General features: G+C 40.9%; 4 protein-coding genes across 8 annotated transcripts in view; all 4 read left to right on the top strand.

Moving 5' to 3' along the window:
* The first annotated feature begins 1427 nt into the window (after nucleotides 1-1427).
* On the top strand, nucleotides 1428-7203 carry LOC111228749 (kidney mitochondrial carrier protein 1). Its single transcript, XM_022754770.1, has 9 exons — nucleotides 1428-1644; nucleotides 1761-1908; nucleotides 2288-2382; nucleotides 2659-2744; nucleotides 3549-3644; nucleotides 3759-3883; nucleotides 4643-4766; nucleotides 5254-5334; nucleotides 5897-7203. Exons 1-9 carry the CDS (start codon nucleotides 1581-1583, stop codon nucleotides 5936-5938), a joined length of 861 nt encoding a protein of 286 aa, XP_022610491.1. The 5' UTR covers nucleotides 1428-1580; the 3' UTR covers nucleotides 5939-7203.
* Nucleotides 7204-32050: 24847 nt separating this feature from the next.
* Nucleotides 32051-38567, top strand: LOC111229118 (endothelin receptor type B-like). Its single transcript, XM_022755305.1, has 8 exons — nucleotides 32051-32335; nucleotides 32984-33463; nucleotides 34361-34473; nucleotides 35146-35350; nucleotides 36299-36448; nucleotides 36786-36919; nucleotides 37027-37135; nucleotides 37562-38567. The coding sequence occupies exons 2-8, from the start codon at nucleotides 33050-33052 to the stop codon at nucleotides 37697-37699; spliced, it is 1263 nt and encodes a 420-aa protein (XP_022611026.1). The 5' UTR covers nucleotides 32051-32335; nucleotides 32984-33049; the 3' UTR covers nucleotides 37700-38567.
* A 10184-nt stretch (nucleotides 38568-48751) lies between these two features.
* On the top strand, nucleotides 48752-57267 carry LOC111229084 (ETS-related transcription factor Elf-1-like). 2 transcript variants are annotated; one of them, XM_022755252.1, is made up of 7 exons: nucleotides 48752-48942; nucleotides 49098-49224; nucleotides 51666-51773; nucleotides 51937-52092; nucleotides 52189-52263; nucleotides 54126-54321; nucleotides 55138-57267. In XM_022755252.1, the coding sequence occupies exons 1-7, from the start codon at nucleotides 48883-48885 to the stop codon at nucleotides 55760-55762; spliced, it is 1347 nt and encodes a 448-aa protein (XP_022610973.1). In that variant the 5' UTR covers nucleotides 48752-48882; the 3' UTR covers nucleotides 55763-57267. The 2 variants fall into 2 exon arrangements, with proteins under 2 accessions (XP_022610973.1, XP_022610974.1); XM_022755253.1 differs by lacking the exons at nucleotides 48752-48942; nucleotides 49098-49224 and adding an exon at nucleotides 49510-49652.
* An 892-nt stretch (nucleotides 57268-58159) lies between these two features.
* Nucleotides 58160-60948, top strand: part of sugt1 (SGT1 homolog, MIS12 kinetochore complex assembly cochaperone) — a 21290-nt gene continuing 18501 nt past the window's right edge. For 2 of the 4 annotated variants that reach the window (XM_022755056.1, XM_022755055.1), the window contains exons 1-5: nucleotides 58160-58294; nucleotides 58399-58447; nucleotides 59175-59265; nucleotides 59552-59621; nucleotides 60078-60148. In XM_022755056.1, coding sequence (XP_022610777.1) covers nucleotides 58281-58294; nucleotides 58399-58447; nucleotides 59175-59265; nucleotides 59552-59621; nucleotides 60078-60148 — 295 coding nt within the window. In that variant the 5' untranslated portion in view covers nucleotides 58160-58280. The remainder of the gene's footprint in view (nucleotides 58295-58398; nucleotides 58448-59174; nucleotides 59266-59551; nucleotides 59622-60077; nucleotides 60149-60948) is intronic. The other 2 variants (XM_022755057.1, XM_022755058.1) reach the window with 2 other exon arrangements.

Below are 60948 nucleotides of genomic sequence, written 5' to 3'. Positions count from 1 at the left end.
TATCTTGAGAATAGTTATGTTTTGTTGACCTCTTTTACAGGGCTGGTTATTATACTCTTGCTTTATCTATTGAGCAAATAAAAAACCCACAAATACTGAGTTCTCATTGCTTGGTCCCTAACAATAACTTAATGTCAGTTGACTGTTGTGTAATTAACAGGTGGAGACCAATATGGTTAAGTATTTACAATGATACGACCACATGCCAGCCTTTCACCATTATTTATAGACTGAAACACATTTGAACTCCAGATGATCTGTGACCTCTGACCTATCAAAAGAAAAGTTATACTTTCTCGTCAGGATCAGACATCCCATTAACCTATGGGAGTACAGAGTTCTTGAAAAGGAAATAAGTGATATTTTATACTGCTGACATTATACTATATGACCTATATTTGTAGGTTCATCTCTGTGTTCTGCTGAACCTGGTTGTTTCTATTCTAGAGAGCTAGTGAAAATGTGAGACTAGCCGTACCCTAGGCTTATGTTCTATATAATGGAAAAACGTGGAGTGAAGGCAAGAGGAATTCTCACTTTCATGGAACCACCTTAATGTTAAACAGAGAAAATAGTTTCAACACAGGGCCAGATAATTACTGATTCAAAATCTGAGGGGTAAACCAAGACTAAAACAAACACTTTTGCTAGTCAGGTATTGCAGCAAAACATTTCAAAGTAACAGATGGGTGGTGACAACAAGGCAAAGCCAAGTTTAAGATTATAACAGCAAATGTTGCAGCAGAGGAGAGTGTAAAAGTTTCTTCCAGACTTTTACATGGGTGTCAGGTTTATATTATGCACCACGTTCAGGTCCTTTCATATTTACTATAAATACAAGTTCATGTTAGCCCTCTATGGCCTTGTGATGATTACATAAAAGCTATGTAGGATTTTGTATTGATATCAACAGTGGAGAGGGAGCTGACACCAAATATGTCACAGCCATTATAAACATGTATATACCCAACCTTAGGTATGAAAAGCCTATTACTTTAAAAATTAAACACATGCATACTTCCAAATGGCATTTCCTATGGAACATGTATTGAGAACCCAACTAACGCATTTATAATTAGCCTAGTGACATACTTAGTATCTACAGGAAATAGCATACAGTTTCAGATTGTTTATCCTATTTATGTATTAGTTTGTCTTCATTTCCATGTGTTTCGGCACTTCTTATATTTTTTTTCTGGTTACTGAATCCTTGATTAAAATAATTTGCCTACCAATGCAATTAAATCGGTTTTTTTTTTGTGAGGATATATGCAATCAAAGTAACACTGTCGCCTATTTTGTTCCCACTTGGCTCGTCTCTACTGTCTGGCTCGGTTGCTTAGCAACAGGACGTGGGCGGGGTGAGTGATGACAGTGGCCAGTTGAGGGAGTGACGGGCGGAGCTTCTTCCAAGACCTGAGGCAGGAGGAGGGACGCGGGGCCGGACTCCTCAAACGCCGGCAGTGACTGAAACGTAGCTACAGCTTTAAAGCATTAGCTGCTGACTTCATATTGGTGCCCTCTACTCGCCGGTTCACCTGAAGCTTTTGGCCGTGTGACTCGGTAGACGGCTGGAGAAAATGTCTAACGTCAACTGGAAGCCCTTTGTTTTCGGCGGGCTAGCTTCTGTGACGGCGGAATGCGGTGAGTGATGTGTGGAGCGGCGAGGAGGCCGAGCTTTGTGAACTACTGCTGGTGATTTAAATCCTCGTTGTGATGTACAGTCTTAAGGAGGTTGTATCCTGGGCTTTGTGTTGCAGGGACATTCCCAATCGACCTAGCCAAGACGCGTCTTCAAGTTCAGGGCCAAGTGGGCGACAGCAAATACCGAGAGATCCGGTACAGAGGCATGCTCCACGCTATAGCACGGATAGGAAGAGAGGAGGGGCCCCGGGCACTGTATTCAGGGTCAGTATGGTGGTCGGTATGCGCGTGTCTGTGTTTTGTGGTGCCTGTATCTTTGGCTTCCAATCTCTGAACTGACTGCAGAAGCATTGGACCAGTTGTTTGAGTATAATTTGTCTGCACTTTGTATTTCTTTCTGTTTACACTTCCTGTTATTGTACAGTTCCTTTTTTTTTGTAACAGCTATTGTCCCACCTACTTCTACCCCAACCCTCTCCATTCCCATCCCATCTCAAAGTCTTATTTGTCCTCATGTGCTTGGACTTTTGGGGGATTTGTTTTTTTTTTGTTTTTGGCTGGGACATAAAGTGCATTTGAACATTTTTAAACCACACTGAGATATTGTACTATTGGGTAATAAAAATATATTTGACTTTTACAGAATAGCTCCTGCCATGCTACGCCAGGCCTCCTATGGGACCATAAAAATTGGCACATACCAGAGTTTTAAGCGACTGCTGGTTGACAGGCCGGAGGGTGAGTCCCAGTTTCTCTTTTTCTCTTCCTGACACACACATACACACACAAATCAGTGGGCTAGTCCCGCCCATCCATCAACGCATGCACATTCCTCTCGAAGGTCACAGGGGAGCCACAGATGTGTGCATGCCCTATTTAAATGTATTCTCATTTTTTTTTCATACTAAGAGTTCACTGTAAAATACTGTAAAGATAAACTGGCTGTTTGTTGCATGGTATCAAATGCTGCATGTTCACAGTTACAATCTGCTTCCCACTCTTCTCCACTTTCAGATGAGACATTGCTGACTAATGTGGCGTGTGGTGTTCTCTCGGGTGTCATCTCCTCCTCCATCGCCAACCCTACTGATGTGCTGAAGGTAGCTTTTTCGCTCACACGAGGATTGTCTCGTGTTTTTGTCCTCATGAAACTGAACTGTAAAGCTGCAGAGCAGGTCTGACAATTTCTTAACACGCACAAGGGCGTGCAGAAAACCACAACAGTCTTCTTTTATTTTGTTATACATGTAGCAATAATTACCCACGCAGTCTGGAGTAGAAGTGTATCTAGGTACTGAGTGATTAATATTTTCTTTCTCAGGAAGTCTGTAACAGCCCCAGGCTATAGGTGTGATCTTTTGGTGGCATGCCTAGTGGAGTGAAGGGCATCTTGGTCCTATCAAGACCCCACTAGTAGATTATTTATAGACTGAAGCCTTGAAGGCTTAACATAGTGTTCTGTAAATGATATGGCTGTGATTATAATGTGTGCGTGCCACACCCTGTTAGCATTACAGTGTGTGTTAAGAGTTAACAGACTAATAGATGGGGTTGCAGGTTTGGAACATTGCGTTTTCAACACGGTGTGTTCTAGCTGCGCCCGCCAAGTCAGCAGAGAGCCAGACAGTGAACCAAAGCTGATCTGTAAACAGCAGCCATTATAAAGGAAAACAAGTAAAGATTGAGCTGCAGAATTCTTCAAAGCAAGGAAAGAGAGAAGGCTTCAGGATGCTGAGCTTGCCAAAAACCCTTACTAAGTTTTTTGCCTTTGCATTCCAATGGGAGATTGGCTAATACACCCCCGTGCTTGGCTTTGGTGAACCTACAGCATTCCACACTGGTTCTGCAGGCTTTCGTTTTCTCAAGTTCAACTTTATGGACATTACTTCTATCTTTTCTCCCAGATCCGCATGCAGGCTCAGGGAAATGTGATCCAGGGCAGCATGATGGGGAACTTCATCAACATCTACCAACAGGAGGGGACAAGGGGTCTGTGGAAGGTACAGAAAGCCTGAAAATATTTTATATTGATAAACAACCTCAGTATCCATGGGTCTCAGGTAGCACAGACACCAAACTTTAATCTATCAATCTCCCCCCTCTCTCTGCATCAGGGTGTCTCTCTAACAGCTCAGCGGGCAGCCATTGTGGTCGGGGTCGAGCTACCTGTCTATGACATCACCAAAAAGCATCTGATCCTGTCCGGTCACATGGGGGACACCGTGTACACACACTTCCTGTAAGTTTACCAAGTAACCTTCAGATTCCCTTCATACCTCCTCGTGATGTTATCAGTGGCAGGTAATTGCTTGTCAGACATATTTTGATATTTTATGGTGGACCCAGGCCAGAAAAAGACTCATGTACACCGTTTGAAAGGCCAATAGCATATTTGAAATCACAAAATTATAATTGGAAATGTGGTAAACAAATCAGGAATTCTGCCCTCGTTTGTCCAACAAGTATTTTTGCTACCACTGCTGAAAATTACCAGTTAAATCATAAATCCTAGTCTTGAACTGCTTTCACTTCTGCTTTGCTGCTCACATTCAGCATTAACAGCCAGGTGCTGTACTGTAATAGAGACTGTACTCCGCAGTGGAAGCAGCAGCCATATCAAAATACGCTGTATTTCTGGATGCAGAGGAGGGGTGCAGTAATGCCACATTTGTATTTCAGCCAACAAAAGCTCACTTCAGTGTGAGTGTGTGTCTGTATATTTATAGCAGCAAATTCTGTGTGGATATTTGGACATTCATCTGTACTCTGAGATATTTTCTTTTTGGAGAAAATGGCACAGGCTTTATAACTGAGCTACTTTTCAACATTTCTAATGCACAATAGTTATTCAACCCATACACTGTTGTGTACTAGGTTACAGACTTGATGCTAGTAATGTGTTTTACATCGTGGCAGCAGAACAAACCATGGCAATTAGTGTTTAACACCAAAGAAGCAATTAAGGAACAAAAAAGAACCTGTGCTTTGTGGCCTCCAGGTCCAGCTTTGCGTGCGGCCTGGCAGGGGCTTTGGCTTCGAACCCAGTGGATGTAGTCCGGACACGCATGATGAACCAGAGAGGAGGAGCTCTGTACCAGGGAACACTGGACTGTTTACTGCAGGTCAGTCAAAACTCCTGACAGGAGAAAATTGGCATCTGATCAGAGTTATTACATGTTTCCTGTGGATCCATAGATTTAAATATCACAAAAAGCCTCATGTGAAATTGTGATGGGACTTTTAAACTGATGTCTAGACATATGAGAAATCCTATTGACGCTAACCTCTGTTTTGATGACCAAATCAAAAGTGTTGTTCAGTCAAGATAATCTCTAAAATTGGGTCTTTTGGTCTCATTTTATTTGCCCTGTCTGGTTTTAATTGTTTTCATCAAGTAATTTATAAAATTTTTAAGATTATTATTACGTACGTTTGTTTTTTTCTTCCTGTGAAAATTCAATATCACGTAGCAATGTTAAATGACTAGATCAAACCTCACCGTTACTGAATTTGCAGACCCAGCGAACCACCCACCCACAGGGGATTTTTGGGCAATTATCAGGACATAATAAGATAAAGTGCGTTTTAACACATTTGTTTACTTTTCAGACGTGGCGCTCTGAGGGCTTCATGGCGCTCTACAAGGGTTTCTTTCCCAACTGGCTGCGTCTGGGACCATGGAACATCATTGTATCCTTGAACCATCTCATTAGTGCACCAGTCTGTTTACATTTATCCTAGGTGATGCAATATCTTCTGAGGCAGAGAAATCAGCAGGGAAAAGTTGTAAGTTGTTTTGCATTCGGTGACGTATAGGATTCCAAGCCATGCTTCAGTGGAGGAAAGCTTAGCTTAATGCTAGCTAACCCTGTTATATAACTTTGAGACGACTGCCTCAGTACCCTACTGCCCCTGGTTAGAGAGGATGCGAGGGGCCCCTCGGTGGGGGGTAAGAGGGAAGGCTGGGGACAGGAAAGGAGGGAATGGAGAGTGAACTCTATAAGAGTCTTTCTGCGAAGGCCAAGAGCTGATTAAAGATGATTGAGGAGGGAAAAACACACACTCATCATGCTCCAACCAGGCCTGAAAAATGTAATGAGATTATTGACTTGTTACAGCAGGGCAGACTGAGGTAACAAGGAGATGGCAAAAAGGGAGGCTTTCAGCTCAAGTACAGGAAGAGCCAAAATATCTCAGTGTGCCTCATTCCTCTTTCTGCCTTTGTTTCTATGTTCCTTTACTCCACGCCCAGTTCTTCCTCACTTACGAGCAGCTGAAGAAGATCGATGTGTGATTGGCAGAACGATGAGAGTGAAGACGAGACAAGTATGAGCGCACGCTCTGAGACGAGCTGAGAGGACCAAAACCAGGAAAGGCTGGATGGGGATGGTTTCTTTATGGAACCACTGACAGGAAGTTCATGTAGACCTATGTTAGGGGCTGTATGAGAATTTGCCTGATTCCTGTTTGGTCTCTTAAAGCCTGTGGCAAGTGTGGAAGGGACTGTGACACAAGCATACACTCATCTGATGTTTTAAAGTCGTACAAATGCTACTTTAGGCTTAACCACTCATTTAAATCTGACATTGGCCCCTCAGATCCATATTACCTGATTTATTGACCGAGAAATTGGAGAGAATGGTTGGATGCAACAGCAGCCCCAAACACTTGTTTATTTCAGTCATAAGCTTGTTGTAAAAATGGCTCTAATATCACGAGAAAAACACACAAGTGTTTTCAGTCTTCTACACTTAAAGTGGTCTCCAAATTGAGTGCCTTAGTTTGTTATACAGGCTGTTTACGCCTGAGAATGTCGGATAGCAACTGACAATCGCACTGATCATTCCTTTTTGAAAAGAAAAAAATCTGTGTGTGCATGAGTCAACAAACTTGGCAAAGATGTGGTGTTATTCGTTTTTTCTGTATTTCTAAATTGAGAAGAAAGTGTGTGTGTGTGTGTGTGTGGGGAAAGGTGAACTGGTTTATTATTCCAACAGTCACCATGGAGTATTTACAGAGTAAAGAGCCAAGAATACATCAGTGTACTGTGATAAATAAGTTATATAAACAGCCTGAAGACCAGTGCGGGTGTGTGGACAGGACACTCATCACATGCCCTAATGTGGCGAAACTACTGGTCCCTCCTGCCAGAAAGGGCAGGTAGTAAATATAACCTTGGGCAACCGTGGGACATCGCAGTCCCTGGGTTCCTGTGTCATCGAAGAATCAGACACATTATGAAAGGCTATGAAAGTATTATATCTCACACCCCTCTAGGTTTAGAGCTGGGACAGATTAGAAGTGCACCGGCTGACGATGTTTAATGCTTGAAGGCACTGACACCACTGCACATGATCCTCAGTTAACTCCAGGTATATTTTCCTATACTGTATTTGCACGCTGTAATGCTTATCTGTGAGCTTTCATTGTAAAGAATGAATATGTTGGCTGGCTGTTATGTGTGAGCTGTCATTGCTGCCAAAGTGTAAGCCAGTATAATGTTATGTTTGATGTTGATGTAAATGCTGCTATAGCCCTGTATATTTGAAATAAAAGAGAAAAACCTAGTATGTCAGTATGGTTTTCTTTGTTTTCACCACAGTGTGGCGTTGTAGAGCTTCACATTCTCCCAGCAGAACAAACCCATAGCTGTTTATGAGTCTTATTAAATTCCCAGCCCTCAACTTCAAGGCCACAAATCTAGCACAGTTGTGTTGTTTCTGAGGGATTGCCCGGTTTCTTTCAAACACACATGTTCATGCAGCATCCCACACAAACAACGACTTATGAATTATTCAGGAGAATCTAAGATGTAATTGTTCTTTTCTTTTTTCTGTGGGTAAATTCCCAGTTTTCCTTCATCAGAGCTGTTTTGAGGAGATGACGGGAGCTCGGGGGAGTGCAGAGGGAAACGTTGCGGTGAACTCGCCGTCTCTGTGCACGTCTGTGCCTTGTTCTTTTATTTAGGAAGCTGCATCATGGGACTAATTACTTGTGGGAGTTATTGTTGTATCTGCTTCATCTAAGTCACCATGAGTTGCTCTGCCACGTTACTGTTGTGACAAACATGGCTGCATTGAATAACTCAATATCAGACAATGCCACAGTGCCAGTGTGATGGAGGAGACTAAGGTCTGAATGCTGGTTTGATCGTGTGTACAGTATATACAGTATATACAGTACATATAGACCTGTCGAAACAGGGCACAAACACATCCCACACTGTCCATAAGGCAAGTTGGAAAGGGGGAATAAGAATAACGTGTGGCTTGTGCCAGGATTTGGCATCTATAAGTTGGCATTATAGCCTGCTGCCTGGCATCACGTCCCTGGCACAGTCCTCTACAAGCTGGACAAGTACGGCCATGGGGGATTCCGGCAGTCACAGACATGCTGCATTATGGGCATTATTTGCTGTCTGCCCCAAGGGTGCAAGGGGGCTATAGCTCTATTGTATTCCAGGGATCAGAGTGAGCTTTTGTGTCAGTAGGATAAGACTCTAGTCTGCTCCAAACACCCTGCCCTTTTTCCCCACTTCTTTTTTTTTTTTTGTTCTTTCAGTCATTTCTCAGATGAAAACGCTGCAACACACGGGTGAATAAATGGAGGGATAAATGGACGAGCGGATGGAAATGTAGACAAGGAGACAAATCTATCGAAGTCTGTTGATCCATTGGAACGAGGACCGTGGTGCTTCTGGGCTGCACAGTGCTGACAAAGAAGAAAAAAATCACAGGCCTATTGCCATTTCTTTTTGCTTAGTATTGTAGTTGAGATATGGGCTGAGATACAACAGGACAATTTTTCTTTCTCAGCTTTTGAAAGATGAGATGGGTGTTTAGTTTGAGTAAAATGAATGATTTCCTCTGCTGAAAACACATTGTTTACAAGCCACACATTCTGCATAACATCAGAATACCTTACCTTGCAGCCTTGTGCAATTTGAACTTGTGCCTGTATAAATATTTTGATAAATCGCACAACTGATCTGTGTACAACAAAGTAAGGATTTCAAACAATGGGAGGCAATAGATCCTGCAGAGATGTCAAATGATGCTTTAGAAAGCCTGCCAAACAACAAAGGTAATTCTTTAGTAAGGAGGAGAAAAATCACAGCAAGTCCCTGCAGGGATATTAAGGAATATTATAGAGATGATTAAAAAAGTAAAGGAATAGTTTGAATTGCTTTCATATACTTAGACGAGAAACTGATGCCACTCACGTCTGGACAGTAACTACGCAGACAGGACCTGGTTATCTTAGCTTAGTATAAAAACTCAAAACAGTTTAATGCATAAATAAACTAAAGAGTAAAAGGGATCATTTACTGATTTTAAGCACCTATTTTTGGCCAGGAAACTAAAAGCCAATAAGTAGCATAGCACATAACCCCCTGTAAATTTCCCTTTTAGATTTCAGGTTACATACACAGGAGGTATAACGCATTAATTGGTAAGCTTTAGAGGTGTTGGTAATTTGTTGCATTTTGTTTGTTTTTTGTTTTTTTGCGACAAACCAACTTTTTCACCTCAGCCAAACATTTTTTAGCAACGTGTTTCTACTCAAGTTTTTTCACGCGAAAATTGAAAATGTGCATATAAGCGGTGGATGAAAAAGCTCGAGTCCCCACTGGTGTGCTGCAGCACCTTTACTGTCTACCATCGCTGCTAAGAGAGAATATGAGAAAGGTGCCTCCAGTTGTTGTCTGTTACACCAATAAACATGCTCAAGTGCCTGAGTGGAAGATTCATCATAACCGAAAGTCCCCATCCAAACAAACAACAGGCCCACTAAATCACAGCGCAGTCGACCTACATTTACAAAACACTGGAAGGGGACCGGGGCCCCAGGGAGACAGGATCACAAGGATGAGCCGCTGGTAATGCTGCTCCATTGTTCCATTAAGACGGGAACAGGCCAACAGAGTGAATGTTAAAGGAGATAAAGTGAGGAGAGATTTGTTCCACATGTTGGCTTCTTTGATTCTGTGACTCCAAGAGTCAGGGAAAGTGAAGTTGTGTCACTTGTCGAGGCGCTTTAATGATCTTGTGACATCTGTCTGTGACCTTTTCGTGCCTGTCGGTACTTTGAAAATAATGGTTAATTATTTTGGGAATATGCTTACTCTCTGTCTTGCCTATGAGAAGACTGATATCATTCTCATGTTTGTGCATTAAATATGAAGCCGCAGCCAGGAGATGTTAGCATAACTTAGCATAATGACTGGAAACAAGAGGAATCAAGCCTGGTCAAACATTTAAGCCTACCTCCATTTTTAAATCAGACTATTTCACATGTTATACCTTCGTTGTTTAATCTGTATAAAAGATAAAGTGTAAAAATAACAGGTTGTTGTTGTTTTCATAATCTAAGATAACTGAGTAAATAGTAAAATGGCCTATAATTGAAGTAAGGGAGTGTCCTACTTATTTCACCTTCAAGACAGAGCACAAACATTGGCTGAAGTCAAACCACATCTGTGGTCACTTTTGACTCGGCATACTCAGCTTTTCTTTTGTCCTTTTCTTTTTTTATTGTCACTTCATGATCCATTAAAACAATGTGATGACTTATTGTTCTTTTTCATCCAAGCCTCTCTGTATGACTCAATTGCAACCAAAAGTAATGATCTAATGAGTTAAAATAGATAATACAAAAGCAACAGAGGACCAATGAAGTAAATCAAATCATAGGCATCCTAAAGAAAAAAAAAGTAAATAAATGATACATAAAATACAAAACAGAGAAACCAAAACCAAACCAATTAACTAAAACCAAAAAGTTGGACTTTACCTGCCTGATACACAAATCCCTTTAAAAAGGGGTACGAGAGAGAGAGGACATTTAGAAGCAGTGGTGTAGTCTGTTTTATTTTAGTGGGTATACTGTGTGTATCCTGCAGTAAAATCTCTTGTCAGTAACAGTAGTAAGTGACTTTTAGTGGAGTTCCTGTTACTAGTAGCGTTGAATGCTGCTCTGTCTGAACACGGTTAACGCTGTTTTCTTCATCACTGTGATTAACTACCTGCTGTAAATTTAAATTTACAAAATTTTCCACCAAAATCAGCGATTATAAGTTTTTTGGGTTTTTTTTTTTTTAAGAAGTAAAAGCCGATTGACCCCTGTTCCTCTCCGCTCCCAGTGGAGCTTGCCTTTCTGTTGGGACCTTAAACACACACCTGCAAGGAGTGACGTCATTACATGCACTTGCGGTGCACACAAACGTAGCTAGCTGTGTCCCAATCCAGGACGCGGTCTATGACGGTGTGGCCCTTAGCAGCCGTCACAGACCGCGAAGGCTGAACCGAAATGAGACGTTTCGGTCTACGGAAGTTTTTTTTCGCTGTGCGTCACCAGCTTTTCCCGCCATTACCATTGTGTAGCAAAGCGCGGCTCATGTGGCCTAAAAACTTTGACATAAAGTAACTTTTTTTCCACAAAAACTTGAGGTTTTAAGGTCCCTTGGCTTTAACAGTTGAACCGTTAGCTGTTCAACTGAGCTGACACACAATACTTACATTTAGAAGTGGCTCTCTGTCAATGTTGTTTGCTTTGATTACCGGTGCACAATGAATCTTGGGATAGGTTGGGTCCCCCTCTTGGATCCTTCGTCGTTCTTTAGTGAAAGTCGCTAAAAAGAGCAGAGAGCAGTGAGTGCTGGAGCAGAGTAAGTGTAATTCAGCAGTTGTTTACATGCTATTCAGATCAGCTAGTTACTTTAGCTTAGCAGTTAGCGCTAGCTTCTCTCTCTTGCTCCGTGTGTCTCGCATCAACAGATGAACTTGTTCATCAGAGTGTGGTGCTGTTGTAACTTCAGTGTAGAGGACTGTGGTGTTTATTGCAACGTCAGTGATGTCTGCTGTCTTACCTTCGACACACAGCTCCACTCTTTAACCGGAGCCACTGTAGTCAGTGGCCGTCTGCGTACACAGCAGCCTTCAGCGTGATAGGCTGTTACTCGTGACGTGTAACCAATCAGATGGTGCAGTGGGCGGGACACATGCCCTCACATGCTTGTTGAGTTTACTGTCAGATCTTCCGACTCGTTTTTTACAAAAACAAATTGCTGGAGTGCACGTTCTGTCACAAACTATGTTGCCTTGGGTATTTTTAAGTGATTATATTATATATTATTTTTTAGTGGGTATATGGTGTATACCCATGTATCACATAGACTACACCACTAAAGTATATGTCTTTTCTATTTGTCTATTGTATTTATTTATAATGTTACCTGTGTAGGGACTAGGGATGTAAACAAGCATCTTTGCTACAATCTGGCATGTTTACATCTGTTATTTTATACTGATGTTCATTAACGAGCACTATCCCTATCAAATAAACTAGTAAATAAAATAAAATCTCAAACAGCAATATTTGCATAGCTGTTTGTTAAAAGTGTTATTGGAATCTTAGTAAAATTGCCAAAGAAAAAAATCTCTAGACTGTAGATGAGCAGGGAATACTTCCATCGTGGCATCACCATGTCTGCGTTAGATGTAATTCCAGAGGATAAACACTAGGCAGAGCTCATGTGCTTTTTTCCCACTAAGACCTGAAAACAGGGGAGTAAACACACCATCTGCCTGTCCCCAACCACCACACTCTGTCTATCTCTCCATAACCCGCTCCGTCACAGCTCCCTCATTAATATCCCAGCTTCTGATAAGGAATAAATATTCAAATATTCAGCGGTATCAGTTTCCTTGGACGCCTGATTTTAAATTCCTTGCCCTCAGGCACAGCAGGCTTTGGATGCCAGCACAGCATGCACAATCCACACAAACACACACGCACATATACACAACATCAGCAGCCTCTAATGTGTGTTGGTGGCGTTAGTGGGATTGCTCACTGACACCACAGCCCTCCCACATACACACCAGAGTTTGAAGCTGCTGTTCTCCACTCCTGTTTATCTCTAGCTCTCACCTTTTTTTAAAAAAAAAAAAAAAAAAAAGGGATGGAGGATGAAGTGGGAAGAGGTGGGAAAGAGAGGTCAAAGACTGAGGTGAGGAGTGGGGATAAAAATGAATAGATGGAATGATATGTTAGATGAAGTCAGTGGGGAGATATGGAGAAAACTTTATTGGAGCTCAGCTGACGTGGAAACCAAGGGTGAGTGCCTGAAGAAAGAGAATAGAAGATGACAAGAAGAGAAGGGATCGGTAGGAGAGAGGAGAGGATGCAACACATGTCCTGATTCTCTGCTGTGCTCCAATTAGCATCCATATGAAGCCCCTAAGACAGAGGTTGTCAACCGCTGTGCCAAGGACTCCAGACACAAACAGGCTGTGAGACAAAGGGTTATTGGCCCTGACATTATTTGACTTGAGAACAGTAGAAAAAATAGGTAAAATTGGAAAGAATGTTTTTATGTGATGCCAGATGCCAGAAAATATTAGCCAGTGCAGTATTTACTCTCAGTCCAGATCTGCACAGACACATGAAGGCATCATTGATTAATCTTAGCTGGTTGGAAAAAGCAAAATCTGACTCTGTAGCAGATTCCTAATAGTGAAGATGTTTCCATATTACCACGGTGAGTTTGGTTTATATGGTGATTTATTAAGCACTAAACTCATGATGTGTTATTATGCAAGATGATAATTCATAGAAAAATGATTAATTTCAAATATGAAAGTCTGTTTACCAGTCATGAGGATTAATGCTCAGCTTATGAAAGCAGTTTAAAATGGCTCTGGAGGAGCTTTGACAAGTATGAGAAAATAACCCAACTGATGTCACAATGATGCCACCAGGGTTATCTTGGCTTTTAGACAAATTTATCACAGAGAGCCTGCATTACAAACTGGGGGTTTGGACTTTTATAAACAAGAGATTTAGCAGGTGTAACAAAGATAAGTTGTTGGTTTTTGGAGTTTGATTCATTCTAGTAACAGAAAGTCAGGATATCTCAGCCTCTGCTGCTGCAATTCTGCCTAATCTGCTTTTAGTCTGCTCTTTAAGTACCTCTTTAAACATGAAAACTAATTATTGACTTTGGAAATAGTAACATGCAAACAAACTAACACACAAAGGCCACTTTCTATCTTTTTCCAGAGCTCTGTAGGAAAATAGATCTGTTGACATGTGAGCTCAGTGATCAGCCACAGCACTTTCAAGTCAGATCCATCTCTGCTGATGAAGACCATGTGACATGACTCAAAGCTCCAGAAATTAACCTAATAAGTAGACTTGAGTTGTGATTGTGTTATCAAGGAAGAACAGAGTTTTTTTGTCACTGTTGTTTTATGATTTAGACAAAAAAGTTTTAAAAGTTTCAAAAATTGATATGGTATTGGTATTTTCCACTGACACATAGATAGACTGATGACGGATAGATTTGATTTACCGGCCCAAAGCCAAAGACTCCATCTGTGCGCTGCGGCTTATACAGCCTTAATATCTGCAGTGTGAGTGAGATTTCTGCACTGTAGTTGATGTATTTAAAAATTTCTCCCTAAATCCCTCTGAGCTCCGTGTCATCTGTGAGTTTGCTGCGCGGAATCACCACCTCTGTGTGGATAAGCAGCCACCTGCCTGCCACCAGTCGAGTTAGTGTGCCTCCCGAACACTTTTAAATAATGTAGGAGTTGAAGAAGCATTTTTATGCAGAAGTCTCAGTCTTACTGGTATAAAAAAAAGGAACCAATTTGAGCCATTTTCACAATTTTCACGCAGTTTAGAACAGATTTTCACAGTCATAGGTTCAACCAGGGGTTCACCCACCTCACCGGGGCAAGTTAGGCAAGCAGGACATGCACTGTAGGGGTTCACAGATAAATAATTACACACACACACACACACACACACACACACACACACACACACACACACACACACACACACACACAGGCAGAGAGAGATATACACAGTGTAACTCTGTCCTCTCTCAACCAAATAAGAGTCACATGTTCTCTGAAAGCATGAGGCTTCATATCACAGTAATCTACAGAGGGAACAATCGCACCACTGTTTCTGTAAGCTGTTGGAGGTGAGAGGCCTATCACATCTCTCCTCCTCTCTTATAAAACACACACACTCCGCTCCACAGGTGCAGTCTGGCGCAGTCTGTGGCAATATGACAGGAGACTCGCATTTCAAAGAACATGCCGAAATGTGATCTTGGCAAACCGCTCTCTGATCACAAACCAAAATAACCTACTTATTCCACGCTGAGTTTGTGCGATGTGGAGATATCTCTGAGTGAATACCAGCATCTGAAAAAACATTATCGATCATGTTAGATTAGAGAAAAATATCAGACTTGTGCCGATTAATAGGAAGCATTAAGAATTGATCTTTTCTTGCTTTTATAAAATGTTGATCTATTACAACCACCAAGACAAAAGACCATAATCCTGCTCCGTCAGAACTGTGCAGCTGTAAAAACCTCCATTCATTCTCACACACACAGGAACACATGCACAAACTTTGACAGCAATTCGATTTATTGACACTGTTTTCCAATAAGGTTGCAACGCCAATTAAAGTCACACAATTATGTCCTCAGCAAACCTAGCAGTTTGACCTCTGCTTATACAGAGGGGCCAGTGTGTTCTCGCTTGCTCTTTCATGGTCCAGACACACACACCAAGATGAATCTGTCATGCACGTTACGTGTGATATGTTGATATTTAACTGGGCTGCTGGGGCCAAATTAGGGCCTATTTCGGTTATCAGGTTAGGGTTAACGAGGACACCCCTATTTGTATTTGTGTGTGTGTGAGTGCGTGTGTGTGTTTTTTAAGGTTTCCTACAGATTTTTACTTCCAAAGTGTTTTACCCTCCTGACCTGATGTTGCTCAGTTTCGTCTATGTTTGATAAGGTGGATGCACTAAGCACACTAAAATAATTATCTACTGATTATGTACTAGTTACTATTACTCCTAAAACCTGCATTAACTGCCTTAGCTTAACTTTTCTGGCCACTAGGAGGAAAAAAACACTATCAACATATAGACGTGCACATAAGCGTACGTTCTAGCTAGTTAGAATATACTGGCTTCAAATGAGCTTTTCCTCTTGAAACTACTGCTGGAAGCAATAATGATGAGAGCTGTAGGACTGAATGAAAACAACAAGTCACTGGCCAAAACAAATACTTATTTCAGCAAAATACTGAAAAATTAGGGATATATCAATTTCAGCTGACTGACAACAACATTTATCGATTTTGCCCTGAATTTGTAAATTATCTATTTTATACTGTCCCTTATGTACTGTATATGGAACATATAACCCAGGGGTATATGTAATGTGTGTATGCACGCATTTATGTTTTAGATTTGCCTTCCCAGAATAAATAAAACATTTCTGTACACTCAATAGGTGAACTGTACAAGAAAGAATAAAAACAACATCAAAGAAACAGTGGTTGGGGGACTGAACTGAGATAAGAGAAAAAGGCCTTCAGGGCATGATACTGTATGGCAAAGGTCAGCTGTTATTTTGTTTGTTTTCCCACCCCTACGATTGATTTACATTCAGCCCACACAGATACACACATACATAGATCAGTAGTGAATGCTGCTTCCCTGCACAGCTGCCTCTCTTTTTCTCACTACTCCTGCAGATGTGCAGCCCACACGTGAATAAACTCACAGTTTGTTTTTACCATTGTTGTATTGGTGTTAATTCAAAGTAACACACACACACACACACACACACACACACACACACACACACACACAGAGTAACTCCCATGGTGGATTTTTGTCCTCAAGGAGAGGAGCAGTAATGGGAGGCATGCATCACCAATCTTGGTATTAAGACCTCATTCCAGTGTTAACCTACTTACAGCATGTCTCTCTGTCTCTGTCTTCTCTCCATTACTCCGTCTTAGTATCATCCTGTTCAGATCAGAATGACACAGAACCCAGAGTCATGTCTCTTCTCCCTTTTCATTCTGCGCAAAGACACATCAGAAATGATCATGTTAGCTGCATTTAGGGTGTGAAATCTTATTTTTGGGCTTGGTTATGATCATATTACACTTTCCTTGACAACTTGTAATGTAATTTTCAGATATAAAATTAGTTACTTTTTTTTGTTACTTGGTGTCACCAGTTGATGTAACAATGATTAACCATCTGTCAGTTTCCAAAAGCTTCGACACTGACTGTTTCAACACTCAGTCTCTCGTAGATCAACTTTCCCCGGCTCTGGAGCAAAATGCACAAGGACAGCACAGATAGTTGGGAATGAACAGAAAAAGAAACTGGCCAGCGAAGCGTGAACTGCATCAAGGGCATGTAATATTTCCATTGAAGTGAATGCTTTAGATGTGCTGACTGTATTAAAACAAGACTGAGTGTACAGCCTTGCTTGCAGCTCTGAGGCCGAACTTGAGCTAAATCCCAACACTGGCATGCTAACATGCTCAGAATGACAATTTTTACATTTACATAGGCTACTGATGTTTCATAGCCGTAGCTTACCACATTCATCTTGCATGTTAGCGCACGCCAATTAGCACTAAATGCAAAGAGGGTGATGGGAATAATGTCATTAGCTTTGCAGGTATTTGGTGATAAAACAAAGTATTAGACAAATTAATTAACAATTATGGTGCTACAGTAAGGAATCCCCAAGGTTATTATAACTTCTCCTGGGGAATGAATGAATGAGGCATTAAATTTCACAGCTATCCAATGCTGTCAAGACTTCTCAGCCGTCTTACATTAGAAAAGCTTCCCAAAGGTTTTTGAATGTAACAGCTGCCCTGTCACTGACACTGAACACATCTGATTAGATCAAACAAGATAAAAGTCTCTCTCCAGTACTAATTTCTCTGTTTAAATCTGGACCGATCCTGACGGAGAGGAAGAGGAGCAGACCAGTCGGGGAGGGAATTTTTATAGTGAACAACTGAGATGCAGCTGCTTTTGCACAAGCAAATCAATATCAGAAGGATGTCCCTGATACTTTATGCATTCAGCATATTAAACTCTCCCAAAAGGAATGCAGACAGTGTACAAACATTTGGTTTGTATTTCTTTAGTCCCATAAGATTACCATCTGTGGGTTTGTCTCAGTCTATCTCTGCTCTTTACCCAGACATGAAGTTCAAACCCAACAGTGTCAGGACAGAACAAACAGCCACATGGTGTCTGTGTATACATTGTGGACCAATGAATACGTCTTCACTTGCTTTAGTGACGCCCTGTCTTTTCGTCTAGTGCCGGAAGGAAGTCAATTTTTTCAGTTATCCAGTGAAACATCTCAACATCTACTTGATTGATTAGCACAATATTATGTGCAGACGTTCATGGTCCCCACACAATGAATTTTGTGAATCACTATGAAATCGACATTCGTGGTTTTGACTGGAACGTATCAACAACTACTGGATGAAATATGGTAAAGACATTCATGTCTCCCATAGGACGAACTGCAAAAACTGGTTATCTCTTGGTTTTTCCTCCAGCGTCTTCATCGAGTCAAAGTTTTTAGGTACGTTCGACTTCATGTGGCACTGACAAAGGTCACTGTGTCCCATGACATTAAAACCTTAAACCCTAGTTTTCTACATTTAGCACTGCAGTTTCTCTCCTCCGGCTGCACCAGCTGGAAACCACCTCTGTGACGACAGAACTTTGTCGTAATTGGCTTAAGGCTTCACTTTTACGCATGACGTATGATACGTTATTATTCCTAGAACTTCAGATCCTTATCTCTTGTGGTTCTCTCCCAAAGGGAATAGAATTTGTTTCATCTCTTCCTTCTGGCAGCTCATTTTTACATATGGACACCAACACTAGAGTTTTCATTTACCCAGAAAAAAAAGCTGTAAAAACAGTTTAGTTCAGGAGTTTGTTTTGTAAAAAATAAAAAAATAAAAAGGTGATACTCTTGAGGTCATATTTTTAGACATCTTTCCCTTTCACCCTCATGCCAATATAATATATAAATAAAAAGAGAAAGAGTGTCTTAATTTCCTTATTAAGTTGTAAGACAAATGAACCAGCTTCCAGTCCCACCTCCATGCAGGATACAGCGTCCAGGCATAAAGGCTGATTGTTTGGATCAGTAGACAGAGCTGACTGTGGACCTGTTAGGCGTAGAAAAGAAGAAGAGTAAGCTTTTATTACATGTAATGAGATACAAGTGTGTAAAATAAAATGAAAACACCAAGCTTTCATGATACCGTTGGCCCTAATGAGGTAATGAGGAACTGAGTGGGGTTTTTTTCTCAAAATAACTATTTTTAGCAAATGTAATAAAAGAAATAAAAAAATAGAAGAACATTTGTAAATATACACACAAACATAAATATAAATACACAGCAGATACAGTTTTTATTTGCATCTGTAATAACATCTAATCCCCTCACAACAGGCGTTACCGGCATCTTGCCTGTTGCAAACGACAGCTCCTTGGGGACGGGGATTCTCCTCAGCTCGTTTACTAATAGCGGTGGGTCATCACACACCTCATCAAAGACGAGCCTCATCATCTACGTGATCTGTAAAATATGTCATCAAAGAACAAATTTTGTTGCTTGCTCATGGTTTGCATTTTCATTGTACTGCATGACTGTAAAACCTACAATAATAGAATGGCAAAATTGAATGATCCTTAAGTTAATTTTGTCATTATACCTATTACCTACTGATCAGTAATTTTGTTATAATTTGTTTTGTTACAGAATCCAGTATAAAGTGTATTACCTGCACAACATTTATGAAAGATCATATGACAAGTACAAAAATGTGTAAACACTTGTACACACATCAACACAATATCCTTGTCTTACACAAACACAGCCCCAGCTGTCTAACCAGGGAGCGACTACACTGTTGTTTACAGTGAATGACACATAACAAAGCTGCAAGAAAAGGGCACATTGTACATCTAGGTTGGTCATCTTTTGTCGGCAATGCTATAAAATTAGAAAAGTGGCTCAGAGAAGTTTTAATAGTACAGGGCTACGATCAATGTAGCAGGCGAGTTAACCAAGACCTACAGATGATTCATTTTACAGCTTGTAATCCTAACTCTAAATCCGACTCCAGTCCAACACGATTCAAGATCATGAGATAAAAAACAGTCAGTATATTTCTACTCAATTCTAGGTAAAAGTGGGTCTACAGTCGATTAGCAAAACCATTTGAAAATAGTAGCATTAGCTAGCAAGTTAGCCAAGGCCCTACCGCTTAGGTGCTACAGATATTCCAATCACATTTTTTCCTTACCAATACTGATTCCAATACATGTACTTGTTTGTCAGATACGTTATAGGTTACAGGTATCATTCCAGTATTTTAGGCAGAATCTGGGGCAGTTCTGATACTAGTATCAGAATTGGAACAACCCTTGGTACAACCCACAACTCATCACTTGAACACTCGGTAGTAACAACCGTTTTTATTTTAAATTGAACGGTTCTAATGAAGCGTATTTACTGGTTGTGATCATAAATCTCCAGATTGGCCCAACAAAGTGGGAGCTGCCTGGTCCTTCAACGCTAACTGTTGCAAAAATTCAGCTTCGAGCTGAACCCAGTTCAGGAGGCAGGTATTGAAGTTTAACCACTGGTTCTTCACCTGGAAGTCCATATAAAGGGAACTTGCATTCATAATGAAAACTAGAATTACTGCCTTGCGGTGGTACACCTCCGCCAACCAGCCAAGATGCAGGAAATATGGTCACAATCTCTCCTTCCTGCGTTACAGTTCTGAATAATGGCCAAAAGTGTTTTTTGCAGAACATTATGTCACAGTGAAGTTGACCTTTGACCTTTTGGATACAAAACGTGATCACTTATCATCATTTTATCCTATGACACACTGTGTTAAATCGAGTCATAATTAGCGTATGAATTCTTGGGTGTTTTTTCAGGTCACAATGACCTTGACCTTTGACCCTTGACCACCACATTTTAATCAGTTTATCGTCCGAGTCCAAGTGAATGTTTGTGCCAGATGAAATTCCCTCTGTGTGTTTCTGATAAATCGTATTCACAAGAACTTGAGTCCAAATAGACATTTGTGACAAATTTGAAGGGATTCCCTTGAGGATCTCCTGACACATTGCGTTCATAAGGCTAAACCCATGTTTTAAAAGGTCACCATGACCCTGACCTTTGACCAGCAACATCTAATCAGTTCATCCTTGAGTCCAAGTGAATGTTTGTACCGAATTTGAAGATGGCTGTCTCCCTCTCACAGACTCACTCCCCTGCCCATCCAGAAAACTTTCCCGGGTGTGTGTGTGTGTGTGTGTGTGTGTGTGTATGTGTGTGTGTTTGTGTGACGTAGGTGAGGCGTGTGTGTCTTTTTGTATCTGGAGCGGAGAGCCTGGAGAGAGCAAAAGAAGTGACGCACCAAAGCAAGTTTATACGTGTTCAGAAACAGTACTTGAAGATAGAGGCAGACGGATTGGTTCAGAAAATAAACAGCACTGGGTTTGGGTTAAAGTTGTTTAAAGGGATTTTTGTTAAATTCACTGTTTGTTGCTTTGAGCTTTGTGTTTGTTAAAGGTCAAATTTAACTTGGTTGTGATTCCCCATGAATGTTTTAATGCAGACAATTGTTGCAGGGAGCACTAGGATCATCATACTGGTGTAATTTTATGCATCAAAGGGTTAAATCACGCTTTTATGAAGAGCATTAGAAGAGCTTTCAAAATATCGAGATAAACATCGTTTTACTGAAGAAAAGCCTGGCATGCAAACAAGGCATTTAAGGCACATCAGGGGCAGAGTTTTCTGTGGGAGAGAAGGACTCCCTTTGCTTCCCTTTGGTTTTGTAAGTCAGCAGACCTTTTACATGCACAAATAAGTTACTTAACACACTAAAGGCAGAGTGTGAATGAAACAATGGCAATCGGGGTCAACTTTTTCTTTGGGGCGAAAGGAAACCCAGTACAGTGAAGGCACGTGCTTCAGTGAACTGAAGTGATACAGTCCTTACAGCATCTCCCTTGTTTAACTAAAGCTGTCAGATAAATGAAGTGGAGAAGGAAGTAGAATATTTCCCACAGAAATCTGGTGGAGTAGAAGTATAAAGTAGCATAGAGTGGAAATATAAGAGTACAGTAATAAGTAGAGTATAAAAGTTGGCAAACTAAACCACCACAGCCACACAAAAGACAAATAAAACAAAACTTTATATTGATGTATCTCTACAACAACTAATCCTCCATTGTCTCACTGCTCATGACTGAGCACCAGTGTTTGTTAAAATTAGATAATATATGACATTTTATAATGACGCTAACAGCTAGCTAACATTCGCTAGCTGAACTGTAACTGAAGGCAAGAGTTAGAAACTAGCTAACATTAGCCTTCATCATACATACTACTACACACAATCTAAACTCTGATGGTCAGAAAGTAAGAAAGTAAAGTGTATAAAACAAGCTAGACAGTTAGCTAACTACTTACATTCACATACAGTGTCCACGCAACACACAGGACGAGAGACTTGAGGACTCGAGCCACAGATGGTATGGCCCACGCCGTATTACAGGATTCTTCCTGGCAATGAATTTGGAAATTATATTGTAATATTTACAATTACAGGTAAGAAGGATATATAAATGTTTCAACCCCTCAAACTGTTGTTTTTGCCTCTTTTTGGGGGGAGGGGTCTAAGTCTTGATCCTCCAATCCCTCCTATAATCCAAACCCTGACTAAAGGAAAGGGAGATGCTTTTAAAATACCTTTACATTTTAAAATAAACAGTCCTACCTATTTTTTTTTTTTCAAGTGCTCAGTTTTGCTCTGAGTTGGTTTTGTTTTAGAATAAAAACATATATAAGACTAATTGTGCTTTTTTTCTAAACATGAGACGGAAAGAGAAAGTTGTGTTGCTTGTGTGAAAAACCTGCAAATATGTTTTTCTGCCATCAAAAGTGACAGCTTGATAACCGACCATGCAGAATGTGTGAGAAACAGAGAGAGAGAGAGAGAGAGAGAGAGAGGGAGAGAGAGAGAGCCCTTTGTGGCATATTACATGCACCAAGATGCTCCATCACTGCTGACACCATGTGAAGAGTATCATGCGTTAAGTTTCACTGCTAGGGGCATGAACAGTGTAATAATTATTTTTGAATCGGTTTAATTACTGTGAGGGTTTTGCTAAAGAACAAGACACAGAGAGGGAAATGGAGGGAGAAATTGAATTAGGAAAAGTCACATTCCCCCATAGTGGCTCCTTTATAATTCTCTTCTGTGCACAGTCTCAAGTCCAGAACAGATGTTGACACCGAGGCAGGAACACTATTCCACTGCTCTCTCACACTGGATAAAACTACGTTATTGTGTTTTGCAAAGATAAGCACAGCTTCGGTGGAGATCCTGACCTCATCCAAGTACGTCTTAAATCGATTCAAACACCGGTGGTGCTGTTGTGTGTGAGAGGCCGCAGCAGCTTTACAGGGAGGAGAGCTAAGAAATAATACACGCATATGGGGGGCAGGTGGTGTGAGAGCTTTATGGTGAAAGAGTCTGAAGGCTGATGGAAGGAGTGTGTGGAGTTCAGGAGTCCATGTGTGGGGGGAAGTTCGAACAAGGAAAGCCGGAGTAGCGCTGTGAAAGACAGATTCGCAGACAGTTTAAATCGCAGCAGACGGGTTCTGTTAAGGTGGTCACGTGGACATATAACACAAGCACATCGGTATATACACAAAAGCACAGTACACATCACGTGAAAACTCATAACATGTTATTGCTTTTTTATCACAACCCACATTTTGTCTTTATTCTGAGCCTGAACATGTGTTTTCCTGCTTGTGTGCAGCATTTGCATGTGTGTGCAACTCGCAGCAGGCATGGATGCCAACCAACAGCATCCTTTCATGTGCAATATGTGGAATAGTCCATCTTGGCGCCGTAATATCTACTAGAAAAAAACATATGTACCCAGGCAGCAGCGCAATATTGGAGAGGCATCTCACATTCCTTAGAGAAACTTTTGTCTTTTACTCTCTGGTGATGTTTGTAGAAAATCAGCAGGTTTTCTCCGTGTTATCTTTGTGTTCTGTTACTCTGCTCGTAGATGCACATAAGAGTCTACTGTGCTGAGAAGCAGGTCATTATATCAGGAGGACAATCACACAGAGAGAAAGCCCAAGAAGAGGATGGCCTAAGGGGGACTAAACACACACACACACACACACATACAATATGCAGATACAATAACAAGGCATCCACACAAGCACATGCAGCGCTGCATCTTGGTGACGTAGCCAGACGTCTGCAGTTTAGTCGTTTCATCAGTGCCTAATGTTGTCATTGTGAGAGGACACAACCTCTCTTTTTTTGTCTCTAAGCAGACGGTAAATCAAACACTGGAGATGGTTAGAGGGGGAAGGGACACAGACGGGGCCTGAATGGGGAGAAAAAGGGGTGCGGCAGAGAAAAGGGAGATTACAGAGTTAGAGCAGAGGGGGAAAAGAGAAATGGGACGTATTTACAACAGGCTCTGTGGAAGAGCCCTGTAATTACAATATGTCTGGTGGCCTTTCAAGTTAAATCATTGGTAATTTAGTGAGTAATGGAAGGGCTCCGACTTAGTCCGTGACGTATGAGTGCAAATGGTTAAGTATTTACTGGTGGATACTGACCATTTCTGCAACTTTTCTACACTGACAGTCTGGGCAGGCAGGATTTGAACTTCTCTCTCAAGCTCTTTTTTTCTTTCTCTCTGGCACTTTTATTATGCACAGCTGAAAGAAACACTATGAATAAGGTATTCATAGTGTTTCTATTGCTATAGTTGAACAATTACTCCCCTTTCCCGTTTTGTTTTCAGTATTGTATGTCATTCTTTCATTCAAGAAAATGTCATTGAAGATTGGAAATAAACAGCGTTGGGAAGCTGCGAGATACATGTAATTAAACTAGCAGTTAAACTACATTTTGCAGCAGCTTAACTTTGAAACTACAAACAATTTTGGGCTATAGAAGGAAAGGAATGATTTCTTATTTTCATTTTACCATTGCTTCTCTACTGTCACCAGCCCCACCCCCTTTGTCTTTCATCCTGACCGCTGTGAAGACATGCTGAGGCAATGCATTCATCAGGCAGCCACCGCTACACACCTGACCTTTGTGTGGTGCATGTGCAAAAGTCAAGGGTGGTGGTGTTGCTCAGTGCTCACACAGCGACAACGTCATCATGGATTAATATCACCATGGCCGTAGCCGTTATTGTAAACAAAACCAAAGCTGACATTCTTTGCACTTTCCCATGAACATTGGGTTTTGTTTTTTTTCATTTATGTATGACCTATGAACAAGTCGGCACCTATTGCAATAAAATGGCCTTTTTGTATTCAATTTTGTTAAAATGTATTCTCACGCTGTAGTTCAACGTCTCCCAGGGTGAAGTAATTGGTAGCTTGTAAAGCTGTGGTTTGCTCCAGTGTTTCCCCAACACTGGAAATAAAGCTCTTCAACTAACAACAAGCTAATGTTAGCTTAGTTGCTAACAGGACAATTAGTTAATACAGTTATTCAAACTACATATGTGTACCATCAACACCTGTCTCATAACTGCTTCGGTATAGGAGTAGTTTATACTTGAACAGTGAACGTGGGTAGAGCAACGCAGCTATGAACTGATTTTGCAGCAATATTTTTTGCCATTTTAAAAACAGGTTTTAATAAGAGACGCCATTCAGACTTAACGTAGCACTGCCTTTAAACTTCAACTCTTTGAAGATACAGGTCAGCAGCTCCAGTTAATGTTCACATCAAACATGAGAATGGAGAAAAGATGTGGTCTCAATGATTTAGACTCTGACATGATTGATGGTGTCAGGCAGGCTGGTTTGAGTGTTTCTGAAACTGCTGATCTCCTGGGATTTTGACAACAGTCAGTTTTAGTCAGAATGGAGCCAAAAAACATGGAGTGAGCAGCAGCTCTGCAGACGGAGGATGAGCGAGGTCAGAGGAGAATGGCTGGTGGGAGGTGAAAGAAAGGATGTGGTAACTCAGATAACCATTCTTTACAACTGAACAGAGAAACAAGTGATGAATCTTGACAGTCCAGGCTGCTGGTGGTGGTGTGACGGTGTGAGGAATGTTTTCTTGTCACACTTTCAGCCCCTTTATACCGAACAGTCATGGTCTGAATGTCACAGCCTATCTGAGTATTGTTGCTGACCACGTGCGTCCCGTTATGGCCACAGTTTACCTTCTTCTAATGGCTACTTCCACCATGATAATGCTCCATGTCGCAAAGCAAACGTCGTCTCAAACTGGTTTCATGAACATGACAGTGAGTTCGGTGAACTTCAGTGGCCTCCCCAGTCTCCAGAAACCGAATCCAGTAGAAAAACCTTTGGGATCTGGTAGAGCAGGAGATTGGCAGCATGAATGTGCAGAAATGATGTGATGCAGTCCCGTCAGCATGGAGCAGAGTCTCAAAGGAAGATTTCCAACATCTTGTGGAAATCTTGCCATGAAGAACTGAGGCTGTTATGAGAGCCCTACCAAGTATTAGCATGGTCCTAATAAAGCGCTCAGTTAATGCATATCTCTTTAAGCTATGCTCCTTCTGGCTTGGTACCTTAGCTTGATCTGATCACAAGTGGACAGCTGCAAGCACGTCAGTTCTCACCTGCACTGAGATGTGTTGTATCCACACTTCCCTGCTCTACGTGCAAATAAACATGTATGCATTTTAGTTTTCAGCCAATCCGACTATGAAGGACAGATCTGTTGTCAATATGTTTGTGTGTGTGAGACAGAGAGAGAGCGAGAGGGGGCTGAATGAATTATTGCGCTGCGGACAGCTCTAAAATGAAATAAGATTTTCCATGTTTGAAACAGTAAAATATCTTTGGTTGATGATGAAACTGCGGTTAATAAGACTGTGGCAGAGGACGTCAGTTGAGTAGGCGGACCTTCGATGTGTCTCGGGTGCGTTCACACCTGCGCTTAGAGCCGTCTACTTGTATTCAGATCACCTGATGCAGATATTAATGCCAGGTCTGAACGGGTCCTTGAAGTAAAACAACCACTGCCCTTTCAAACCTTCAGCATGTCTCACCTCTGGCGACACAGATGCTGAAAACATGTGCTCTGCCCTTGATGCACATGGGGAAGACATTTCCTTAAAAAAATGCTGTTTTCATTATTTTAGGACAGAATTGTATATATTGTGTCCAAACAGGCAATTCTCTCATGACTTTCATGTACCCTTTTTCATTTCTTTGCCAAAAGGACTAAACTTAATGACTTAATGCCTTGGATTGAAAAGATGAGGTCACCAGCCGATGCAAGAGAGAAACAAGCTGTGAAACACAGTAAACTTAAATTCTCACTGATGTTTCCAGAAATCCTATGTTCTGAGGGAAACCTGAGTTCGTTTCTTTATATAAAAGAATTGAAATATTTATTTGTTGGAACCTAAATGTGCAAATACAGTTTTGGGAAGGACCCAGTGGAAATGAAAGGACAAAGGCACTTGTGAAACAAACAGAAAAAGGATTGATAAAGTGAAGAAAGGACTCACCAAGGAGCTGCTTCGTTTATAGCTGTAATAAAGTGTCAGCTAATTACTTTCTATTAACACACCGTGCAGTTCTCTAGGCTGCAGGGCAAAGGCCAATCAGCCTGTTCTCACCCCGGAGGACAGACACACACACACACACACACACATATAATTATAACGCAATTCAGTGCTGGTCAGTATATCCAGCAGCTGAGAGCAGCTCAGAGAATGTGTTGTGTGTTAGGTAAGGTGCCTTCTTGTTGACAGAGAAGTCAATGAATCCCCACTTGTTCAAAACAAGTCAGCCCTTTGTTGGATCTGGTGTAACTGAAGATGATTTTCTGCTTTTAAAGCGGGCTGGGAGGGCGGTGTGTGTGTGTGTGTGTGTGTGTGTGTGTGTGTGTGTGTGTGTGTGTGTGGTGTTGGGGGGGGGGGGGCTCTCTCCACACATTAACCAGCACAGGCTAATGAGCCCATAAAAAACATAGACAATGCTAAGAGGGATGAGTGAGCCTCTTTCACTCCCAAACAAGAGCAGTCAACGTCTGTTACTAATATGGGAGATAATAAAACATGAGTTTGAGTGACAGCTGTATTTTTTTACCCTCTGATGTCAGGGATTCTTTAAAAGTAAAGGCCGTGACCTACAGCGTTATATAGAGTGTTTTAGCTATAGTTTTAGATTTCTGAGCAGTGTTAGGTTACTTGAAAAATATGATAAATGACATTATATATTGCTCATTTAAAAAGTCATTACATTATTTTACTAATAACTCAACAGAAAAAGTAGTTGTTATATTACTCCTAACTTTACTTTCTGTATCCAGTTCCATCAAAAGTGTCTTTGAAACAACTTGAAATCTGCGACTCCCACATGTTATGCATTTAAGTGGTGCAGAAAAACAATATGTTTATGGTAACAAGCAGCCAGCCCATGGTTCTGCAGGTACTTATTGACCATCAACGGCTACCTTAACATTAGCCACAGTGACTGCATGCAAGTCCCTCACCCTCCAGTTGTGAACTAAAACAGATGAGTCCTGACTGTAGTGCTGCACATGGTTTCCGTTAGAAAGTCAGCTAAGAAGGTGCAACATGTAAGTCAACTTTGGATTTGTTTGGATGCACATTTCTTTTGGCGTTGGCTAACAGCATCCGCACACCTAGCATAAAACACACGTAATAAAACGCACTGATTTACACAGCGAACAAGCCAATCCCCAAATTACTGAAAAGAATTATGACTCTTCTGTGACAGATTACAAAGTCATTCCCACTGCCATCAGGCTATACAACACCTCACACAAAGGAAGTGGGCTAATCTAATTATTATTGTTTATTTATTATCAACTGTTATTATTATTATTATTATTATCAACAATGAGCTAATTACAACCAAACACTGTTCTGGGAGACATAAAACTGAAGTCTTACTGCCAGAAGATATACTGTCTGTCAAAACGTTTCAAAGCTCTATCGGAGATTTTTAGTGCCAGCTGTCTTTGTGTATTTACAGTAAAGGGTTATATTACTATTAAAATATCATTTAAACTGTAAATCAATATTAGGTTTTCTTCCCATTGTATATTTTGCCCAAACTCTCTATTGCATACTTGTAAATATTCCTTTTTTTATGTGGAATTTCATGCTTTTTTAAGAATTTCATGTAATGAAACTCGTTAACGTAACGATCCTGAAAAGTGAAGCTCCCTCTCTCTTCGTTATAGACCAGCGTTACTGAGTCATGTAGGGCTTCAGTGTTCGACGTCTGTTGCCTCGGGGGCTTGAACATGAGCCAGAACACTGTCTCCCTACTCACAAGGCTCATGGACTGCTCCTCACATCTTAGGCATGATACTGTGATAGCTTTGCCATCACATGGCATGTAGAGCATTTCACAGTTTCAAACATGAACATAGCTGCGAACAGCAGGGAAAGAAAGCACCCACGTCAAAATGGTGACAATGTTGTTGGGGAACTAAAAGGCTGTGAGGGAAACTCTGTGATGAGCGATAGGATATACATTTTCTATGAATCCCCAAAACAAGAGGAATAAATAAACTGACGTACGTACACATACACTGTAATGTTTAAGTGAGAGTGGAAATGATCTGCATCCAGCTGATGGTCCTTATACCATAAATACATATCCAAGAAGCCAAATATAGAAACACAACACACTCTTATACATAATTTACATATGATTCTTACATGGCACAAAAAAGTGCCCAAGTCATGAGATTGCGTGTCATGTGACTATTATCAGTCAAGAACTAGAATTACCACCTTATGGATGTAGGCCTCCGTCAACCAGTAAAGATTGTTAGTATTCGACCAAACGTGAAATATGGTCACGACCTCCCCGTGTGCTCTTCAGTTATGGAGTTAATCAGTGGCCAGAAAAGTGTTTTTTTGCAGAACATCATGATGTCACAGTGAGGTTGACCTTGGACTTTTTACTTTGTCATTTTATCCTATCAGAGATTTGTGTGAAATTTTGTCATAATTACCGAACTCTTGAGTTATGAGTCACATGATTTGTGAGGTCACCGTGACCTTGACCTTTGATCATCAAATTCTGATCAGCTCATCCTTGAGTCCGAGTGGATGTTTGTGCCAGGTGTTCACGAGAATGGGACGGACAGATTGATGGACTGACGGACAGGCAGGGCGACCTGAAAACATAACACCTCCAGCCCCAGGTGTCACCGGCATGGAGGCATAAAAGAGCACGAGCCCATCTTAATATTCTAGCATCCAACCTAATCAATTATCTAAACAATAGTTCGATATTGACCTTGGAAATAGTTTGACAAAAAATTCCACGACAAATTGCTGGAAATTTTCTGGAGCTTTCAGAATTCATGTCATGGCGCTCATCAGCGGACGGGGTTTGGAGATGGAAACAAAGTGGGTACTGGATCACTTCTGTGACCACTCACAGATAATCCTCTCGGCTCTGATAGTAAAGCAGGCTAGGTTGTTTTAGTTACTCAACCTTAACAAAGATAAGAATTTGTTCTTATGAACCCTCTTTTCTCGAGTGCACATGCAGTAGACAAAGAGTAGAAAAAACAGTCTACCTAATACAGATTCTTAAGGCTCCGCTGAGATGGCAATCTATCAAACAGAGAGCACATCTGGTGCTGATGGTTGTCTGGCCTGTAACTCTTCCCAGAAAAGTATGAGCCTCACAGGGAGGATCAACACCGGGCCAATACAGGTGTGGTCAACCACATTCATTTTAGCACAACAGCCTAAATATCTTAAAGCAAACAAGAGACTCGCCAAAAGACTGGATCTATATGTGATTGGAAAATTGCTTTTAAGTGAAGAGTGGAAGAAGTGAGAGGAGGAGATAAATCACTTCTAACATTTTCATCCCTGTCAGTAAATACAAAGAGAGAAAACAAACACACATGGGATGACACTGAGGTGAGGAGGGTGATGGAAACACGGCAGCATCCCCTCTGTGACACGAAGCGAAGGGTTTAACTGTGAGTGCGGTTTTAATTTTATGAGGTGCTAACTATACCACTGATTTGATACAGAAGCTAGACGCCATTTTCACTGTCTCGCCTGTAAATTAAACCAAAGTACCAATGTGATGTATATGTTCATGTTTAACAATGCGACTTACGGTATGTTTTCAAGTACCAAACAATCCGTGATCCACAAAATAAGCACTGGCACATTCAGGAAGATATTTTTTTTATTTGTTTTTAGTAGTAGCATGGTTCTGAAGAAGGCAATGTTGGGCGGTCGGTCCAACACTTTGGTTCAGGCCGAAATATCTTGACAAATATTGGATGGAATACCGTGAAATACCAATAACTTTGGTAATCTCTTGATTTAACCTCTAGCACCACAATGAGGTTGTTTTTTTTAATGATTTATTGCAACAACTATTGGATGGACTGCCATGAAATTTAGAACAAACATTCATCCTCCTCAAGTTGAATTGCGATTGTGACTTTTCATCCAGCAAAATTTCACTCTGTCCAATAATTTATGGCCAAATGCCAAAAAATGTAATACAATAAAAGTAATAGTGTCAGATTTACCTTGTGCTTAGTGCTAATTGGCAAATGTTAACATGCTAACACGCTGCAAGGTGGTTGGTGAGCGCACTTAACATTATACCTACTAAACATCAGCACGTTAGCCTTGCGACGGTGACCGTGTTAGCATGCTAACGTTAGCATTTAGCTTCAGCACTGCAAAGACACAGCTGCTAGAACGGCAGAAGACTCTTGTTGAAGGATTCAAGATGCAATGATCTTTGCATCTACAAGTTCATTTGATAAATTATCAGTAAAAATAAATGTAATAACATTGTTACTGTATTTTCTAAAACATTCAACACTCTTTTTCAAACACTGTCTTTTAGTCTTAATTCTTTAATCAAGTTTGGCAGCTAAAAAGTTGGATGCAGAAGGGACTAATGTCTCCTGCATGTTTCTTGGTGTGGTTTCTCATTGCAGCGAGTATCAGCAGGACAAACATGGTGCAGTTATCTACAATTTGACAGTATATTGACAAGCCTGATAAAGTCCAAGTGATAGAATTGTTGTGGCTGTAGATTAAAGGAAATGGTTCAATATCACATACACTGGTACTGGTAACAGGGTTTTGTTTGACTATTTACTTAAGAGAACAATAGTGGGATAAAAGTGAAATATTTTAACACCGCATAGAAATATGGATGATGTCACTGGGGGATAAAATATAGCATAAATGAAATACCTCTGAGTACCAATAACACACAATTACTCTGTATGACCTGATTTATGACTTGACCCTGTTTCCTCCATTAAAATGAAGGCAATTTGATAAATGCTAAATAACTTGTGAACTTCCTGCCTGCCTCCCTCCGTGTCCCTCCACCCCCTCTTCTACATAAAAAGAGGAGGGGTTGGAGGACAGGGATCAACTCGGCAGACTCTTGAGACTGTGTACACTGAGACTCAGCAGCCAGTACAGCAGAGGACTTAACCACCAGAAGAGCTGACTGGAGCTTCTGGATCTCAGATCTGGAGGTTTTTTTTTTTTTACTTTGACACCAGTGACAGAGAGGACTGCTGCTGTTGGAGATGACTGGACTGTCACTGCAGGAACAGGAACAGCATCCCTCCGCTTTGGGAACTTTTCTCTGTCCTGAAAGCTTGATAGTTACTGGGGGACGTTTGATCTAAGACGCACAAACATTGGAAAATTTCTACCTCAGTCAGGAGTTAGGTAAGTACGAATATAAACTGTGGTGAACTTTTATTGGTGGATTTAGGGACTGTATGAAAATCATTGTGTTGGTGAGCTGGGTCTCACTTCAGAAAGGCCCTTCCAGGGTTATTAATTAATTAAACTACTACAACCTGTTGCTTAGTATCTTAATGTAACTTCTAATGTACAACAACAATGTTAACATCAATAAACCACCGAAGTGTTGCCCTCCGAATGTAGAAACGTGTACCCTCATAAACCATGAAAAAAACCAAGTCAAAGTTATCTTTCCAATGTAACTTTAAAGTATATTGCAAAGAAAGGTTGAAATAATAAAAATAAAAGACCCTCCCTTGCTTTCCCAAAAAGTAAGACTACCCTATTTTCAGCCAAAAGATCATTTCTAATACCTTCCCCCTTTTCAAACTCATCCTCTAATAGTTTTTGTACAGTCCCTGAATTAAAAATAATTATGATGTTACTGGAGGGTTGGTTTGTAGATCTTAATTGTAAGTTTTTATTGAGTTTACAGTGAAAAGACGTGACAGTTGCGAGTCACATAATAAGTCCTGGAGCCTAATATCCCTACCAGACAGAGCGGCTGTTTGATTTCACATGGTGAAATAATATTCCCGTTAACAGACTTTCTTGGACTTTGTGTTCCAGGTGCATTGAAAGGAAGATCTATTGCAGCCCTGTTGAATAAAAGCCATATTCAAAACAAACTCCAGGATGAAGACTCATCTCCTCTGCTTGGAGTTACTCCTCTTGGCGGGTCACATCCTTGTGGCCAGTGGGCAGCTGGAGCCAAAGAAACAAGTGCCCCAGGAGCCTCTTACTGTCACCCAGAGACCTGGGCTCGTAGAGAGGGATGTGCAGGGTCCAGTGAGGTCTAACATCACCATGCCCCGCCGCCGGCTACCTCCCATGTGCACCGGACCCACAGAAATCCGTGACACCTTTAAGTACATTAACACGGTGGTGTCCTGCCTGGTGTTTGTTGTTGGTATTATTGGCAATTCCACTCTTCTGAGGATCATCTATAAGAATAAGTGCATGCGTAACGGGCCAAACATCCTGATCGCCAGCCTGGCGCTTGGAGACCTGCTGCACATCATTATTGGCATTCCCATTAATGTTTACAAGGTAGGTCAAGGTGCCTACACCCTATAGCCTATACCATACAGACCAACAGGTTTATAATGACATTATTTTTACTTTCAGTGAATTCAAAACTCCCTTACCATTTTTTGTTGCACTCTTATTGTGTGTAATATCCTTCTTAAGTTTATTAAAATAACTTTCTAGGGGTATATGCAAATATTTTGCTGCATATTGGACTTTAAACCTTCAACACACACACAGATACAAGAGCACACACATACACACTCTTCTGAGTAGAGGGCTTCCAAGTATTTTTTACATGTTATTACTTTACTGGAGTCTGAGCCCCTCTAGATCCCCTTGTGTCTCTGGCATGTTATTATCTGTTAGGCTCGTTTTGTGTGTGTGTGTGTGTGTGTGTGTGGGTGCGTGTGTGTGTGAGAGAGAGAGTTAGAGAGAAAGAAAGAGGACTAAAGTATCTGTATATTTGGGTAAGGGGGCAAGCATGTTAAAACAACTGGTCGTGGTTGCATACCAGAGCAGAGACAGGAGAGACAGGGTGGTATGGGGAAACACAGGGCCACATGTGATTCCTAAAGATCTGCACTCACATTCCAGACGCCCATCTGAGGCAGACAGAAAAGGTCCCATATTGTACAGGGTTAGCAGTGTTTTTGTTGTTCTCCACATGTTACCTAAGCTACTGTATCTCCCTGGGTTACAGGTCAAACAGAGCCCTCACTGTGTTTGTAAGAAAAGACTAAAACATTAAACCTGAAAACAAAGCAAAATAAAAAACAAATTTCTGGATGTTCACAGACACAAATAAGTTCAGGGTCACGCTTACATGGTCTGTGGCTGGGAAAAACAACATGGAGCCAGACAATTTGCTTCACTCTTTACCATGGTTCATCTGTGTCTGTCCCTGTCTCTCTCCAGCTCCTCGCAGAAGACTGGCCGTTCGGGGTGACTCTGTGCAAGCTGGTGCCGTTTGTCCAGAAAGCGTCAGTGGGGATCACAGTGCTGAGTCTGTGCGCTTTGAGTATTGACAGGTAAACCCAACCGCAAACAGTGGGGGGGGGGGGGGGGGGGGGGGGGGGGGGTGTCTCAGGTGGTACAGTGGTTGTCTAATAATTGGAAGGTTCCCAGGTTGATGCCTAACTGCTCCTGACGCTGTGCCATCAGTGTGTGAATGTGTGTGTGAGTGGGTGAATGCAACATACACCGTAACGACCCAAACTCACCCCTCCTCTCATGTGGACACAACTAGAGTCAGCGATTACACAAACGTTGTCACACTTGACTTTTGACCTGACCTTTGACGTCCTCACTGCTGGCTGCTTTTAACTTTGATGATCTGTGAATGGACACTTATTCTACTGTCGACTACACCCTGAGCTTGGAATTCAAATTTGTTTTCATACTTACCATCTTCAGATCTTGTATTATGTGGTGCTAATGTATAGCGTATCGAGTACGTTTTCAAAAAAGCTCAAATGTACGTTTCAGTTTTATCGTTAAGGATAAAAGATGTGTAATACTCCATCTTAGACATTATATCTGTTAAACTTACACTTTAAGATGAAATTAGCAAAAGGAATAGTTTGACATTTTGGAAAATTAGCTTATGGTTTCTGTGGTGAAACAAGAAGATCAATACCACTGTTGTGTCTGTATGGTAAATACAATATGGATTGTGAACGTATTGCACTTGGATCTTCCAGGTATCGTGCCGTGGCGTCGTGGAGCCGTATCAAAGGGATTGGAGTTCCTAAGTGGATGGCTACTGAGATAGTGCTCATATGGATATTATCCATCATCCTGGCTGTGCCAGAGGCAATAGCCTTCGACATGATCACCATGGACTACAAAGGAGAACAGTTGAGGATCTGTTTGCTGCACCCCATGCAGAAAACTGACTTTATGAGGGTGAGTTGAAACACATGGACCGTCAGAGGCCAATAAGTTTCAGTTTTAGCCAGTTTCAGTTTTGTTTTATAATCTTAATAATCTTCTTCTTTATTATTTTTGTCATATAGTCAAACATAATTTTGGCACTGGTAGTAAACAATATAGAATATAAGATTTAATAAAAAGTAAACAGAGATGGAATGAGATATAAGTTTTTATTTATAAAAGTAAATCATACTGGGAATTTAGCAGCCCTAGTTCAATGGTCATGGCAGACAGTGCAGACAAGCAGGAAAGCAAATATGCAATGTGGAATATTTAGATATAGGAGTTGAGAAGCCTCATGGCCTGATGGTAATAACTGTCATGGAGTCAGGTGGTACGTGCTTCACATGATTAAGTGTGGAAAAAAACAGCACGTGTTGATACAGCTGGTCATGCTGCAAACCTGCACATACGGCATAATACATGCTGACTCAAACAGATGGATGCAGATGTGCATTCTGGTGCACATGCTGAATCTTGAGTGAATATATGTACCTACACAAAAGCACGTACGCACACAGTCATACTGCGAAAGCTTCCAGACCAGATCAGGGTTAAAAAGAGTTTACAGAAAATGAAGCATTGGCGAAAAAAGAAAAAGAAAAACAGTATATCACAAGAGTTATTGCGCAACATACTGCAGTGTTCGTGAATGTGTGTGTGTTCATGTGTCTTCCATTTGCCTTAAAATAACAACAATGAACAGTTTTAATTCCACGGAGGTACCTTTGATAAATGGATTTTTAACGTAAGTCAACAAGACTGAATCTGAGACACACCCTCGGGTCCCCCCCGCTCCGCTGTCAGACAGCACACACGCTACATTAAATTTATTTCTGACAAGTTTAACCTTTAATCCAAGCTGTCAAGTACAGATGTTTGTGCATATTCCAATGCAGTTCTCCTGTTTTCTCTCTGTAGTTTTATAAATCAGCAAAGGACTGGTGGCTGTTCAGCGCATATTTCTGCCTACCGTTGGCCTGCACTGCTATTTTCTACACCCTGATGACCTGCGAGATGCTGAGGAAGAAGAACGGAGTCCAGATCGCCCTGAGTGATCACCTCAAACAGGTTTGATGATGGCATTTATTTTATTTGGCCAATCTGTTTTTTATATTGAAGGTTTATAATTAAAGCATTAGACTAATTACCAAAACTATTGACAGAAAAGCTAAGACAAATACAGTGAAGTCATGCCTTTAAAGCGCTCACCTTCCTGCAATCTGACTTCAGACTTTTTGACATTTAATTTATGATCATAAATCTTTCAGCTATCAAAAAATAAAAGAAGTTTCAATTGATATAAGACTGCTTTGCTTTTGCCAGAATTTCACCACAGCTATTTCAGTGCCAAGCTGTCAAAACAATCTGTTACTACACAATGATTTATGGGTGTTTTCGTGTTCAGCGGAGGGAGGTGGCAAAGACAGTGTTCTGCTTGGTTCTGGTCTTTGCTCTGTGCTGGCTGCCGCTCCACCTCAGTCGTATCCTGAAGCTGACCATCTACGATGAGAAAGACCCAAACCGCTGTGAACTGCTCAGGTATGGAATAAAATACATTTCCCATTGTGTTCAAAAAAAGCACGATAAAAGGAAAACTGAATCACCCTCCAGAATGGAAGACTGATGTGTCTTTCTAACCCTTTTAGTTTCTTTTTGGTGTTGGACTACATCGGCATCAACATGGCATCTGTCAACTCCTGTATCAACCCCATCGCCCTCTACATGGTCAGCAAGCGCTTCAAGAACTGCTTCAGGGTAAGTAGCTCAGCTGCAATGTATGCTACATGCAAAGCGAAAACGTCTTAAAGAAATAGTTTGACATTTTGGGAAATATGTCTATCCGTGTTCTTGCTGAGTGTTAAATGAGAAGATTGATACCACTCTCATGTTTGTATGTAGCCAATGCTAGCAGCTCGCTAGCTTAGCTTGACATAAAGATGGACAGAAACAGCTAGCCTAGCGCTTTTCTGCTTAACAGTATCTTTAAAGCTTGACAAATAAACCTACATATCATATCTTTTTCATCCAATTCTTGACAAGAAAGCGAATAAGTGTATTCCCTTGAAATATTGATCTGAGTTGAGTTTGTCTTCTTTCTTTCACCAAGCTGTTAATACTGTCACACTCTTATCTCTGAGCCTACTCCTTACAGTCTTTCTTAACACTTCTTTCCTGCTCTAGTCCTGCCTGTGCTGCTGGTGTCTACCGGCTGAGATGTTGATGGATGAAAAGCAGTCATGCATGAAGCTGAAGGTCACCGAACGACCCTCCGACCAGAGCAACTCCCGCATGACCAACAAATCTACTACTACAGCCTGAGGAGAGGACTGGAAGCGAGAAAAGAGGAGCTATGATGACAAAAACCAAAATATTGAAGTATGGCTGACTGAATGTGAATAAGTGCCCATTCTTGCCTCATCTACAACATCATATGAAGTCTCCCTCATCTCCTAACAGACGTCCCCTTGCCAATATGGGGTGCTGAACACTCTCCATGTCCGAGAAGAAAAAAAAAGTATCAGTGCACTTCAAAAAACTGTATTCTTGGATAACAAGTTCGAGACGTGTGAAGCGGAAAACCCGGTGTTAATAACACCAAATATCGAGAGCTGAGCTCGGGGCGAAGTTCTGCACAAGTGTTATGTAAAATTAGTGAATTAGCGACAGCTCATCTGGCTCGCAGCCTGGATAGTGAATGATACTTTGATGCTATGAATCTTGCGATAAGTTCTGCATTGCATATTATATTGTATTATTGTATATATTATGACTATATTCGAGTGTGATGCTGTGTTATGAATTGCTACCACACACTGCAGCAGCTTGGAAAAAGTTAAACAATGAATTTAATGCTCTTTTGTTTTGGTTTTTTTGTACGTATTTCCTTTGAAGTATATGTTTGTACTGAGCATTTTGCATACTTTATCATCCGTCACATTAGTGCCTTTATATGTATTGTCCGTGTGTCATTTTCCCACTAGTTACTGAACTACTGATGTTGTTTGTTTAAAGGTTGTGTGACCATTCAGCTATTGTATTATACTGTTCAATATCGGGCCTGTTCATGAGGCTTTATGTGTTTTGTGACTGTATTTGCTCAACATTATCTTAAGCCGACTTGTACCTCAGCTGGTATGTCAAGAGGTAGAGTTTCTTTTTGCAATAAATACAATATTAAATATAATAAATTAGAAACTAGTCAGTTATGTACCTCTCTTTAAAAAAAAGCATCAATTTTCTAGCCATTATCTGTTCAGAGACACAGTCACAACCATTTCTGACTGTCAATCTTTTAGCTTTGCCTGTTATTGTGGCCTGACTTTGTGCGTGCGTGTGTGTTTGTGTGTATTTGTGTGTGTGGTTTTGATTTAAGTGTGACTTCAGGCGGCATCATGTGATGGTGAATGCTAACACAGAACATTACTGTGATCTCTTTATTTTTCTCCCCACACACACACACACACACACACACACACACACACACACACACACACACACACACACACACACACACACACACACACACACACACACACACACACACACACAGCCCTGACCTGGGAATGTTCCCTCAGGCTAAACCAGTGTCATGCATGTCACATTAGCTGTGAAAGAAGCTCTCTGTCCTGTGATCTCTCACCACCCCTCCTTGACTTAACTCTTCATCCGCTCTCCTTGCCTTCACTCTCTCTTCTTTTTCTGCATGTTTTTCCCTGCTTTTTCTTTTTGTTTTTTTACGTCTTCTCTTTCCTCTACCCTTGTTTCCCTAACCCTATCTTTCTGCATTCCTGTCTCCACTCCACCCCATAACCCCTCTGCCTCTGTTCTTCCAATATGGTTTCAAACAATTCAGTGTGGTTTGACATTAAATCAAACCCACCGGTGGTGTAATCGGCCCTAACTGAAAGAAAATCACATTCAGTACATTCCTCCCTAAATTATCTCCTTTTCTACTCCCAACGGAGACTGAACTGATGTATCTGCTTGTGGATACTGGCACTGGCCCCTCCAATGATACGACGCATTGTCCTTAAAGATCACTGCGACTAAAAAAATCAGTCACAAAAAGTTGCAAAGAAAGTGAATGTTGTTCTGTGTGTTACTTATTACTGTCTATAAATCAAAGCGTAATTAGCTCAAGTTCAATTCAGTATGTCACATTTAACTCTACAAAACTCGTGTTGGAAATTAAAATCATTTATTTGCCATGCCAAGCGTGATTTATAGTTATTTACGTGGCAGTAAGAGCAGCAGTAATCTATCACAGACTTTATGCTAACACTGAAAAGATTCAGTGGGTTAACCTGGAGCTACTTGTAAGTTTTCTCTGCTCCTGAACGTGGTTTTCTGCGTGGAGCGGGCGGTGGTGATTGTCGCTTGACAAGAGCTTTGTCCTCTGAGCAACGCTACGTCTTCAGGACAGATTGGAGGCTAAAACGAGCCGCTATCGGAAAGAGGCAAGATGGGCCGGGGCTAGCTGGTTAGCATGCTAACTTCAGTAGAAGGACAGACGCGATAGAGACAAGAGTCAACATTGGCATTCCTTTCCACTGCTAGAGACAGCTCTTAGCGGGTAAAGGAATTACATTTGATGATGAACTCCAACGTTTCCTCTAGACTGAGTAAAGTAAACAGCTGTTAGTGCAGGAAGAGAAGCTATTTGTAAGTTTTCCTATTGCTACATAGCCAGCTGTTTACTTACCAGTCTTGGAAAGAGCGTCATTGTAGCATTTACAAGACAAGAGGTTATAATAAACCCTCCGAGCAGCACTACTTCTTCAGGGCAGACTGGAAAGTATTGGGAGAAGTATTGGAGACAGTCAAACTGGGCCAGGGCTAGCTGGTTAGCATGCTAACTTCAGCTGAAGAAAAGACGTGATAGAAATAGAAGAAAAACAAGAGAGATTCTTTCCATTGCTGGAGACAACTCTTGGTGAGTAAAGGAATGAAGTTTGATGCTGAACTTGCAACATTTCTACTAGACTGGTCAGTAAAGAGCTGTTTTAAGCTAACGTTGGCTATGTAGCAATAGCAAAGACTTACAAATAGCTTCTTTACAGGAATGGTTTAACACTTTGGGAAATACATGTATTTGCTTTCTTTATGAGAGATCAGCTGATTATCTTAGCATAAATACTGCATTAAAAGGGGAACAGCTGGCCTGAGGGTAACAAAATCTACCTATGTAGTTCCAGTGCTAAGCTAAGCTAACGGGCTGCAGGTGTTAGCTTCATATTAATCATATGGACATGAGAGTGGTATAGAAATCTTGACAAGTTACTCTGAATATTGTAATGATGGAAACAGACTGAAAGCAGGGGGAAACAGATAGCCTGGCTCTGTCCAAAGCTCTTCTCAAGGAACTCTCAGCTAGAAAACAAATAAGCAGATTCCCCCAAATATGTGCGTAAATACAGACAAGATTCAGTTTAGGTCTCTCATCCATTTCTATCTAAACTTCAAGACATTAATGGAGGACTTAATGGAGAAGTAAAACTCTCCACGGTTCACTCACAACTAACATAATAATACAGCAGTCTATTGTACAGTTAATGTCACCTTTTATTGCTATTAGGAGCCAGAAAATGAAGATAAAACTTGAAGCAGATGGATGCCAAAAGGTTAATGAGAGAAAGTTCGCCGTTTAGTAATAAAAACTACTCTAAACCTTTGATGGATTCATCATGTGAGCTTGGCTGAGAGCTTCTTTTCACTCAACAAACATAGTGGACTTTTCTTTTATTAACTCCCCTGAGCTCCGGATGAAGCAGAGGCTGTACGTCCTTCTCATTACGTACAGACACACACACTGTCCCCGAAAACACACGTACTGAAACACACACACACACACACACACACACACACACGCAAGTGCAGTAAATTTGGAGACCAACATCTGCACAAACAGACCCAGACATACAAACACGCACGGCTCATCTTTGCCTCCCCACAGCAGAAGCCAGCAGAAAGTGTTGGATCTGGACTGGAGGGTTGATAGTTTCGGGTTTGGGTCTCAGGGGTCGGGGTGGGAACAGACCTGGTTTGGCTGCTCTCGGCTCTCTCTTTCTCCAAACATTCTTTCACATTTTTCTATCCTTCCCATCCGCCGTTTTGCATATTTACGCAGCATGTTCAGCAGGACTGTGCCAGCGAACTGCATTCAAAAACAATTTGCAGCAGTTATATGAGCATGATGTTTTCCTTAACTTTCAGTACCGGCTCTTTTTCTTAAGCTTTTGGTGCACACTGGATTGTCATGCATATAGCGTTTAAGCTGATATATAGCTGTTTCTGTTATCCCGTACCTTCTTCTACCTTCTTTTGCTGTCACTCCTGTCTTTTGATCTCATGTGAATACACTGCATCTGACGGAAATTTAATTATTTAAGAGCATATGCACAAGTCTTGGTGTATAAGACTTGCTGGCTTCCTTCTTAGTTTTAGAACATTTATTCTGGATTGATAGCACGAGGAGGAGATCTTTCACATAGCATAGCGTAGCTTCTACTAACATTTGAGAAGAACAAAGAAGATATGCTTTCATTATGAGAGTGAACGTGTGTCTGTGTCGTTCAGCCATGGAAATACTTCAAGGGAAAAATGCTGAACCAAGCTCAAACCAAGACCCTTACAGTGTCCATGAGAACGCACAACAAAGGTATGTGGGCTGGAGTCCCTGTATCAATGCATGTGTGTTCGTATGCATGTGAGTGTGCACGTGTGTGAAACTGTTTTCTGCATTTTTGTCTAATCCCATGTGCTGTTTTTGGTCACACATCATTGATTTCAAATTTAATGGAATGGTTGATAAATGACACAAAAACACAACTCATCACTCACTTGCACAGATGTACAAATGTCCCACACTTGAACACATGCATAGACAACACACACACACACACACACACACACACACACACACACACACACACACACACACTGAGAAGCAGCAGAAGGTAAGCAGATGAGGCCAGCAGAAGGAATTCATCAGACTGACGAACCACAGGCTCTGGAGCACTTCTTTCATCTATCTATCCCCTAGTCCTACATGAGGGGGCATTCAAACTTTATGTCACAGTGGTTACATGTTAGTGTACCTCCTCTTTTATTGCTTGTCTGACAATGTGACGAGCCAAGAGTACAAGACAAACAATGATTTATCAGCCACAGATACACATATGGTTCGCAGGCTGGGCGGAGCCAAACACCTTTACCCAAGGTGAATGTCCAGGTATTTGCAGTTTGTCTTGGAGCTGAAATGTGTAAAAATACAGCGACACTCATTCATTATGAATTAATCTGCCAGTTATTTTCTCAGATAATCATTTACTCTACGCAATACTATAAAAAAAAAAAAAAACCTGTCATAGTTTTCCAGAACCCAAAGTGACGTTTTCAAATTCCTTCTTTTACCGGACCAGAACCCAAAGATATTGAAAATACAAGTTTACTTTTGATGAGCTGGGACCGGTTGTCATCTGCATATGGCACCTTTGTGAACCAAGGTGCAGGTGAAAATTGTCTCTTTGGTGTAGATAGAAATATGCAGCTAAGAAATGCTTAACTTAAATATGACTTTAGGATGGGAGTCAGACAACTCTACCTTCAGCCAGAAGAAAATTTACAATCGCCTCCCATTTTGTCTTCACCCTCTCCCCCTCCAAGAATTTTTTTGTAATCCCTAATCGTTTCAGCTTTACCCAGTGTGCATGTGAATTACTTGCCTGACTGGTCCCTTGGGTAATTACGTTATTGTACCTTAATTAGAAAAACATGCTTCTGTACCTGGTTTCAAACAATGAATAAAAATAAACCTGACAGAATTATGACTCCTTTTGTGATTACTGCATAAAGTAAAACTGATTTTATCTTAAATGAGATAACAATACCACTCCTCCTCTCTCTCTCTCTCTCTCTCTCTCTCTGTCTCTCTCTCTCTCTCTCTCTCTCGAGCACACACACAAACATATTGTTACAATCAAACCTTGCCCTCTGCTACTTTATAAAAACATTATGGGAGTTAACCTTATTTTTGAGCCAAACCAGCACATTCTTGAAGTTGCCTGCTGTTGCAAAAGTGAGGGGAAAAAAGAAATGAAGGGCCGAAGGGGAGTCTTGATTTATTCTGCCTTATCAGTCCAACTCCACCTCCTGATGTGGAATGTATATGGGTCACATAAAAGGTAGAATAATCTAATAATAAAAAAAAATGCTGCTGTCAAAGATGCAAACTCCTCCAAACCTAACTCGGTCATAAATTAGATTCTATAACATTTATAAATACTATTCCCAAATGTGCCTGTTTTATAATGTTACACGCGACCTTCTACTTCTAGATCATGTTGCGCTTCTCTTAAATGAAGGTCACAGAATCGGTGGTCATGCAACCAGTAGAGCAGGGGCAGTCTGCAGAGGACCCCCGTTAACAACGGTTCTGGGGACATTGATCAAATAGCAAGTGCAAGAGACCCCGAGTGTCCCTGAACGTCACTCTGGATGGACGGTCATATGAGCTCTCATCCATTTATTGTTTACTAAAAAAAAACGAGAGAGCAAGGGAAGTCAATGAGGGTTTGGATCAGACTTGTTGTGAAGGGTGTCGGTGCAAAGTTTTGCCACTAGGGAGCATCAGGGACTGGAGAAAGGATAAACTTATGTTCTACTGTATGTGTTTATCTGCCCGTGCGCCTGTCTCAAAGCCTTTTTAGTCTTTTTGTGTAGCTTATATTGTGTATATTTTATGTCTCAGCCTATATCTATAGCCTAATATGTTAAAATTAACTGTAGGTGTCAAATAGAGCTTCATAACCATGAGAATCCTATTCAGCTCAGTTGAAGTCCTTATGATTTAATATGATATTTAGTGAGATCATCAGACACGTCCGTTGGCTGTCCACCCTCATATAAACCACTGGGCTGTTTGCAGATCGGCTGCTTGCCTCTCTGCTGCTTTACATTGCAAATACACCCGTGTTTACATTTGCTCCACACTGACAATGGTCACTATGGGTTACCTTGACTCACAACACAGGTAACCAATCAAAACTCACAAGGGGGGCAGTTCTCTGGAAAGGAGAAGAGGAAGCAAGAACTGACAAGGACTGAAGGCAACAAGAAAAAAAAAAAAAATCAACAAGATCTGCACTGATCTTAAGTCTGTCTGGCACTTCCCCTGGTGACTGGAAATCTGCGACAGGAAACTGATCCCAGGTCAGGTCTGTAAACACATGAAGGTTTTGTGTTTGCCAGAAGGGATGAGAACAATTTCCGTTTCTCTCTTGGATCCTCCAGGCAGTTGCTGCTTTGCCACATACAGACACATGCTGTAAACACAAGGTAAGCCTAAAGCTTCGTATTCCATTTACCAGACCTACGACTCTTTATAGTAAAAGAAATACTTACTACTACAAAGGAAAACGCTGTTAGCTCTTCGTGTGTCTCTGTGTGTTGCATGACATGTGCTGAAGGGAAAGTGAAAGTATTTTTTCAGAGAGCGTGGCTGTTTGATACTTTTTAAACACTCTGCCAAAAAATGTTTATTAAAAAAAATATATATATAAGTATATGATTTACTGTAAATAACAGCTAATCCACACACATGTGTGCACACCAGGCTTGTTGTAATAAAAAGAGGTGTGTTGTGACCTCCTCCACCATTCCCCGATTCTCAATCTCCTCCTCTCCTCTACACGCACGCATGCACACACACACACACACACACACACACACACACACACACACACACACACACACACACACACACACACACACACACACACACCATATTTCACTGTGTTCATTTAACAAGGCCTGGTTACCCCAAGCAACAAGAAGGGCTTATCAGCGCCTCCCTCACTTGCCACACTGTTATCAGCCTGGCCTAGTTCACACACACACACATACACACTCTCTGCCCCTTTCTGTCAAACACACCCGCGCTCGTTCTATCTCAGTCGTTGAGTCGCCCTGTCTCTCTCTCTCTCTCTCTCTCTCTCTCACACACACACACACACACACACAAGCGGGAACTGGGGAATGAATGTTATGGGGGCTTATCAGTGTCCTTAGGGGTCTGGCAGACACTTCACAGACTCAGATCCCAGTGCCAAGGCCACAGAGAACAAACATATGTGACCAGAGTGCTGATGAACAAAGCCTCTATACTGTTAGAGAGTCTTCTATAGAAGCAGTGGGCTGCAGGGCGACGCTAACAATGAACGTATGAACTTGGCACAACGGCAGGCAGCACAGGCTACGAGTCAAAGAAAGTAAAAGCTCAGAAATACAGATGTTCTGCTCGCCTGTGACATCAGGTCAGTGACCTTTGGTGATCCAGTTCACTTTCACAGACTGAAACCTGAATACTTCATGTTTCGTTTTAACTCAACTCAGTTCAACTCAGCTTTATTTATACAACACCTTTCATACAAACCAATAAAATTAAAAAAGCAATAAAACTCAATAAAATAAAATAAACAGAAGGGATAAAAAATAACGATGAAAACCAGTGGTTAAGGCTATAATATTATTCCAAATTAAAAGCCTGATTAAAAAGATATGTCTTGAGTTTCCTTTTAAAAACACTGATCCAGCTGGCCATTGTAATATCCAGAGGCAGCGTCTTCCACAGTTTAGGGGCATAAAAACAGAAAGCAGCCCCTCCGGTAACTTTATGGGACACATATGGAACAGTTAAAAGAAAAGGTGTGAAGGACCTTAGTGATCTGGAGCATAAAATGAAAGACGATCTATGTTGTAAGGAGGTGTAAGGTCATTCAAAGCTTTATAAACAAGTAAAATCAGATACAGGTATCCAGCACGGCGTCTGAAACAGGGAGGGTAATGTGATTCATTTTCTTTGTCTTCATTAGGATTCTGGCCGCAGCGTTCTGGACTAGCTGTAATTTTCTTTTAGGTAATCCAGTAAAAAGGGAATTACAACAGTCTAAACAGCTAATAATGAAAGAGTGAATGAGCATTTCAGCATCTGTCTGATTTAAAGAGGTTATATTCCTGACATGGAAAGAGAATGTTTTAAGGACCTTGTTAAAATGAGATTTAAAATTCAAATCGGAGTCAAGTATCTCTCCCAGGTTTGTGGTGTGTGTTTTAATCTGTTTGCTGAGACCACCAAACATTGAGTGCAGTTTTTCTCTTGCTGCTTTGGGGCCTATTAAAATACTCTCAGTTTTTTCCTCATTTAGTTGGAAAAAAGTTCTTGCCCATCCACAAATTAATGTCTGTGAGACAGGCAGTAAGAGCGTGCAGTGCACTGGGGTTATGTGGTGAAATAGAGATGTACCATTGAGCATCCTCAGCATAAAAATGGTAATTCTATCATATTCCCTGCCACTAAATTAAGCATGGCAGCTTGCCTTACTGTTCATCCAGAGCCTGATTTTCAGGTTGGTAAAGTGGAAAGTAGCTAGGCTACTAGCTCATTATGTTGAACAAGCAACTTGACAAGAAAACACAGTCATAGTAGGTGTATGAAGAAAGTATGTTAGCTCATTTAGAAAATATCTGTGATTTACTGTAGATGATAAATATCACTCCTTCTTATGCAACTGCTGATTATTATCTCAGGAAATAGTTTAAAAAATTTGAAATATATGCATCACATGTTCCAAAGCTCAGGGTGATATCTTCAACCAACCAATCAAAAGTCCAAAACTCAACTTACTTACACAGAAAACCAGCAAATATTCACATTTAAGAAGCTGAAAACAGGGAATTTTGCTTTTGCTTAAAAACTATTTAAATCTATTTAAATTTGGCAAATCAAGTGAATAATAGTTGAGCTTTAATTTAAAAAATCATGCTGCATACAGAACATTAGTGAAGACATTCACTACTTCTCCTCACTGACTTGGAAATCTTACACTGCTTTGAAACTCGTCTCCATTTCACTCGTGTCCTACGTAAATCATTGAGTGCCAAATGACTGCAGACATCATAGGAAGTGGAAAATGAGAGGGCCATTGCTGGCAGACATGTTGGCAGTGGTTTGGCACAGGAACTCAGGAAGCGGTGCCTCCTAACTGAGCTGTGCTTCCTGTGTGATAACTGACCCAAACATGCTTGTGCCTCTATCACAGACAAACGCATAAACACAAAGAAGCGCGCTCGCATTCTCCCTCTGTTTGACAGCTGGGGTTTAAAAAATATGAAAAACTATACAGAAGCTTTTCAGCCAAACTGAGGATTAATGGGATTAAAATGTAGGAGCTCGCTGATTAGAATTAACTCCTTGGAAGCAATTTGCTCACGCAGCGAGATTTATTGTACACAAAACCTAAATGCTGGTGTGATCTTCAACCGCAAGGAGCTGAAGGTAAGTGCGGGTGTGCCAGCTGTGTTAAATGTGACGCCTGTGAGTGGGAGGGAGGCTGCTGTGCAACAGTAAAAGAAGAGCGTGAATTGACTTACTTCACTTTAACCTCAGAGTAACTTAAACATGGAGGACAGAGGAGCAGGGATGGTCCGCAGACTCAGGCAGGAAAATAACAAAAAAGGAGTGAGACTGATTAAATGGAATTAACAGTGATGTGACAGCCAGAGGACAAGAGAGGACGGAAAGAAAAACAAGTGCGGAGGAGAGACTGGAAGGCGGAGTAACGCAGAGGAGTTTGTTTTGTAGCTTTGTTCTGAGTGACCACTTCACAGTCATGTTGTAAGGAATGTGCACGCAACGGCCCTAAAACCTTGAACATTGCGCAAAGACATGATGTTTCAAGCTCAACACCAGCTGCCTCCCCCCTACTCGTACCATGCACGCGCGCACACACACACACACACACACACACACACACACACACACACACACACACACACACACACACACACACACACACACACGCACAGCCCAGGCACACATTGCAGTGCAAACGCTTCCTTCCTGTTGCTGGTTTAGCCTCTTTTAGAAGCAAGATAAGAGCAAAAGAACGAGATATATGAAAGAGGGAAGCAAACTGTGCTGTTTTCTCTGTGTCTCAGATCAGAGTGACCACGTATCTTTATTTGGATATTTAATTTTTTCATGTGCATTAAAACGTCTGGCTTTTTCTGGCTACAGTTGTGCCACTCTCACTGTATGTGTTGTTCTCAACTCACACGTTTGCTCTTGTTTCTCTTCTCTGGCAGGTTAAGTCAGACCACAGGACAGTTTAGCAGCCCCCACTTCCTCATCGAGAGTCGAAACAGAGCGAGCGAACATGAGTTTCCTGTGACGCCTCTGCGTCTCTGGTCAATTAGTTTACTCACATCACTCTTCCACTGTTGAGTTACCCTGCACAGAGAGACACTGGCCTCATCTCATCCCCGGGGGGGAGCTCATCTGGTAGATCTACACTGACAGCCATCAGGAGAAAACTGGACCTGTTTTGGACACAAAAACACATCAGACCTGTTCAGATATTAAGCCTTCAGAGGAAAGCTGTGATGCTGTTTTCACACAGTTAGAGTTGTGTGTGTGTGTGTGTGTGTGTGTGGGATATCCAGCCATGCTACAGCAGTCAGAGCTCATCTTTGACTTCGCCAGTGACCATGTTAACATATCGCAGGTGAGTAAATGTTGTGTTTTCCAACGTAATGTGAGAATAAATCGTAACCTAATCCGATCTAATCTGATTTCATCTTTGTGCATGTTGAGACAGAGTCTGAGGAACAAATTATAATCTAATGCAATCTCTTCTAATTCCCTTTGTTTGTGTTGCAGCTGGGAGGGCACCCAGATTACCCTGCGGTGATTGTGGAGCAGGTTCCTCATCCACACCTGCTCTCATATGCAGGTCTAGCGTGTGAACAGTCACAGATAGAGGAGGATCACCAGCAGCTGCTCAAAGGTCAGTGCACACAATGAACACACACACACACGCACACACACACACACACACACACACGCTTCTCTTTACCTGTCACATTCACATTTCATGATAGGAGCTCACCTGCCGTCTGCTAGCTACTCCATGCTAACGCTTTATTCAATAGTGTAACATTTGCTCTGTGGAGTTTTGTTTCAAGTTTTAACAAATCAAATGTAACACTCACCAAGCCACGCCAAGTAGTGTAGAAAGCCACGGATTGCACATGCGCAGTTGCAGCCCACTCGCACATGGACCACCCTCCGCAAAAATTCAGGAAGTGAAACAAAACATTCCTGGCTTGTGCCTGGGAAAGAGAGTTAATTAATCATATTAGGATGTAGACGTGGTCAATACGGGCTACAGCACACATGCTATAGCTTGTTCCTCACCAGTGCTGGGAATTAAAAGTAAGTCCTATCGCTGTATCGGGTTGTTTTTTTTTCCGATATTGTTGTGGTCGGAGGGAGCAGTTGAAAGTTGGGCATGGCGGGGCTCGGTTAACTTAGCTAACGGTAGCAACAGCAGCAGAGCAACACTCACAGTCAGACACGGACCGTTTTACTGTATAATTACAACCGCTTTGTGGCGGCAGCACACCTTAAACACGGTCGGTTGTTTTGACAGGTCGGTGGCAGCTTTTCTCATCCACTGTAAGTGTTGGCGCTCACGACAAACAGCTGTTAGCTAGTAGATGTTTCGTAGCTCACCGCCTCAGCCTGGTCACGTCACGTAAAGAGATGCGCGCAAAACAATCGACTCCCCTTTGATAATAATATTGATCCTCAAGGACATGGCTGATAGATGTGATGGTTTAGATAAACTCATAGCTGTCCATATTGTCTGTAGTGAAGGTGAAACGTTTAAATGATAATAGTCTATGTACCTGTGTAGTGACGTGGGTGAGGTAAAAAAAAAAAAAAAAAAAAGAGGTTCACCTTTGCTGTTTGGAGCCAAAGACAAATAAGTAATAAGATTGTTGCTCGGTCATCTATAAGAGTCATTAAAGAGTCAGTTCAGCCTTAAAATAAAACATTTCCTCTCTTACCTGGAGCGCGGTGACCCTCAGTTCTACAGTTACCTGCTGTAGTTTGGAGCCAACTTGAGCTATGCAGTATATTAAATGTCTTAATAATTAGTTAATATCCCGGCTACAAGTAGGACAAATGCACGAGACGCACTTCAGTTTCCCAACAACTATTTCTAATGACAGAAAAATCATAATGGAAAACTAAAAAGCAGTGCATAAATAAACTCCAGGTGCTACCAGTACAATGCAAATGTGACTGAATCTACTCAACAAAAAAAAAAGAAGGAAAGACTAAACCTAAACACTGACAATTGTGCAGCCACAGGTGCAGCTCAGTCACTGCTGTCTCTGCAGTGAATCCTTATTGAACAATTACCGAGGGGGCTCAATGAAGGGGTGCTTGAGCCCCTCTTATACAGCTGCGGGGTTAATGTCACACAACAAAGCTGTAACCGCTGCTCTGGTGGTGTCTGGCCATGTAGATAGTTTTTGTTTTATATGCCTGAGCTTTCAGACATCCGCCACTGAAATGTCTGCTGTCACCCCAGTAGAACGAAGGTGAATTGAATTTCATTTGTGGAGCTTACAACTCGAGATGGATGATATTGATAAAATCATCTATGTATCATAACATACAACATTTTCTGGAAGATTAATTCAAACATTGTTAGCAGATGAAATAACTAGGAATGTCAGGAATGTCTTGTTTTTGGCTAATTCAGCATTGAGTATCAACAGCAACTTCTCTTTACAGAAAAACTATAGATAACAAGGAGATATTTTAACATACATTTTAACTTAGACCACTTCCCCCATAATGGCATAGAAGGAGAAGCACAGGTGTCACTAATAACATTAACAAAACATCTGCTCTGTTCAAGTTCCCCAGTACGCAGTGACAGTGTAACAGTGAGCCGGGATGCTCGATACCAGGACCCTGAAACTGCAGCAGCTAAATGGAAATCCAGTCGCCATTCATTTTGTTCTTTCCACCTGTGCTTTTTCTACTGTGACATGTCAAAATATCTGGTGTGAAATTGGCCTTTTCTCACACCTTGCTGTCTCACACTGTGTTCTGTTGAATATCCAGAGTAGTAGGACATTGTTTGTGGAGAGATATATTGCTGCTGAGTGTTTTAAAGGTAATATTTCAATACCTTTAGCAACATGAATCAATAAATTTTTTGTCCTTATTGTATTGGATGGCTGCAGAGGCACTCCGCCAGAGGAGACTTTTTTTTTTTTCTCATAATTTGGGCAAACTGATCTTTTAGTCCGGCTTCATCTTCAATGTTTCTCACATTTAAAAATGTTTCTCCTCCTTCTAAACGCCACTCTCCTTCACTTGCTGAAAGTGTGTTTTGTGTGTTACTTCCCTCTCTGTGTTCTGCAGTGGAGCTATGTGAAAGTGGAGAAGAAGAGACCATGGAGACGCTTGTTGCCGCTGACTCGCTTCTCAACATGGACTGTTCTGACACCCTCTCGCTGGAACAACACTACTGTAAGCACACACCTGAGTTAACATTGGTCATACGCGCTCTAACAGAGTGAAGCTGCCCCCTCTGCTTTTTGATGTAGGACATGTTTGACTGTGGGATGTTATTTTTAGACATGGTGGTCACAATGCTGTTCTCTTTCATTACATCTGTTTATGCCCCCTGCAGCCCAGACCTTCTTACCATCACTGGGTGATGTCATCACTGCTCCTGTTACCCAGGTGACTGTGTCAGCAGAGGGGATTGTGGGACCTGTTGGCCAGTCACAATGGCACTCGTTGCACACAGAGAAGCCTGCGGCACAGCTGCAGTCCAAAAAGAGAGGTCGGTCACTTATTTGTTTCTTTTCTTATCAGAAAGTAAATTATAGCTGCGTGTGATTATATTAAATATCTCCTTATTCTTCATCTACTTTTTTAGGTAGAAAACCTCGGCATCGGAGGGCGGAGTCTCCCACACCGGACATTACAGTGAAAAAGGACAAATACAACAAAGGTACTGTCATACAAAAAATGAGTTAAGGTGCTGTCAAACATGCAACTCATTCCTTAAATGTAATGGGAATTTTACATGAGCCTGAGTTACTTTTATGTAAACTGAAAGCTCAGTACAGGAGGGGAGACTTGGTACATTTTCAGTGCAGCACAAGTCTGAATTAAAGGCTGTGAGATTGGTGTAAAGGTGCACAAAGAAAAATGTGCACCTTTTTCATGCAGTTCATTATAATCTCATATGCATATAAAGAATCAGGCGAATAATAGCTGACTAACATGTATCACACCATGACTGAGCCAATTTTAAGATGATGTGAATAGACTGGCAAAGATTCATCGATTATTCAACTATTTTATTTTAGCAAATATTTTGCTCATTGATGAGTCATTTTTCTTTCCTTCCCTCCTTGTATATATGGTGAACTGAATATCTTTGGCTTTTGGACTATTGGTCAAATGAAAGCAATCTGAAAAGATCAGTTTGTCATTTTTCACAATTTACTGACCTCAGATGTTTTATCCCGCATCTGATGTAACATCTGAACTCTGCTTATCTTCGTTATCGGTTGCGAGGTCTTTCTGCCATATTGATTTGAGATTATTGCAGTAAACACTTGTGGAGTGTTTGAACGGTTTGTAAAACACAGTGAACTTCCTGAGGCAATGGGAAGTACTGAGTTAAAAGGTTACTCAGTGATTGGTCATTCTTGAGTGTACTACCCCAGTGATGTCTCATTAGTAAATATTTCCATGAATACCCTTTACTTACCAGTATATATTTCCCCTGAAGATCCAGATATGACATAAATCACAAATCACCCCCTCGGTTTACTCCCACGGGCTGCCATTCTTTCCAGTACGCCATTCTTTTCCCAATACGTATTTTAGGGTTATTCCAGAGTGAGGAGTATGACTGGTTCATGGATCGTAGTCCACATACACCTTGAGTGAGACGGCATGAGATTTTTATTTTTGTTTTCCGCCTGTTGTGATAAAATGGTAATGGGACAGTAAAGTCCAGCCAAGCCATTGTCTATAGTTGTCCCCTCTAAGTCTGTATCAGCTCTAACCCAATGTTTATCCAGTTTGTTTATCTGGAAAGATTGATTATACACCCTTACATCCGGTAAACCTCATCCTCCTTTGTCCCTGTCCATACACATCTTACTCATTTTGATTCTGGGCTTTGTTTTATCTCATAGAAAATCATTGATAATGTTATTTTACTGCCTATAAATCAGATCAGACATCTTCTGAGGAAGCTTCATGGAGAGATAATTAAATTGAGGTGCCACTACCATCTTGACTACGTTCAGTTTTCCCCAAAGTGATTATCTCAGTGCTCCCCATTTCTTCAAATCATTATTATTTTTTCCCCAGTAGTGGGTCGTAGTTTAACCTCTAGATACGTCATTCCAGCTGGCACCCATTTAAAATTGAATTGAGACACTATATTTGAATCACAAGGTTTTGACCATGACCGCAAAATCAGGTCTTATAATCCTCAGTGATTGCAGCCAGCGAGAGAACAGAACGTTTTTCACAACTTTTTAACACAAGGAACCGTCTCGTGCACCAGGTGCCGAGTGGCGCGTGGGCACGTGGTTCTGTCTGTAAATATACTGTTATGTCTAAATAAAGCCATGAGGTACAATAATGTAAAAGTCAAAGTCTGAATGAGAAAAGGCCAACAGGTAAACAGATAGATGAAAACAGCAATGTTACAAATTCCATGTTTGAAAGGGGCTTTAGATGGCTCACAGGGGATCAGTCACTTTTATAACACAGCTTTTTCAAAAGTAATTTTCCACATTGTGTCTTTGTCTTTCCTTCTCCATTATGTTTCCTGTGTTTGTGCTTCAGGAGGAAACACGCTGTACCTGTGGCAGTTCCTTATGGAGTTGTTGCAGGATCGACAGGTCTGCCCCCGCTACATCAAATGGACTAACCCCCATGCAGGGATCTTCAAGCTGGTCAACTCAAAAGCAGTGGCTAAACTCTGGGGCAAACACAAGAACAAGCCGGATATGAATTATGAGACAATGGGCAGAGCACTCAGGTACACAACACTCAAAAATAACATTGTTACACGTTCGTATTTTCATTCCCTAATCCTTACCACGATGGAAGCAGATCTGGGCCCGGTTTCCCACTAATGATCGATTGTATTTTATATGAGCATTTCTGTGAAAATTAAACACTAAATTCTTACATGTGTTTCTCAAAGCAGCACATGTGCATGTTGTTAAGAGCCTTTTAATGTTGGATTTCTGTTGTGCTGAAGAGAATGTTGAACAACACTTTCATGTAACTTGGCATATTTAACTGTCTGGAAAATAATGTTAGATATTAAAAACACATCAACAACAAAGTGAATGTTTTGTAAACCACACCACAGAAACAGCTGCATTCATAGATATTCTCAGACAAAATTGTTTTAAATAAATAAATAAAACTAGAAGATCTTTTCTTCATAACAGTGCTGCAGTCAGGACTGTAACTATTGCTTTTACATGACAAGAATAGGTTGGCAGATGTAAATAAGTCAGTGGACACACAGTATATGGATAATATGGAGAATAATTGCTCAATTAATTTGCATATTTTTTGTGTCTGTCAATTTTTGTGTATTTCATCTCCTTATTCTAAATGTATCACTCCTTTTACTTAACAGAGAACGGCAGTGATCATGACAAAAACAATAAAAACTTGAATCAAACGTGTAGGTTTATGTCCCTCCTGTAAATTAAAACACTCCTGCCTCTCCTCTTCGTTAATCTACAATTTCTTAAGCTTGAGAGGGTTTGTAAGATGGATTTTACAGTCATCTTTTACAGTCAGTATTTGTTAATGTTGAACGTTTGTGTTTGTGTAGGTACTACTACCAGAGAGGGATACTGAATAAGGTGGAAGGCCAGCGACTCGTCTACCAGTTCACCTCTCTGCCCAAAGACATGATTTATATCACAGATGGAGACGGCACCAAAGAAGAAGACGACGATGATCACGACGACAACAGCTGCAATGATGAAGGTGTGAGTGATGACTCTGATGACAGCACAATATCTTCTAGTGACCAGTCAGTGGAGGATGGAGTTTCCCACCCACCACAGAAGAAGACGTCGCCCAGTAGCACTGTCCGAGCCCCAGCCACCCAGCGAACCAGGCCGGCTCCCAGGCCTTCAGGGCAGCGCGACACCGTCCTGCGGCCTGCCAGCACCAGCCTGATCCAGGAGCAGCATTTGCCCATCGTGTCTGCCGAGATGCTGCGGACCCTCCAGAACCTGGAGAAAGTCCAGTCCCTGCAGCCCACGGGTCACGCCTCAGTCTTTAAAACGGCTCAGCTGCTGGGGAGTCTGTATGAGCGACAGGCCGCTGCTGGGGTGGCTGTAGACAGTGAGGGTGCACCTGAGACACAAGATAAGAAGTCACACAGAGGGCAGAAAGCTTCACAAGTAGAGACTCCACAGCTGGTGCCTCTAATTAGCTCTGACCAATAGACCAGTCCATCACCAAACACACACACATACACTCCACTGACTCAGGACCAGTTACAGAGCTGCACTTTGTTGTGGCAATGTCTTCACACCAGGGCCTATATTTCATAATTGTGTAAGACTGGGATTATTGATCTAGGGTTATTTTTGTATTTTAGATTTTTTTTTAATAAGTTGGTAACAAAGATAATTCTAGATCAGCCCTTCCTTACTGACATCTGAGTTGGGAGGAAATTGGCAGGAACCAAAATGAACAGCATTGAGCAGTTTACGTTCTAAGTAGACTATAAAAACTCATGTCCTTTATTTCAGCCTTCTGTTATTACCTGTATCTGTTAACTGTACAAGACACCAAAGACAGACATGCACTGGAATCCACAGCCTCTCTGCACCTTCTGCAGACACACCCGCTGCTTGCACCTCAGCTCCAGTGTCATGGAGCTAATTCTCTGATCAGCACACTGTGCCCTTCTTTTCTGCCTCTACTGCTCTATTCTGTTTTTTATTGTCACAGCCTGAATCATTCCTCTGCCTTGATGCACTATTGCTTACCCCTGCTGTATATTTCTTCTCTTAAGTGCCTGAAGATCTTAGACACATCCTGTCCCTGCTTCCACTGTTCCTGGTGATCACGAGGTTATTGAGGGAAAACATTCCATATTATTGTTATTGTTTTTTTTAAGATTACTGAATTATGTTTGTATTGTGAAATGTTGAAAACAAGGGATCACTGTATTTCTAGAATAGGAATTTAGCACTGCTGCTGTTTATAGCTGAAGTATGTACACAGTGGACCTGTCTGTTGTTGACAATCACCAATGAAATGGTCTCATAGCCTTTTACTTCGGCCTCCTTCAGAGTAGCCTTTCTGCAATGCACATATTCTAATTAGTTACTACACATATATACAGTAAATGCTTATATGGACTTCTAAAGCATATCTTTGTGTATTGTGTGTTATATACTGTATGTTTGTGAACATTCTTGACTTTGTGCCTTGTTGCCATTTTCTCCCTCAGGTTTGTAAAAATTTGTTTTGCTGCACAGATTATATACTCTATGCAAGGAGTAAAACAGCTGGCCGTTTGTAATGAAGTAATGTTAAGTTCAGTGTTTTCTCTTCGGTTGATCTTGGTTTAGCCTCGCAAAGCCAGCCGACAAAGTTCACCTGACATCAAATGAAAACTGAGCTCGTAAGATTTAGGCTGGGATCTGTGAGGTTAAACTTGGTTAGGAGATGTTTAAAACTGTGCCTTTGCCCCCCCCCCAGGAAAACCCCTATGCAAAACTGTTTTCACTTTATTACTGAGTAAAACATTTATTTTGAAATCCCCTCACTTTGCTTTATCTGGAAGATAATGTAAGTTTTACTGATACAGATCTGTAAGCTTGTAGCAGAGGGAGAGGTGGAGTTTCTGTTGCTTTTCTTGGTGTATTTGCTTTCATGCAGTTCCGAGGTGTTGAAAAGATAATGGTCAATATAAAATAAACTTAATTTTGTCATCATCCGTGTGAAATTCATCTCTGCTCATTTATTCACCCACATTTGGTTTACTAGTGTCAGTAGTGAAAGTGCATTTACTAATTTTTATTAGATACGTCATAGGGAAATTTGTTTCCACTACATTTAGTTGACAGCTATAAATTGTAGTAACTCTACAGATTGAGATAATACTTGCAATTGCAATAATCATGAAAGCATGTATTGTATTTTGAATTTACAGCAAAAAAGAAAACTATATTCCAATATGATTTCAATTTTTTATGTTTCTATAAATTTATGAAATATGAAATTTTATAGGACTCAATCCTATAGGATAATCTTACATGAGATGGATTTTTATAGGGTTAATCATATGGTTATCTGTTTCATTCAGTGCTGATAGTCCTATAGGGTATATCCCAATCATGTGGAATTATAGGAAATATCCCATAGGATTATATATTGGCTTTTATCCTATAGGATTTTAACCTATAAGATTGGTTCCCAAATCAAATTGAAATTTTCTTTGGGAATCGTTAAGGACTTTTTGATTATGGAAACGTATTCAGATTATAAGATATAATGCATTGTTATGGGTGAAACTGCCAAAGATGAAATTTAAAACATGAAAATGCTGCCTCCATATTACTACAGTAGTACCAATAATCCAATAATTCAATATTCATAATTGAAAATAATAATACTGTATGATATAGTCATATATAACTGGCATTATACTTTAAAATACAATTTAAAATGCAGGGATTTTACTCTTTATTACTGTATTTTCAGTGTGTTTTTTGCTACTATCTTAAGCACATTGTTACTTCTTCCTTTACTGGCGGGCAAACATTGACTGGTGCAATGCTCCTCCAGGCCGATAGGTGGAGTGGCAGTTGGAGCAGCGTGCAGTCGGATGTTGACAGGCCTCTTTCACCGCCCGTGCTCTGGCTGTTGGTGTTGCTATCACGTTTCCAGCCTCCACATCTAGAACTTTCCTGTTACTCCAGGAACACTGTCCACAGTCACAGAAAGCCCATGGCAACCGAACGGCAAGTTAAACCAAACACATTACCCAGATTTTATATGATTCATTTGTTTGATACGTTTGTCTCTATGCACGTGTGTTAACGGTTGATCTCTGCTTTTGCTTTAGCAGCTTCACCGATAGCTTCATTGACGAAGATCCACAGAGAGCTCTGGAGGTAAACACAGCCGTTAGCTAGCCATAAACAACCGTCCTTAGCGATTTTAACAAATATCTGGTGGCCCTTTCCGGTTATCTTCCGGTTAACTCTGACTTTGTCTGACTAGCTGAAATTGAGTGTGGTGTGGGTGACACGTTTATGATGTTTGTAACTAGCCATCAAAGTTAGCTAACGCTTACTGTTAGCATCACTTTGTAAAGAGAGCAGGGCATGATTATCCATATCCCTAAGTATCTGTAACATTTTAAAGGTAGCACTTTATGTTGTTATGCTTCACCACCATTTATAAGTCATGAGGAGTTATCACCAGATAACAGTCGTTTTTAGATAGGTGGGGTTGTCAGCAGGACAAGCTTGCAGTGTCATCTTCAACAGATTTGAATAGTAGTCAGTAGCGAATGCTGTTTTTTAGTTCTATTTACTTGATATTTAAAACACACTTTCCTTTGAATGATGGTGTGTGCTCTGTGGAAACTATTACACTAGGCATCACAGTTCAGGTAATACACACTTGTGAACCCTCTCAGAATTACCTCTTCCACTTCCAGATGGTTTCCCGAATAATAGTTGTGTGTGAAAGCCAGAATTGCAGAGAGAGGAGACAGCCATGTCTGTCTCGGTGTCAGCATTTGCTTAGTGTTACTTTTCTACCACTAACACAAATCTTTCTAAGTCAAAGCTGTGCAGTAAGCTGTCCACTTAAACACCTCCTCTTTTCTTCTAGGCACTGAATGAGGCCTTGCAAGGCGACTCCGACAACGCAGAGTGGTTTTGTCAGCGTGCTTATGCTCACATTCTTCTAAAAAACTACAGCTGTAAGCCTTCACAGTATTTTGTGGTGACAAACATGATCAGTAAATGGCCATTTTAAAAAAAAATGAATTTGCATGATTATGCTTGCTTGCAGAAAATATACATTTTATTCTAATATTAATAACTATTTGTTTTTTGATACAGTCCATAGTATATGAGTATAAACTTATAGTTGGCTATTCAATCTTCATAAACAACTGATTATCTTGTGAGTTCCAGACTTCTAAGTGACATAACCTTGATGAATATATATGTACTGTATAATAAACATAGTGTTTTCTTCCACAGGTGCTGCTGATGATGCAAAGAAAGCACAACAGTTAAAACCCAGCCTTCCTCTTGCTTTCATGCGAACAGGGTGTGTACTTTGACATGATAAAGGAAACATAGGTTAATTGCATATTTGTTAAATTATATAAGCTCAGCTGAAGCTACTTTTGAATGACCCAAATAGTTCTATGTCATTTAGCCTAAGTTGTGGTATGAATTTGATTTGTAGACATTATAGGTTGGCTTCCTTAAATGTCATGCCAAATAAAGTAGCACTGCTTTTACACGCTAATTTCAGGTATGAAAGTAAAACCCATTTTTCCTGTTGCTTAAGTTTCAATTTGTGACTCTGATGTTAATAGTTTGTTGGCACCTGTGATTTTTGAATTTTTGGCTCAACTTGCAAATTGAGAATGGAAAGTTGACATGCCAGAAAAATTAACGAGACATGATCCAAATTTTGCGTGTGAAAAGAGGTCACCTTTATTTTTCCAAGGTTATCCAGTCTAAGTGTGTGTGACATGTTTTTCTCTCCTAACTGCAGAATAGCAGAGTACTACATGAACCAGTATGTGTCAGCACATGCAACCTTCACTCAGGGACACGAACTGGATGGTGAGTACAGCTTATTTTGGCCTTGAGACTTGAGCACAAACTTCCCATCATTCCACTTGTTACCAACCACTGTTCCTAGCAGTACCCTGTCTGCTTCACTCTACTCACTGAGCACACACTTCTAAACTGATGTCCTTTAGCTTTAGTTATAAAATACATTACAATATGATTTTATTAACATAGTGCTTTTATTTATTGCTTATACAATGACATCACAAATACTCCTTTCTGATTGTGGAGTGCGTATCTTTAAATGTATTACTGGATACCTCAAATATTCTGGTCAACAGTTGAACCTACTAAATCAATGCACAATATACTGTATATTAAGGTAGAGGTAACATGGCACAACCACTTTTACTTCATTACAAGTTAATTCACTGATGAAACTGACTTAACTGTGGATCAGTCTGACTACAAACAAACTTGTTGTCAATTTGAACATTGTTTCTCTTTATCACTGTGGTAAGTGGCTTTGATATAGGCCTGATAATACACTTCACATTATTCTATGACTCCTCCTCATCCATTATATTTTTATATCAAGTGATGTTGTAGTGTGTTATAGTTTATATATTTAATGTAAACATTTTTTGTTTATTATTATTTATTTTTAAATACAGGCCTATAATGAAATTGATACTGAAATCGTCTCTGATTTCTTTGTCTCATTCTCTCAAGAGGTTTGTTTTTTGTTTTAATTTTCCTTGATGTGTCTGTGTGTTGTCGCACCAGATGGTCTACATGTTGGTTACTGTAGATTATTGATATATTTGAGTTTAAATGTCAAGTTTATCTTT

This window comes from Seriola dumerili, unplaced genomic scaffold (genome assembly GCF_002260705.1).
Source record: "Seriola dumerili isolate Sdu_G_001 unplaced genomic scaffold, Sdu_1.0 BDQW01000226.1, whole genome shotgun sequence".
NCBI lineage: Eukaryota > Metazoa > Chordata > Actinopteri > Carangiformes > Carangidae > Seriola > Seriola dumerili.
Note: the sequence above shows the minus strand (reverse complement) of the source record. Positions and strands in the feature narration are given on the sequence as shown.

Excerpts from the sequence above, each read along its gene's own strand:
- LOC111229118 (XM_022755305.1), top strand. The coding sequence starts at position 33,050 with ATGAAGACTCATCTCCTCTGCTTGGAGTTACTCCTCTTGGCGGGTCAC. Across the intron at positions 34,474-35,145 it reads TGCGCTTTGAGTATTGACAG|GTATCGTGCCGTGGCGTCGT; the intron begins GTAAACCCAACC and ends TGGATCTTCCAG. Across the intron at positions 36,920-37,026 it reads AACCGCTGTGAACTGCTCAG|TTTCTTTTTGGTGTTGGACT; the intron begins GTATGGAATAAA and ends TAACCCTTTTAG.
- LOC111229084 (XM_022755252.1), top strand. The coding sequence starts at position 48,883 with ATGCTACAGCAGTCAGAGCTCATCTTTGACTTCGCCAGTGACCATGTT. Across the intron at positions 48,943-49,097 it reads ACCATGTTAACATATCGCAG|CTGGGAGGGCACCCAGATTA; the intron begins GTGAGTAAATGT and ends TTTGTGTTGCAG. Across the intron at positions 54,322-55,137 it reads ACAATGGGCAGAGCACTCAG|GTACTACTACCAGAGAGGGA; the intron begins GTACACAACACT and ends GTGTTTGTGTAG.
- LOC111228749 (XM_022754770.1), top strand. The coding sequence starts at position 1,581 with ATGTCTAACGTCAACTGGAAGCCCTTTGTTTTCGGCGGGCTAGCTTCT. Across the intron at positions 1,909-2,287 it reads CCCCGGGCACTGTATTCAGG|AATAGCTCCTGCCATGCTAC; the intron begins GTCAGTATGGTG and ends TGACTTTTACAG. Across the intron at positions 2,745-3,548 it reads ACCCTACTGATGTGCTGAAG|ATCCGCATGCAGGCTCAGGG; the intron begins GTAGCTTTTTCG and ends CTTTTCTCCCAG.